The following is a 70746-nucleotide window of genomic DNA, read 5'->3' on the forward strand; positions in this document are numbered from 1 at the left end:
GCGCCACCTGACGAACCAGCAACCGCGTCGCCATCTGGCGCGGCTTCGTCTGCATGCGCGGAGGGACCCACCACAGGCGCGTGAGTGGGGGACAGCCGTGGGCCCGCAGCACGCGTGGTGGGTGGAGAGTGGCACGCTTCAGCTCCGCGTGGGCCGTTGCCGCCTGTGCGTCTCGAGGCCGAGGCGGAATCATGCCGCGTTGGCGGCGGCGTATCTGCATGGGATCGCTCGCCTACGGATCCCAAGGCATGCACAGGCGAATCGTCCTCGTGTCGCGTGCATTCGTCCTCTTCTGGAACATGAAATATGGGCTGATATGCACTGTTTTGAGCACCATTTTCTGCACCAAAAATTCCTGTACTTTCTGCATCATCAACAGGATTAGTTTGAGAATTATTCATGTGATCAGTAGTATTATTTCCCCCTTGATCTAAGCCGGAAAGATGAGCAGGAAGAAGGAGAATTTCCTTTTGTAAGAGAGCGCCGGCGTTGGGATGGAGATCTCTGAAAGGAAAAATTGTCTCATCGAAAACGACATCACGGGAGATATATACCCGACCGGTGGAAACATCAAGGCACTTGACACCTTTGTGTTGGGGGCTATACCCGATGAACACACACTGTTTGGACCAGAAAGAGAGTTTTCTTGAATTATATGGCCGTAAATTGGGCCAACACGCACACCCAAAAACACGGAGAGAAGCATAGCTTGGTGTAGTGTGTAGGAGACGTTCGGTGGGTGTTTCAAAATTGATAACTCGACTGGGCAGAATGTTTATAAGATGAGTGGTAGTGAGAAAAGCTTCATCCCAGAACTTGAGAGGCATAGATGCATTCGCAAGTAGGGACAAACCAATCTCAACGATATGTCTGTGCTTACGTTCTGCCGAGCCATTCTGTTGATGCGCATGAGGGCAAGAAACATGGTGAGAAATCCCTAATCTTTGGAAGAAAGGGTTCAATTTTTCATACTCACCACCCCAGTCTGACTGAATTGAGATAATCTTACTATTGAATTTTCGTTCAACTAGTGCTTGGAAATTTTGGAAGACTTGAAACACATCAGATTTATTCTTGATAAGATAGATCCAAGTATACTTGCTATAATCATCGATAAAGCTTACATAATACTTGTGTCTACCAACAGAAAGAGGTGCTTGCCCCCATACATCAGAAAATATGAGTTCTAATGGTTTGGAAGAAACACTAGTTGACACAGGGTAAGGAAGCTGATGACTTTTTCCTTTCTGACACGAATCAAAAACTGTTTCATTGCTAGGCTCACCAACAAAAGGGAGCTTATTTTTCCTAAGAACACGATGAACAATAGTAAAAGAAGGATGCCCTAGACGATCATGCCACCTTGCCGAAGATAATGTGGTGACACCAAGACCTTGTTTATTGGAACTCCTAACACGGGGAATCAACGGATATAGCCCACCAACGCATCTACCTCTGTAGAGAATTCTCCTCGTTGCTTGGTCCTTAATCAAGAAGAAAAAGGGATGAAACTCAAGAAAAACATGATTGTCCAAAGCAATATGATGAACGGAAAGGAGATTTGTTCTAGCATGAGGTGAATAAAGAATTTTTTTAAGGTGAATAGGTCGGCTAGAGGTATGTAATACTGACTGACCAACATGATCTATTCTCATACCTGTCCCGTTTGCGCCATGGATCTGATCTTGCCCGCGATACTTGTCATGAACAGTCAGCTTCTCCAGCTCTCCTGTGAGGTGGTCGGTCGCCCCACTGTCGACGTACCAGTTTGTATCCACCCCGTATTGGGCAGCAGCAGCAACTTTTCTTCTAGTGCATCATCATCGAACCTGTACCAGCAATCTTTGGCACTATGGCCAAACTTACCACAGATCTGGCACTGGATGGGATCATTCCCCCTTGCATTGTTGTTGCCGGGTGCAGGGCCACCGGGGCCTCCTGGACCACCGGGACCGCCTGGTGCACCGCCTGATCGGGCGCCCTTGTTGTTGTTGTAGAAAGGACGCCCGCCGCCGCCCTACTTCTTCTTGTAGCCACCGTACCCGCCACCGTTTGGCTTCTGCTGCTGCTTGCCGCGAGGAGGTGGCGGACCACCACGACGTGCGGCTGTGTTAGCAGAGGACTTGAATCCTCCGCCGCCGGTGCCACCCGTGAAGAGCTCACTCGCTGATCAAAGTTGCAGATTTGCGAGTAGAGGAGGTCGACAGTGACTGGTTCGGTGCGGGCGTCCAGGGCTGAGACCACATAGTTGTAGTCGAGGTCCAGCCCCGCGACAATGAACGAGACGAGTTCATCTTCCTCCAGTGGCTTCCCGGCCGCAGCAAGTTCATCGGCGAAGCCTCGCATCCGGGAGAAGTACGCCGCAGCAGATTGGGTACCTTTCTGAGCATTGGCAAGGGAGATGCGAAGGTTATTGATGCGTGAACGGGAGTGTGAAGCAAACATGATACCGAGGCTTGTCCAGAGTGCGTGAGCAGTCCGGATGGAGGCGACGGAGACGAGCACATCTCTTGTCAGATTGTTCAAGATGTGCCCGAGGACCTGCTGGTCCTGCCTGACCCATGCATCATATGCTGGGTTTTGGATCGTCTCCTCCTTGCCATCCTTGTCCTTGACGACGGCGAGCTTCTCTGGCGTGGTGATGGAGCCGTCGAGGTAGCCATAGAGCCCTGCGCCGAGGAAGTGGGGGAGGATCTGCGCCCTCCACAGAAGATAGTTCTCCCTGGTCAGCTTCTCCGAGACCTGAGAACCGAGGCCGGAACCAGCTGGGGTTGATGATGAAGACGCCATTGGGTTTTGGTGTAGATGGGATTTTTCTAGGGTTCAGAACGTGGAGGAAGAGGATGCTCTGATTACCATGTAGAAATTATGGTGGAAGCGTTCTACCCTCTCGAGAGAGGGCCGCGGGTATTTATTGATAACGATGGGGCTTATCCCATGAGCGCATACATAACTTGGAGTACAAGAGAGAATAGATAGAGATGAGAAGGTTTAAACTAGATACTAGTATATCTCTAATTAACTAACTGTATACCAGAATCATATGCGCCGGCCCATAGGCCTACATGAGATATTTCAACAAACATCACAACTACTTGCGCGACAATACTTCCTAGTAGTTTCTTAGCACCCTCGGTAACCCAAAGTTTAGCCTCATCAACAACAAGTTTTAGGAGAATTGGCGGCGATGCACTGTTGTGGCGGAAAACACGAGTTTCTCTCATTTCAGGTTGTCCAAGAGACGAGCTTGGTGAGGGAGGTCATAGCTTGCCTATTGGGATTTCGCATGACAGGTCTCTTATCCAACCAATCCTTGACAGACTCCTCTAAGTGGCACATGGAGGTGTCCATGTACACAAGCTCAAGCTTCTTGATGACTGGTCTTCAAAGCCTAATAGTGCAGCAGCACTTGAAGAAAAGGTGAGCATCCGTTTCTTGCTCCCTTTTGCAAAGAGGACAAAGATCGCAATTTGCCCAACCATACCTCTCCAATCGATCGGCGGTTCAAATTCCATCTTGCAAAGCCGACCATGCAAAGAATTTGACCTTCGAAGTCGACCATACTAGGTGTGTGCCGTGGGTGTTGGCCTTCCGGCGTTTAATGTGTATTGTGGTTCTTCGGGCTTAGTCTAGCTAGGTGTTGTTTAGCTTTTCATCCGATTTTCCTCAATAAACCAAGTAACCCGTTTTTCCTTTCTGTTTTGGCACTCACCTTTATGCAATGTATTTCTGCTTTGGGGATGTTCTTGTAATCAAGGCTTTGCTGTTGTTGTTGTTGTTGTTGTTGTTGTTTTAGATGTTCTTCTAATCAATGGAATTGGCTACTCTCCAAGCAACGTATGAAAAAGTTACATCCTGCTTTGTTTGCTTACCAATTGCCAATTGTAACATCCCCAGCATCACACTACAGTAATCCCTTATGATCAGTGCCAAGTCATCTTGTTTTACAAAGCTTAATCATGTTGGGATGATATCTCAACTCAAGTCCCTTCTCTGAGTTCTATTCAAATTCAAAGTGAAATTTGAAGTTGCACAAAACTTGCTAGAAAAATGTTCATCATTTAGCCAAAATTCCATAACATTTAATTGTTAAGGAAAACAACATCACCATTGAGCTAAGATGGACAGTAGCAATTATTTCACTTCAACTTCAGCATTTTTTAATGTCATTTTAATTGTGAAAAATGTAAATGACATTCCCTAGCCTCCAAACTTTTTGTGGCACTGGCTAAAAATGCCTTGGATTTTATGGGCCCAGTTCCATAATTTATTTAAGATATTTGGATGCCCAATTAACTTCCTTTCTGTCTCTGTTTATTAAACAAAAAGAGAAAAGGGAAAGTAGAGGGGAGAGAAAGCCCCTGCCCCACTTGGGCTTCGACCCACCCAGCCAACCGACCCAGCCCAGCCAGCCCAACTCCCCCTCCCCGGTCGTCTCCCCAGTTCCAGCGACCGCATCGCTACAGGGGCGAGACCCCGCCGGATCACCTCGCCGGCATCGCCGCGAGAGGATAAGGCCTCCACCTCCCGCGACGCCTCGGGCACCTCCCCTCCACTCACTCGCCCCCTCGCTCTCCCTCTCACCCGGTTCGTCGTCCCTCCCCCTCTCAAACGACCTCGCCCGATCCCGGAGTATCCGCGCTCGCCGTCGTCAAGCCACTGCCACCGGCCACCCCGGGCTGCGTCACGGCATCCAGGCGCCTCGCCGCCGTCGTTTACTTCGTCTCCACCCTCGAGCTCGTCGCTAGGCCTTCGTCAAGCTCGCCTTCGGCCTCTTCTTCCCCCGCCATGGCGCCGCACCTCGTCGCTCGATCTGCGCATCTCGGCCACCCACGTCGTCCCCGAGCACCCCTTTTGGCCCCGCTGTGAGCCCCTCTTCTTCTCCCCTCACTCCCCTGGCCTCTTGCGCTACCATAGCCACCGCGCCGCCATGGCCGAGCTTGGCTCCGCCGAGCAGCTGGCCGCCGTCGTTGCCATGCTCGCCTGAGCACGGGAACGTGCTCAGTGCAGCCCGCCGAGGCCGCCCGTGCCGCTTTCCCACCTCGTCGACCCCCGTAGCGCGATCCCGACGAGGTCCCGAACGCCACCACCGCCTCCACTCGTCGCCGACGCCGTTTCCGGCAGCTCCAGCTCCGACCGGCCTCACCACGCGACGCGGCGGGATCTCCTCGTTCGAACGCGCCAAGTCCCAGGCCAAAAGACCCCATGTGCACGATTCCCGGCGAAGTCCGGCAAGCCCCGCCGCTGTTTTGGTCGCCGGCGGCGAAACCCCGCCGCCGCCGATGTGGCACACCTGGGGCCCGCCTCTGGGTCACTGCCCGTGGGCCCCCTGGCCCCAGTTGACCACGTTGACCGTGGTCAACTGTGCTGACTGGGCACACAGTGTCACTGACACGCGGGCCCCATCGCATATTTTGTTAAATAAACGTTTTTCTAAATAAAAATGATTAGTTAAGCTAAATAGTCACTGACATGTGGGGCCCAGCTGTTAATTAACCTCTTTTTAGTTAGTTTAAAGTTATGTTAATCCACTGTCTATGACAGGTGGGACCCACTGGTCAGTTTGACCAGTCAGCGGGTCTGTTGACCTGCTGATGTCATGCTGACACTCTGCTGATGTCATAATTCCTTTTCTGTTAATATTAATAATTCCAGAAAATACTTTAATCTTTAAAAATTCATAGAAAATAAACCGTAGCTCGGATGAAAATGTTTTCTATATGAAAGTTGCTCAGAAAAATCCAACGAATCCGAATACGCGGTCCGTTCATCTGTCACATGCCCTTAGCATGCTGAACATGGAACATTCCCCCTCCGGTCATCTGTCTGACACAGGTCCGGAACCGGGAACACCTTCCCGGTTGAATTCCCCCTTCACCTATATCGTGTAGCCATACGTTAGGCCACACCCGGCACATCATATTGCCACGTTATGCTTTGTGATGCTATGTTTGCTTTATATTTACTGTTTCTTCCCCCTCTTCTCTCTGGTAGACCCCAAGACCGATGCTGCCCCTATGATCGACTACGTCGACGACGACCCCTCCTTGCAAGAGCAACCAGGCAAGCCCCCCCCTTTGATCATCCCGATATCGCCCATTCCATTCTCTCATGCTTGAATTAGATTTCGCTACTGTTATTGTTTGCTCCTATTCTGATGCATACCCTCTTTGTAACCTGCTCATTGTACCCTGCCTGCTTATCCTAAAACTGCTTAGTATAGGTTGGTTAGTGATCCATCAGTGACCCCCACCTTGTCCTTGTTGCCCCTGCTTCATCGTTGAAGACCCGATCTACGGGATCGAAGACCAGGCCCCGGCACCGCACATCACTTTCCCCTTAGTTGCTCGACACTACTGGGTTACTATCGAGTGCCGAGGGTGAGACCTCTACAGCACTTCTGATGTTAACCCTGTAGTGTAGCTATTCGGTCATGGTCATCGAGGGTGATTCTGCCTTAACCACTTCCGATACGACTCTGTCGTGCAACCCCTCAAGTGTGAACCTCGGGGGTGATTCCTCTTACGTTCACCTTGATGATTACATCAAGTGGAATCCGTCAAGGGTGATTCCTCAGGTTTTCCTCTTGGTGTTAGACACACGGTTACTATGGTTACTATGACTTTACACTGAACCATGTTACTAAAGACGGGTCGACCCTGAGGGGTACCCGCGCGAGCATAATTGCGAGTGATGTGGAGTCGGGTTGACCTGGAAGGTGCCCGCGAGATAATTACGAGGCGTGGCCGGGCATTCCTAGCCCTTGCCGCAAGTCCTCGAGACGGGGCGACGGGGTCACATCTTTCGTGAGTCTCTGCTTGTTACCGCGCGTTCCTAATCCACTACGATGTGGATATTTGATCCGAGGGGCCTCTGGCCTGATAGCACTAACCATCACGTCCACTACGATGTGGATATTTGATCCGAGGGGCCTCTGGCCTGATAGCACTAACCATCACGTGGGCATAGTATGGGCGTTCTGCGTCGTATGCATCAGCCGAAGCTTAATAGACGTCATGCGACTGAGCGGCGCGCGCCGGGTTGGACTGGTAAGCTCCCGCCTTTTTTAAGTAGGTAGCTAGGTCTGCTCACCGGCCGCCCACGCAACGTGCAGGAGTTCCCGGGGCGATGGCCCATGACCCCTGGGGGCATAGGTTTAGTCCGGCGTGCTTGACCTCTCTATTAAGCCTAGGTCGGGTTGCGGCGTATTGTTTGGCCGAGGCCGGGCATGACCCAGGAAAGTGTGTCCGGCCGGAGTTAATCGAGCGTGGTGGGTAAGTTGGTGCACCCCTGCAGGGAAGAAAACATCTATCGATAGCATGTCCTACGGTAACGGAAACTTGGAGTTGTATCCCGATCGATACAACTAGAACTGGATACTTGAGATGAGACATGGATATGAGAATTGGATTATGATTGGAACTGGATAGTATGGCTCTGGGATTGCTTTCTCGCAGGGAGTCAAGAAAGGATCTCTGGCCGAGGTTGATAACACTTCTACTACTTTACTTTATGCTATTCTACTCCCTCCGGTTGCTGCAAGATGGTGGTTTCCAGAAGATGCTAGTCTTCGATAGGCTAGGCTTTCCCCTTCTCTTCTGGCATTCTGCAGTCCAGTCCACAGATACAACCCTTTTCATTGATATCGTTGCATACGTAGTGTAGATCCTTGCTTGCGAGTACTTTGGATGAGTACTCACGGTTGCTTTGCTTCCCATTTTCCCCCTTTCTTCTTCTTTCCGGTTGATGCAACCAGATGGTGGAGCCCAGGATCCAGACGACACCACCGATGACTACTACTACCCCGAGGGTGCTTACTACTACGTGGAGACCGCCGACGGTCAGGAGTAGTTAGGAGGCTCCCAGGCAGGAGGCCTTGCCTTTTCGATCGTTGTTGTTTTTGTGCCAGCCTTCTTAAGGCAAACTTGTCTAACTTATGTCTGTACTCAGATATTGTTGCTTCCGCTGACTCTTGAGTATTCGAGCTGATGTATTCGAGCCCTCGAGGCCCCTGGCTTGTAATATAAAGCTTGTATTATTCTAATTTGTGTCTAGAGTTGTGTTGTGATATCTTCCCGTAAGTCCTTGATCTTGATTGTACACATTTGCGTGTATGATTAGTGTACGATTGAATCGAGGGCGTCACACCAATGCGGTGCTAAGAAGGCTAAAAGAGTCTAATATTGTGCGTCGTGTGAGGTGTTGGCCACTGTCGTGGCGGGAGTCGAGTCAGCGGTGGCGAGCCTGGAGGGGGCAAAGCACTTTGCCCCTGCAAACTGAAGACTTGGTGAGGCTCTAAACAGAGGCCTGCCACAGATTCTTCTTATGAAGAAAATGGAAGAGAGATATGGACCACTGATGTACGTATGTGTCTCGTTCATATCAAAAAGAACATAGTATAAGCCACATACACACCAACGTGGCAAAACTGAAAGGAAAACGTTCCCGCATCGGTCGCATCACGGGCGTGGGATCAAAAGAGATCATGCCGGCCATGAGGGGTCACAAGCTGGCCCTCTTTTTTTGTGGGGCCCAAGGCTGCTCTCTACCTTATCTCTTCTTTTCCCTACCTTATCCTCTCTCGCGTCGCCCTCCTCCTCTCATCCTTTCCTCTTCACCCCTGTCGCTCTCTTCCTCCATGGCTCCTCTCCATGCGTCAATGCCCCTGCCGCCATTTTTGTCTTCTCGTCCTAGTCCCTCCTTCGTAGCACCATGCCCATGGATTCCCTCCTCTAGTCCTCTGTACATGTATGCCCGTGCCCCCATGGTGTCGATGGCGCTACGAGAAAGCTCCCTGGGTGTCAATGGTGTTGCTTGCATGGGACGCGTGGCGGTGGCGCGAGGCCGTTGGCGTCGCCGTGAGCGGAACACCACTGCTACGACCAACAGTCCACGATGCTGCAACCAGCGCCCTACGTTGCTACGACCAGCGTCGACGTTTGTTACGACCGATGCCATGGATGCTGGAAAGCCTTCCGGCAGCTTCGGTGCTGGGGTAAGCCACGGTGGGTGGCCGTGCTGCAACCGGCTCCCGGGGATGCTACAACCGGCGAGACGAGGTGCTGGAAGCCTGGAATGGGCTCGTGGTCATGCTGCAATTGCTTGCGGACCGAGCCATGCACATGGCGATGCTAGAAGCGGCGAACACTTTTGCTGGAACCGGCGCGTGTACGTGCTACTACGGCGTGCCGGAAAAAAGCTGCAATAGCTCACGACGAGCTAATGATGGTGCACGGGAGCCATGCTAGAACCGTGTATGAAAAAGCTGGAGCCGGCGCGCGGCCGTGCTACTAAGGCGTGCCGGAAATGCTGCAATTGCTCGTGGCGAGCTAACGATGGCGCACAGGAGGGATGTTGGAACAGTGCACGAAAAAGCTGGCACCGGCACACGGCCTTGCTAGTATAGCATGTAGGAAATGCTGCATAGCTCGCGGTGAGCCATGACAGGGAACGCAGATTTTTGCTGCAACCAGCACGCGGCCTTGCTACTACGACGTGCCGAAAATGCTTCAACCATGGCAGAAGAAGCTGGAAATGCACCGACGCCTATGCTGCAACCGTCGGAGCAGGGGAGAGCAAGGGAGCGAAAGGCATGGCACGCTGCACAGGTGCTGCAGGCGAGCCGACAGGGTCTCTCTTCGGAGTTCGGCGCACATCCATTCATCTCCGGCTCGTGCAAGCTGGAACAAGAACATGAGAGGAATCTCTCTCTCTCTCTCTCTCTATATATATATATATATATATATATATAAACACTATTCTAATCACGGGATCAGAATAATATTCTGATCACAACATGAACTTCCCGAGTAACGCGCCTGTCCTTCCCCGAGTACTAGGTTGAACTTCAACTAAAAGGTGTCCAAATGAGGCTTGCGATATACCGTTGGAAAGCTATGGACACTAGTATCATGACCCAAGTTAATTTTTTGGCAAAATGTAAGCGGTTTAAGAGCAGTTTTGAAAACCGTTTTTTCTTCGTACAAAAAACGTGAATCGTATTTTCGATCACATTTCTAAACCGTTTATCGGAATGAGGTAAATAATATGGCGTTCGAAAGCTGCTGCAAAACCGCTCCTTCAACATGTTGAAAGTTTTCTCTAATTCCCTATGGATAAATAGTAATTTGGAAAATCATAAAATTTCACAAACCGAACAACCGAGTTTGTATTTTCAATGTAATTTCTAAATGGCTAATCCAATTGAGACAAATGATATGGCATTGGAAAGCTTGTGAAAATGCGCTAATTTTTCATGTTGAAGTTTTTTCTAATTTTGAACGGTTTAAAAGTAATTTAGAAAACGGTACAAGTTCCATCGAGTTTGTATTTTCAAGTTAATTTTTTAACCGTACGTCCGAATGCAACAAATGATACGGCATTGGAAAGCATGAGGAAATGCGAAACTTTTTTGTATATATTGTTTCTCTCAATTCCTTACTGTTTTAAGTCAATTTTGAAAATGGCTAAAAACGTATTTTTGCCGTAATTTCTACAAACTTTATCGGAATGGGGCAAATAATATACCGCTGCAAAGCTACGGAAAATGCGAAACTTTTTCATGTTGATGGTTTTCTTTGATTCCTAGCCGTTTTAAGTAATTTCAAAAACAGCGAGATCATGCGTTCTGACTTTATCGCGAATCGAATTCTTCGAAAATGCACTGCGTGAAGAACTTGAACTTCTCGGCATGTCTACCTGAACTTCACTCTGTTTTTCATGTGTTTTTTTTGCTCGTAGATCTCCATCCACTGCTAGTATCTCTCCATCCATTCACCGGAATTGAGCAGGTGATATACCGATGGAAAGCTGCTGTAAACACGCAACTTTCCCATGTTGATCATTTTTTCATACTTGCGACGATTTTAAAAGTTTTTCATCTAAAATTCATTCAGCGTAGTAGTTGAACTTCCTGCTGTTTTCACGTTGAACTTCTGTGACGTATTTTTGTTTGTAATTTTCTCATCCATTCGTTAATGTTACACAAATGATATTCCTTTTGTACAAACGTCTCTCACAATAATTTTTTTAACTTTCTCCGACCGAGGACTTGAACTTACACAAATGATATTCCTGTCGTTTTGAGGTAAATTAGAAAATGGCGAGATCATGATTTCTGCGTTCATCACGAACGGGAATGCACTGCGTGAAGTAGTTGAACTTCTAGGGCATGTCTGTTTGAACTTCACTCTGTTTTTGACGTGCTGTTTTTTGCACTGCGTGAAGTAGTTGAACTTCTGGGGCATGTCTGTTTGAACTTCACTCTGTTTCACTTTATTGTATTTTTCTTATACGAAACACACACCATGCAGTACGTGAACTTCTGGATGTTATCACTTTGAACTTCTCTCTCGTTTGAGTGAATTATTTTAAAACACAACAAACAACATCTTTTTATGTATTTTGGACATCTAAATACACGGTGAACCTCTCTCACAAGAATTTTTGAACTTTTCCTCGCCAAGCACTTGAACTTCTAGCAACCATTTTTTTCATTTATGAGTTGTTTGTAAAAGTGCAAAAAAAGGAGTTGTGTTCTTTATTTTTTGAACAGGTAAATCCTAGGTTTTAATAAACTCTGAACTTCTTTGTTATTTTTATATTTTTTAGTAAATAATTGTATTCGATTTTTATACGGAAAAAATCGAACATGGAAATACAACGTGAACCTCTCTCGCAAGAATTTTTGAACTTCTCCGGACACATCACTTGAACTTCTTTCAACAAACCTTTTAAGCTTTTATTTTTTCTATACTTTTATTCTCACCTTGAACTTCTGTCACGTATTTTTTGTTCAACCTCACTCACAAGAATTTTTGAACTTTCTCGGGCCGAGCACTTGAACTCCTAGCAACAAAAATTTTAGACTTTGCCTTTTTATTCTTGTTTGCTCATACGAAATGCACACCATGCAGTACTTGAACTTCTGGCTAATATCAATTTGAACTTCTGTCTATTTCGCTTTAGCAACGGAAAACATTTGAGTTTTTTATAGACATCGAACCGCTCTAACTTTTTTAATTGAACTTCTTTGTGTATTTTTTAGAAATGCGAAAATTGGAGTTTAGTTAGAAAGATCAAACTTCTTCGTTATTTCAAATTGAACTTATTGGTATTATTCTTTACTAATGAGAAGACCTGAGTTTTTTATATACATTGTTAAAATTGAACTTCTTGGTTTAATCTTTAGTGAGAAAATTTGAGTTTTCTATAAGCATCAAACAGCTTCATGTTTTTTAATTAGGACTTGTTGGTGTTATTCATCGGTAACAGAAAAAATACTAGTTATGTTATAAATATCGAACCGCTCAATTATTTAAATTTGAACTTCTAGGTCTTTTTTTAGAAGAGGGAAAATCCATTTTTATAAATGTTTTGAACTATTCGGTTTTTTAATTTGACCTTATTGGCATTGTAATAAACATTGAACTTCTCCGCGATTTAAATTTGAACCTCTAGGTTTATTATAGAAACGGGGAAAAACATTTTCTCTATAAATTTTGAACTGCTCTATTTTTTATATTGGCCTTCTTGGTGATGCTTGTTTTCTTCTTGGTGTATAAACGTCGAACTACTCTAATATTTGAAATTGAACTTCTGGGTTGTTCTTTAGTAACGGAAGAAATCTGAGTTGTGTAATATGTTGGAAATATTCCCTAGAGGCCATAATAAAATGGTTATTATTATATTTCCTTGTTCGTGATAATTGTCTATTGTTCATGCTATAATTGTGTTATCCGGAAATCGTAATACATGTGTGAACACATAGACCATAACATGTCCCTAGTGAGCCTCTAGTTGATTAGCTCGTTGATCAATAGATGGTTACGGTTGCCATGGACATTGGATGTCATTGATAACGGGATCACATCATTAGGAGAATGATGTGATGGACAAGACCCAATCCTAAGCATAGCACTAGACCATGAGATCGTGCAACTCCCGGATACCGTAGGAATGCTTTGGGTGTACCAAACGTCACAACGTAACTGGGTGGCTATAAAGGTGCACTACAGGTATCTCCGAAAGTGTCTGTTGGGTTGGCTCGGACCGAGTCTGGGATTTGTCACTCCGTATGACGGAGAGGTATCTCTGGGCCCACTCGGTATTACATCATCATAATGAGCTCAATGTGACTAAGTAGTTAGTCACGGGATCATGCATTACGGAACGATTAAAGTGACTTGCCGGTAATGAGATTGAACGAGGTATTGGGATATCGACGATCGAATCTCGGGCAAGTAACGTACCGATTGACAAAGGGAATTGTATACGGGATTACTTGAATCCTCGACATCGTGGTTCATCCGATGAGATCATCGAGGAGCATGTGGGAGCCAACATGGGTATCCAGATCCCGCTGTTGGTTATTGACCGGAGAGTCGTCTCGGTCATGTCTGCGTGTCTCCCGAACCCGTAGGGTCTACACACTTAAGGTTCGGTGACGCTAGGGTTGTAGAGATATTAGTATGCGGTAACCCGAAAGTTGTTCGGAGTCCCGGATGAGATCCCGGACATCACGAGGAGTTCCGGAATGGTCCGGAGGTAAAGATTTGTATATAGGAAGTCCAGTTTCGGCCACCGGGAAAGTTTCGGGGGTCACCGGTATTGTACCGGGACCACCGGAAGGGTCCCGGGGGTCCACCGGGTGGGGCCACCTATCCCGGAGGGCCCCATGGGCTGAAGTGGGAAGGGAACCAGCCCCTGGTGGGCTGGTGCGCCCCCCATGGGCCTCCCCCTGCGCCTAGGGTTGGAAACCCTGGGGGTGGGGGCGCCCCACCTGACTTGGGGGGCAAGTTCCCCCTGGGCCCCCCCCCTCCTTGAGATTGGATCTCTAGGGGCTGGCGCCCCCCCCCCCCCAGGGCCCCTATATAAAGAGGGGGAGGGAGGACTGCGCACCCAAGCCCCTGGCGCCTCCCTCTCCCCATGTAACACCTCTCCCTCTCGCTGAGCTTGGCGAAGCCCTGTCGAGATCCCCGCTGCTTCCACCACCACGCCGCCGTGCTGCTGGATCTACATCAACCTCTCCTTTCCCCTTGCTGGATCAAGAAGGAGGAGACATCTCTCCCAACCGTACTTGTGTTGAACGCGGAGGTGCCATCCGTTCGGCGCTAGGATCATCGGTGATTTGGATCATGACGAGTACGACTCCATCAACCCCGTTCTCTTGAACGCTTCCGCTCGCGATCTACAAGGGTATGTAGATGCACTCCTCTCTCTCGTTGCTAGATGACTCCATAGATTGATCTTGGTGATGCGTAGAAAATTTTGAATTTCTGCTACGATCCCCAACAGTGGCATCATGAGCTAGGTCTATGCGTAGTTTCTATGCACGAGTAGAACACAAGTTGTTGTGGGCGTTGATTTTGTCAATTTACTTGCCGTTACTAGTCTTATCTTGATTCGGCGGCATCGTGGGATGAAGCGGCCCGGACCGACCTTACACGTACGCTTACGTGAGACAGGTTCCACCGACTAACATGCACTAGTTGCATAAGGTGGCTAGCGGGTGTCTGTCTCTCCCACTTTAGTCGGATCGGATTCGATGAAAAGGGTCCTTATGAAGGGTAAATAAAAATTGGTATATCACGTTGTGGTTTTGGCGTAGGTAAGAATCGTTCTTGCTAGAAACCTATAGCAGCCACGTAAAAGTTTGCAACAACAATTAGAGGACGTCTAACTTGTTTTTGCAGCAAGTGTCATGTGATGTGATATGGCCAGAAGGATGTGATGAATGATATATGTGATGTATGAGATTGATCATGTTCTTGTAATAGGAATCATGACTTGCATGTTGATGAGTATGACAACCGGCAGGAGCCTAGGAGTTGTCTTAATTTATTTATGACCTGCGTGTCAACTGAAACGTCATGTAATTACTTTACTCTATTGCTAACCGTTAGCCATAGTAGTAGAAGTAATAATTGGCGAGACAACTTCATGAAGACACGATGATGGAGATCATGATGATGGAGAGCATGGTGTCATGCCGGTGACGATGATGAACATGGCGCCCCGAAGATGGAGATCAAAAGGAGCAAAATGATATTGGCCATATCATGTCACTATTTGATTGCATGTGATGTTTATCATGTTTTACATCTTATTTGCTTAGAACGACGGTAGCATAAATAAGATGATCCCTCGCTAAAATTTCAAGAAAGTGCTCCCCCTAACTGTGCACCGTTGCGAAGGTTCGTTGTTCCGAAGCACCACGTGATGATCGGGTGTGATAGGTTCTAACGTTCGCATACAACGGGTGTAAGCCAGATTTACACACGCAATACACTTAGGTTGACTTGACGAGCCTAGCATGTACAGACATGGCCTCGGAACACAAGAGACCGAAAGGTCGAACATGAGTCGTATAGCAGATACAATCAACATGAAGATGTTCACCGATGATGACTAGTCCGTCTCACGTGATGATCGTACACGGCCTAGTTGACTCGGATCATGTATCACTTAGATGACTAGAGGGATGTCTGTCTGAGTGGGAGTTCGTTAATAATTTGATTAGATGAAATTTATTATCATGAACTTAGTCTAAAATCTTTACAATATGTCTTGTAGATCAAATGGCCCACGCTAATGTTGCCCTCAACTTCAACGCGTTCCTAGAGAAAACCAAGCTGAAAGACGATGGTAGCAACTACACGGACTGGGTCCGTAACCTGAGGATTATCCTCATAGCTGCCAAGAAAGCATATGTCCTTGAAGCACCGCTAGGTGATGCACCTGTTTTCCCAGCAACTCAAGACGTTCTGAACGCCTGGCAGTCGCGTAGTGATGATTACTCCCTGGTTCAGTGCCGCATGCTTTATAGCTTAGAACCGGGGCTCCAAAAGCGTTTTGAGCAGCACGGAGCATATGAGATGTTCCAAGAGCTGAAAATGGTATTCCAAGCTCATGCCCGGGTCGAGAGATATGAAGTCTCCGACAAGTTCTACAGTTGTAAGATGGAGGAGAATAGTTCCGTCAGCGAACACATACTCAAAATGTCTGGGTTGCACAACCGCTTGTCTCAGCTGGGAGTTAATCTCCCGGATGACGCGGTCGTTGACAGAATCCTTCAGTCGCTCCCACCTAGCTACAAGAGCTTTGTGATGAACTTCAATATGCAGGGGATGGAAAAGACCATTCCTGAGGTATATTCAATGCTGAAATCAGCGGAGGTGGAGATCAAAAAGGAACATCAAGTGTTGATGGTGAATAAAACCACTAAGTTCAAGAAAGGCAAGGGTAAGAAGAACTTCAAGAAAGACGGCAAGGGAGTTGTCGCGCCCGGTAAGCAAGCTGCCGGGAAGAAGACAAAGAATGGACCTAAGCCTGAGACTGAGTGCTTTTATTGCAAGGGAAACGGTCACTGGAAGCGGAACTGCCCCAAGTACTTAGCGGATAAGAAGGCCGGCAATACCAAAGGTATATGTGATATACATGTTATTGATGTGTAGCTAACCAGCGCTCGTAGTAGCTCCTGGGTATTTGATACCGGTGCGGTTGCTCATATTTGTAACTCAAAGTAGGAGCTGCGGAATAAGCGGAGACTGGCGAAGGACGAGGTGACGATGCGCTTCGGGAATGGTTCCAAGGTCGATGTGATCGCCGTCGGCACGCTACCTCTACATTTACCTACGGGATTAGTTTTAAACCTCAATAATTGTTATTTAGTGCCAGCTTTGAGCATGAACATTGTATCTGGATCTCGTTTAATGCGAGATGGCTACTCATTTAAATCCGAGAATAATGGTTGTTCTATTTATATGAGAGATATGTTTTATGGTCATGCCCCGCTGGTCAATGGTTTATTCTTAATGAATCTCGAACGTGATGTTACACATATTCATAGTGTGAATGCCAAGAAATGTAAGGTTGATAATGATAGTCCCACATACTTGTGGCACTGCCGCCTTGGTCACATTGGTGTCAAACGCATGAAGAAACTCCATGCAGATGGACTTTTGGAGTCTCTTGATTATGAATCATTTGACACGTGCGAACCATGCCTCATGGGCAAAATGACCAAGACTCCGTTCTCCGGAAAAATGGAGCGAGCAACCAACTTATTGGAAATCATACATACTGATGTGTGCGGTCCAATGAGCGTTGAGGCTCGCGGTGGCTATCGTTATGTTCTCACCCTTACTGATGACTTGAGTAGATATGGGTATGTCTACTTAATGAAACACAAGTCTGAGACCTTTGAAAAGTTCAAGGAATTTCAGAGTGAAGTTGAGAATCAACGTGACAGGAAAATAAAGTTCTTACGATCAGATCGTGGAGGGGAATATTTGAGTCACGAATTTGGCACACACTTAAGGAAATGTGGAATTGTTTCACAGCTCACGCCGCCTGGAACACCTCAGCGTAATGGTGTGTCCGAACGTCGTAATCGCACTCTATTGGATATGGTGCGATCTATGATGTCTCTTACCGATCTACCGCTATCATTCTGGGGTTATGCTTTAGAGACTGCCGCATTCACTTTAAATAGGGCTCCATCGAAATCCGTTGAGACGACTCCGTATGAATTATGGTTTGGAAAGAAACCTAAGCTGTCGTTTCTTAAAGTTTGGGGATGCGATGCTTATGTCAAGAAACTTCAACCTGAAAAGCTCGAACCCAAGTCGGAAAAATGTGTGTTCATAGGATACCCTAAGGAAACCATTGGGTATACCTTCTACCTCAGATCCGAAGGCAAGATCTTCGTTGCCAAGAACTGGTCCTTTCTGGAGAAAGGGTTTCTCTCGAAAGAAGTAAGTGGGAGGAAAGTGGAACTTGATGAGATGACCCCTCTCAAACCAGAAAGTAGCACACCACAAGAAAATGTTTCTGTGGTGCCTACACCGACTAGAGAGGAAGTTAATGATGACGATCATGATCAAGTTACCACTGAACTTCGTAGGTCCACAAGGACACGTTCCGCACCAGAGTGGTACGGCAACCCTGTTCTGGAAATCATGTTGTTCGACAACGGTGAACCTTTGAACTATGAAGAAGCAATGGCGGGTCAGATTCCAACAAATGGCTTGAAGCCATGCAGTCCGAGATAGGATCCATGTTTGAAAACAAAGTATGGACTTTGACAGACTTGCCCGATGATCGGCGAGCGATAGAAAATAAATGGATCTTTAAGAAGAAGACGGACGCGGATGGAAATTTTACCATCTATAAAGCTCGACTTGTCGCCAAGGGTTATCGACAAGTTCAAGGTGTTGACTACGATGAGACCTTCTCACCCGTAGCGAAGCTGAAGTCCGTCCGAATCATGTTAGCAATTGCCGCATTCTACGATTATGACATATGGCAAATGGACGTCAAAACGGCATTCCTTAACGTCTTTCTTAAGGAAGAATTGTATATGATGCAGCCGGAAGGTTTTGTCGATCCTAAGAATGCTAACAAAGTATGCAAGCTCCAGCGCTCAATCTATGGGCTGGTGCAGTTATCTCGGAGTTGGAACATTCGCTTTGATGAGATGATCAAAGCGTTTGGGTTTACACAGACTTATGGAGAAGCCTGTGTTTACAAGAAAGTGAGTGGGAGCTCTGTAGCATTTCTCATATTATATGTGGATGACATACTATTGATGGGAAATGATATAGAATTCTTGGAAAGTATAAAGGCCTACTTGAATAAGTGTTTTTCAATGAAGGACCTTGGAGAAGCTTCTTACATATTAGGCATCAAGATCTATAGAGATAGATCGAGACGCCTCATAGGTCTTTCACAGAGCACATACCTTGACAAGATATTGAAGAAGTTCAATATGGATCAGTCCAAGAAGGGGTTCTTGCCTGTATTGCAAGGTGTGAGATTGAGCACGGCTCAATGCCCGACCACGGCAGAAGATAGAGAAAAGATGAATGTCGTCCCCTATGCCTCGGCCATAGGGTCTATTATGTATGCCATGCTGTGTACCAGACCTGATGTAAACCTTGCCGTAAGTTTGGTAGGAAGGTACCAAAGTAATCCCGGCATGGAACACTGGACAGCGGTCAAGAACATCTTGAAGTACCTGAAAAGGACTAAGGATATGTTTCTCGTTTATGGAGGTGACGAAGAGCTCGTCGTAAAGGGTTACGTCGATGCTAGCTTCGACACAGATCTGGATGACTCTAAGTCACAAACCGGATACGTGTACATTTCGAATGGTGGGGCAGTCAGCTGGTGCAGTTGCAAGCAAAGCGTCGTGGCGGGATCTACATGTGAAGCGGAGTACATGGCAGCCTCGGAGGCAGCACATGAAGCAATCTGGATGAAGGAGTTCATTGCCGACCTAGGAGTTATTCCCAATGCATCGGGGCCGATGACTCTCTTCTGTGACAACACTGGAGCTATTGCCCTTGCCAAGGAGCCCAGGTTTCACAAGAAGACCAGGCACATCAAGCGTCGCTTCAACTCCATTCTTGAAAATGTTCAAAATGGAGACATAGATATTTGTAAAGTACATACGGATTTGAATGTCGCAGATCCGTTGACTAAACCTCTTCCACGGGCAAAACATGATCAACACCAGAACTCTATGGGTGTACGATTCATCCCAATGTAACTAGATTATTGACTCTAGTGCAAGTGGGAGACTGTTGGAAATATGCCCTAGAGGCAATAATAAAATGGTTATTATTATATTTCCTTGTTCGTGATAATTGTCTATTGTTCATGCTATAATTGTGTTATCCGGAAATCATAATACATGTGTGAACACATAGACCATAACATGTCCCTAGTGAGCCTCTAGTTGATTAGCTCGTTGATCAATAGATGGTTACGGTTTCCTGACCATGGACATTGGATGTCATTGATAACGGGATCACATCATTAGGAGAATGATGTGATGGACAAGACCCAATCCTAAGCATAGCACTAGATCGTGTAGTTCGTTTGCTGAAGCTTTTCTAATGTCAAGTATCATTTCCTTAGACCATGAGATCGTGCAACTCCCGGATACCGTAGGAATGCTTTGGGTGTACCAAACGTCACAACGTAACTTGGTGGCTATAAAGGTGCACTACAGGTATCTCCGAAAGTATCTGTTGGGTTGGCTTGGATCGAGACTGGGATTTGTCACTCCGTATGACGGAGAGGTATCTCTGGGCCCACTCAGTATTGCATCATCATAATGAGCTCAATGTGACTAAGTAGTTAGTCACGGGATCATGCATTACGGAACGAGTAAAGTGACTTGCCGGTAACGAGATTGAACGAGGTATTGGGATACCGACGATCGAATCTCGGGCAAGTAACGTACCGATTGACAAAGGGAATTGTATACGGGATTACTTGAATCCTCGACATCGTGGTTCATCCGATGAGATCATCGAGGAGCATGTGGGAGCCAACATGGGTATCCAGATCCCGCTGTTGGTTATTGACCGGAGAGTCGTCTCGGTAATGTCTGCGTGTCTCCCGAACCCGTAGGGTCTACACACTTAAGGTTCGGTGACGCTAGGGTTGTAGAGATATTAGTATGCGGTAACCCGAAAGTTGTTCGGAGTCCCGGATGAGATCCCGGACATCACGAGGAGTTCCGGAATGGTCCGGATGTAAAGATTTGTATATAGGAAGTCCAGTTTCGGCCACCGGGAAAGTTTCGGGGGTCACCGGTATTGTACCGGGACCACCGGAAGGGTCCCGGGGGTCCACCGGGTGGGGCCACCTATACCGGAGGGCCCCATGGGCTGAAGTGGGAAGGGAACCAGCCCCTGGTGGGCTGGTGCGCCCCCCATGGGCCTCCCCCTGCACCTAGGGTTGGAAACCCGGGGGTGGGGGCGCCCCACCTGACTTGGGGGGCAAGTTCCCCCTTGGCCGCCCCCCCCCCCCTTGAGATTGGATCTCTAGGGGCCGGCGCCCCCCTCCCAGGGCCCCTATATAAAGAGTGGGGGAGGGAGGGCTGCGCACCCAAGCCCCTGGCGCCTCCCTCTCCCCCCGTAACACCTCTCCCTCTCGCTGAGCTTGGCGAAGCCCTGCCGAGATCCCCGCTGCTTCCACCACCACGCCGTCGTGCTGCTGGATCTCCATCAACCTCTCCTTTCCCCTTGCTGGATCAAGAAGGAGGAGACGTCTGTCCCAACCGTACGTGTGTTGAACGCGGAGGTGCCGTCCGTTCGGCGCTAGGATCATCGGTGATTTGGATCACGACGAGTACGACTCCATCAACCCCGTTCTCTTGAACGCTTCCGCTCGCGATCTACAAGGGTATGTAGATGCACTCCTCTCTCTCGTTGCTAGATGACTCCATAGATTGATCTTGGTGATGCGTAGAAAATTTTAAATTTCTGCTACAATCCCCAACATAATAAACATCAAAGCACTCTACATTTTAAATTGAACTTCTTAGTTTAATTATTAAAAATGAGGAAAATCTGAGTTTTCTATATAAATTGAACTACACCGTTATTTTAATCTGAACTTCTTGGTTTTATCCCTTTTTAACTTTTTTTAGTTACTATTTTTACTTTAATTTGAACTTCTTCATTTTTATTCTTTGATAACAAGAAAAAAATCCGAGTTGTTTATAAACTTCGAACTTCTCTGTTATTTTAATTTGAATTTCACATTTTTTTATTGTTCGAGTAAAGAATTGTTTTCAATTTTAATAAAGTTCGGACTTCTTTGTTATTTTAATTTCGACTTCTTAACATAATACGGTTTTCAAATAAAGATCAAACAATTTTTTTAAAATTGAACTTCATACTTCCTTTTTTTATAGGAACGGAAAAAAATTGAGTTTTCCATTTTTTTCCTGCAAATGTTTTTGTTTTTATTTGCATTTCCTTTAAAATTGAACTTCATACTTCTTATTTTTCCCTAAAATCATTTTCATTTTTAAAATTTGCATTTTTTTTCTAAAATTGAACTTCATGCTTTTTTCCTGAAACTGTTTTTTTTTCACTTTCTTTTTATGAACTTCCGAATTTTTAATAATCAAACATTCATGTGCTAGGCACGCATGCCTCCCACACAGAACCCACGAACGCTAATCCTCTATCAAAGTATCAGTAAGGCACCCCTCAAAAAAAGTATTAGTAAGGGAAGTAATGTACAGAAACAGATAAAATCCATTCGAATCCTCCACAACCTTCTTCGCATGAAGTCAGACCAGGATCAATTATGACGAAAACACATGCACACATGCTGTCAACAACTCTCATACTATTGCGTGGCGAGAAGAGCTATCCTGAAATCAAACAATGCCACTCATAACAGTCAAAATCCCCGTTGAGAATGCCGACACCTGCAAACAGAATTTGCAATGGCGCATGGCCAATTGACCGGACAGGCAAACCGATCCATGGAATCTGAGTCTTATAAATTTAGAACACATTTGCATTCATAGCAACCTAAAACAAAAATGTGTTGTGACGGCAGTGCCTAGATGGAGCCTACAGGGGCAAAAAGGGTTGTTACAGTGATGTGTTGAACACACCCAGAAAGAGAATGGGGAAGGGGTTACAACTAACAATTGTTCTCTCGTAATATCAATCTCTTCCACTGGATAGACATCCAAACAGAACAAAAATGTACCAATCATTCTCAAATGCTACAAAAATCATCAGATTACGAGAAATAGGAGAAGAGAGCAGTCCAAGGTAGCAAGAAATTCTCCAAAGAAAAGAATTTCATGAGCAGGGAAGGAAGGGGAGACGCGCGGTGTCGACGACTTGTGCGGATGACGTCGGGGCACGTGGGGCAAGACCCTGCTTCCAATTTTTGATACAGTGAGTCGCCGGGGATCCAAGCTCCTGGAGGCGTGAGGCACCGAAATCTGCTGCGTGGAGGCGGGACCCGGCGATAGCTGGAGGCAGGAGCTCGCGGGATAGCGCCGACGGGACGAGGTCCCGCGGGGCCGCGGCCTGCAGCATCGGTGGGAGGATCCCGATTTGGAAGGCGGAGCGCGCGGGCGGGACGGCGGCACCGGGGGCGGAGATCATCGGAGAAAGAGAAGGAGAAGAGGAAGGGGTTGACCGAATTTGCATCGGCAGCGAGTAAATTGCACAGAAGTACCACAATTGGGGCATTGGAAGAAGATTGGTACCAAGATTGGTAATTTTTACGTGTCAGTACCAAGATTGGGGCTAGCCGTTGCAAAAAAGACTAAAAGCTCGTTTTGTACGTATTGACACTAAAGCTGACCGATTGGGCCCGCCCGTCAGGCGCCACACTGGCCAGTGCGCGCGTCGCCTGCGCTGGCTGCGCACTGACTCGGACGAGGCCGGCTCGCACCGTTTATGTGCGACCGAGCCAGACCCCGACCCCGACCCCGCTCGCCTTCTTCTTTCTTTCTTCCTGCTCTCTGCCTCGCCGTCGCCTGCGCCCGCCACCGCCGGCCGCCACAGCACGCCGCCGCAGCCATGGTTCTGGAGGACGAGAGCAGCGACGACAACTCAAGCCTCCCGTACATGCACTCCGAAACCTCCACCGATGGGTTGAACCAGGTAAGTTACTCCATTGGAGCTAGGGTTAGGGTTAGGTTTAGGAAATTTGGGGATTTTTGTGTGTAGGTGGTCTTTGTTGTTAGGATTTCGTTTGATTTGATTTGTCCTCGTCCTCTGCACATGATGGTAACTTGGATTTTGCTTGGGCAGGTGCCTTTCTCTCTTGAGGACCCGGATTACAAGGGTCTTGAGCTAGATATGATAGTGTTGTGCGAGAAGCATGGGAAGCCATCAGAGAGGCTTGTTGTGTTTGAAGGAACAATGACTGGGAGAAGGTTCTTAGCATGTGCAGAGCCGGTAATTTTCTTTCCTTGGTGATTAAGCACTGGATGTGTTCATTGAAAGTGGCAGAGTCTTGTTTGCCACCTGTGATTCAGTTATGTGCATGCTAAATTTGTTAGGAATGATCATTATTAAGTTCAGTGGAATGCATTTCTGCTAAAATATATGCTCCTGTTGTGTGCACATGCTATTTATTTACACTTTTTTCCAAATGCAGTGTTGCTCAATATTAAGTTCAGTGGAGCCAGTTAGTAACTATTGCTTACTGCTGACAGTAGGTAGTCTCATTAGCTAGTTTGTTGCTGCAGGCTAGTGTAGTGTATTTAGGTGGGAAAGTAGTTCACATTGTGTTGCTTATTACTGTTAGGATTCCATTATATTAATGGTCAATTCTTAGCAACTGTTGTTGCTTAGCACATGGCTGCTTAGCAACTTCTAAGTTGAATGGAGTGTTACTCTGGTGCCTGGTAAATATATGAGTTGATCATCCATTGTAGGATTACATTAATTTATTTTACAATGTGGTCCTGTTGCTTAGCAAATGGCTGTGCAAATCCAGTTAATGTCAGTGCCAACATTAGGTACTGCCATGAACTAACTGTTGCTTAGTACTCTTAGTAGTTGTATTGTACTAAATTTTGCCCTTCTAATTTTTCCAGGAAGGTCAGAATTGTGGGTTTGTTCAGTGGGTTGATGAGCAGTAGCCCCCAACAATGGAGAATGCATTGCTGAAGCTTTGGTCAATGGTTGAAGAGAGTAAGTCTGCTAGGGTGAATGATAATCTTCAAAGTGCTCTAACTATTCATCAGTTGACAGAAGAAAAGAACAAGCTGGATGCAGACTATGACAAGTTAGTGAAAGATGTGCATCAACTTGTGGACTTTCAGCAGGATAGGGTTGTGGATTTCAGTTATCTGCAGTCTGCTGTCACATATCAGCACCGATGCAGAGCTGAATTGGTGGTTGGTATGAATGCAGAAATGGCAAAGAAAGATGCAGCTGCACAGAAGCTTCAACATAAGTATGAACTCCTGTGCAACCTGACAAGTGCTCAAGCAACTGTCATCCAAAACTTGAAGTTGAAGAATATGAAAGAGAAGGAATTGTTGAGTGAGGCTAGGATGAATTTGGAGTTGAAGAATGCAGAGTTCACAAAGTTTGAGGAGAAGCTCACCCAAGAGAAGGTAGAGTTGAAGCTCCAGGTTGTTGATCTGCTGAAGCTCAAGGAAAACCATAATGAAGAGAAGCAGATGCAAGAGTTTAAGATTAAGCTCATCAAGGCAGAGGAGAAGCTGAAGGAGAAGATCAAGGGGATCCGGGCCATCTTGCAGAACTGAACAAGATGACTTGAGATTAGTGGGCATTGCAGACCTTTTGGGAATGATGGTTGTGCAATGACCTAGTAACTTAGAATTATGGTTGTGTAATGTATGGTTCTAGTACTAATTGTGAACTCTGGTTGTTTATGTACCTAGTAGTTATGCTATTCATCCTTTTGTGAGAAAAGGATGGATTGTGCATTTGAACTCCACTATGTAATGTGAACAATGGATGTGTATTCTATAATGTGTTGAACTCCAGTGTTACTTATGTTATAGTGATGCTTAAATGCTTAAATGCATTTGCAAAAGTAATGCTTATGTTAGAGTGATGCTTATGTTAGAGTGATGCTTATGTCAGAGTGATGCTTATGTTATATTGATGGTTAAATGCTTAAATGCATTTGCAAAAGGAATAGTTACATATGTTATGTTACAGTGATGCTTTAGGTGGTTCCGTCGACCCCGAGCCACCCTAGACCCTAGTTGAATGCTTTAGGTGGTTCCGTCGACCCCGAGCCACCCTAGACCCTAAATGATGCTTTAGGTGGTTCCGTCGACCCCAAGCCACCAAAACAATAAATGATGCATTTAGGTATTTCCGTCGTCCCCGAGCCACCCTAGACCCTAGTTGATGTCTTTAGGTGTTTCCGTCGACCCCGAGCCACCCTAGACCCTAGTTGATGCCTTTAGGTGTTTCCGTAGACCCCGAGCCACCCTAGACCCTAGTTGATGCCTTTATGTGGTTCCGTCGTCCCCGAGCCACCCTAGACCCTAAATGATGCTTTAGGTGGTTCCGTCGACCCCGAGCCACCCTAGACCCTAAATGATGCTTTAGGTGGTTCCGTCGACCCCGAGCCACCAAAACCCTAAATGATGCCTTTAGGTGTTTCCGTCGACCCCGAGCCACCCTAGACCCTAGTTGATGCCTTTATGTGGTTCCGTCGTCCCCGAGCCACCCTAGACCCTAAATGATGCTTTAGGTGGTTCCGTCAACCCCGAGCCACCAAAACCCTAAATGATGCATTTAGGTGTTTCCGTCGACCCCGAGCCACCCTAGACCCTAAATGATGCTTTAGGTGGTTCCGTCGACCCCGAGCCACCAAAACCCTAAATGATGCATTTAGGTGTTTCCGTCGACCCCGAGCCACCCTAGACCCTAAATGATGCTTTAGGTGGTTCCGTCGACCCCGAGCCACCAAAACCCTAAATGATGCCTTTAGGTGTTTCCGTCGACCCCGAGCCACCCTAGACCCTAAATGATGCTTTAGGTGGTTCCGTCGACCCCGAGCCACCAAAACCCTAAATGATGCCTTTAGGTGTTTCCGTCGACCCCGAGCCACCCTAGACCCTAAATGATCCTTTAGGTAGTTCCGTCGACCCCAAGCCACCCTAGACCCTAGTTGATGTCTTTAGGTGTTTCCGTCGACCCCGAGCCACCCTAGACCCTAGTTGATGCCTTTAGGTGTTTCCGTCGACCCCGAGCCACCCTAGACCCTAGTTGATGCCTTTATGTGGTTTCGTCGTCCCCGAGCCACCCTAGACCCTAAATGATGCTTTAGGTGGTTCCGTCGACCCCGAGCCACCCTAGACCCTAAATGATGCTTTAGGTGTTCCGTCGACCCCGAGCCACCAAAACCCTAAATGATGCCTTTAGGTGTTTCCGTCGACCCCGAGCCACCCTAGACCCTAGTTGATGCCTTTATGTGGTTCCGTCGTCCCCGAGCCACCCTAGACCCTAAATGATGCTTTAGGTGGTTCCGTCGACCCCGAGCCACCAAAACCCTAAATGATGCATTTAGGTGTTTCCGTCGACCCCGAGCCACCCTAGACCCTAAATGATGCTTTAGGTGGTTTCCGTCGACCCCGAGCCACCCTAGACCCTAAATGATGCTTTAGGTGGTTCCGTCGACCCCGAGCCACCAAAACCCTAAATGATGCCTTTAGGTGGTTCCGTCGACCCCGAGCCACCAACATATCAATCTTAAAAAGAACCATTTTGAGCATAGCCAACATATCAATAAGATGCAAGAACATCCAGGCATTCACTCATCAGATGCATCCACATGAACAAAAGCCATATATGGCATTGATTCTTAAAGTACACAACCAAAGCATAGAAGTACATCCACATTGTATCATAGGATGCAAGAACACACACATGAAGTATCTAGTTACCACTTGCATAGAAGTAGCTCCTCCATCCACTATGTGTACCACCAGCACCTCTCCCAGCAGTAGATGTGGAGGGAGCAGTAGATGTGGAGGGACCAGATTGCCTTGGGGCAGAGAATGTACCTCTCCCTCTCCCAGCACCTCTCCCAGCACCTGGTGCAGCACCTCTACCAGCACCTCTACCAGCACCTCTAGCAGCACCACTCCCAGCAGCTGCAGCTGCAGCCCCTCTCCCAGCTCCTCTCCCAGCTCCTGTTCCAGCTGTTGGTGTTGTTGTAGGAGCTGGATGAGAAGTTCTTGATGCTGGTGTAGTAGCAGCAGCACCAGCATTGGAATTCCTTGCAAGAGGCTTGCATAAACAAAGAAGGAAAATGAGTTAGTACTTAAAAAAAAAGAATGTACAAGAAGGAAAACCTGTTACTACTTATTAGAGGATTACCACATGTTTGTTCTTCCTCAAAGCCAGCTCAGGCTTCAACTGCTTGTTGCAGCTTGTGTACCTATGTCCTTGCAGTCCACAATTGCCACATGTTATAGTCCCCATTCTTGACGTCGCCTTAGGCTTTGGAACTTCAAATTTCCCCTTGATCCTCTTCTCTTTCTTTCTTCCTCTCTTCACTTTAAATGCAGGTGGGTCAATGTCTGGACCAGGGGTCCTTGTCTAGTCATGCTCACCAAGAACTGGATAGATCATTGGTTCATAAGCTGCCAGATAAATTTCTTTCTTGAAGAACTTGCTGACACAATCCTCTGGTTTTCTTTTGGCCTTGTTTATTGCTGAGATGGCATGGTTACATGGGATGCCACTTAGGTCCCATTTTCTGCACCCACATGTGTGCATTTGCAAGTTAACAGCATGGGTTTGCTGCCCACTTGTAACTTGCCACAAGTCCCCACCCGCTTGAATTGGTTTGCAATATTTGGCCCTCTCCTTCTCAACCTCTAGCTTCTCACTATAATGGGGTGTTATGTCCCATCTAGCTTTCTTTCCACTCTCCCTATTCCTATGCCACCTCACCATCTACTTATCCTTTATTCCATCACACATTGTCCTAATTGGTTTCTTCCTAACATCTAGGACATACTTGTTGAACACCTCAGATAAATTGTTAACTACAAGGTCAGTCTTGCAGTTTGTGTCAAATGCATGCCTTGCCCATGTTTTCTTGGGTATTTGACAAAGCCACTCCCAAGCTTGCTCACACTCAGCTCTAAGGTCATTCATTGCAATGTTAAATTTGTGTTCACTATATGCATAGGCAGCATTATCCATACACTTTTTCAGATCTTCCCCCCTAAACCCAGCATTTTGGAAGTTTGCATAGATATGCCTAAGGCAGAACCTTTGGTTGCACTTAGGAAAGACAGCATTCACTGCATTCAGTAGGCCCTGGGACACACGATTAAACTAGCTAAGCTACTATCTAGCACAAAACAACCATATAGGAACAATGACATAAGATGCAAGCACATACCTTTTGTCTATCTGACATTATTGTATATGGACCAAACCTTCCCACTTCTCCTCCTAGGCAGATTTTAAGTTGGTGTAGAAACCAACACCAGTTAGGTGTGTCCTCTTGCCCAACAATACCAAATGCTAGTGGGTATATATTGTTGTTGCCATCTCTACCAGTGGCAGCAAGTAGTTGAGCACCAGTAGTTAACTTAATGAAGCACCCATCAACACCTGAATGAGCAAGCAAATTCAGTATTAAAAACATTCAAATGCATTTCAAGATGAAACAATATGTAACTAATGCACAAGGTGAACAAACTAACCAATGAATGGTCTGCACCCCTTGAGAAACCCCTCCCTTGCTCCATTGATGCAATAGAACATAGCATGGAATCTTGGACCTGGATGGGGGATTTTTTCAGTGGGTGTTGGAATTACAGTAGTGACTACTACTCTACTCCCAGGGTTTGTATCCATCACTGTCTGAGCATAGTCTTTCAACCTAGGGTATTGCTTCTTGTGGTCTCCTAGCACAGCATCAATAGCTAGGTTCTTTGCCCTATATGCCATTGACTTGGGCACATCCACACCATACTTCTCCATGCAGGCATCAATCAAAGTCTGAATGCCAGTTGTTAGATCAGATCTGAACAGTGACTCATACTTCTGTGCAAGCCACTTGGCACTTACCCTTGTTGTCTCTGTACTAATAGGGCAAGTGTGCTTAATTCTCATCTTCTTAATTACAAAAGTAGTTTCACCTTTTATAACTGCTGCCACCATAAAGAAGTTGCAATGTTTTTGGTTGCATTCTACAATTATTCTTTGATCTGAGTTCCTATGATATTTGAAGTTTCTGCCTTGAGTGATGTGTAAGTTCAACAAAGCCTCTCTGAATTGATGTTGATCCTTGAAACACATCTTTAGACATAATTGCTCATGTGGTGCCTCCATTTTCTCATTGTACCATTTTCTAGGAGGCCTCTGCTTTGCCCTGCTCTTCCTTTTCTTTGGCAGCACAAATGACAATGGCTCATAACCATCATCAGCAGCCTCCTTCAACAATCATTTCTCTTCTTCATCAGATGAAGGTTTGAAATCAGGTTCCTCCTCTTGAACTACACTTGAATGTGTCCTTGTTGTAGGCCCTTTCCTAACTGGAAGCTTCTGTTTCTTCTTCTTCTTCTCTTCATGTACAATTACAGTTTCTTCATCCTGTGAAACAACCTTGTCATCTTCATCCATTTCAAAAGGTTCCTCAACCTCTGTGTCACCCGAGTAATGCACCATTTCTTCCTCCTCAGATTCTTCATCATCTGTTTGTTCCTCTTCTACTTCATCATACTCTCTCTGTTTCTTTCCCTCATCCATCTCTATGTCATCAGCATCACCCATATAAAAAGGGTTTACATCACTGTCATCTTCACCTTCACAATCAGAACCACCACTGCCATCATATCCCTCTTCTTCTTCTATTTCCAAAACAGCTTTCAGTTTTCCTTTTACATTCTTGCTCTCTTGTGTGCAAACACCAGTACCATGAGCTAAACTGCAGCTGCTACTCTGACTTTCAAAGGCAACTCCTTCTTCATCAACAGCATAGATGGGTGGCTCACTGAGATCATATAACACAGGCTCTTCATACACAACAGTGGATAATTCTTGCCTCTCAAACTTGCTGCAAGGAGGTGGACATGCCCTCACTAGAAAATTTAAAACCTTACACTCCTCAACATGCCTCTTTACTAGTTGCAACTCAGCATTACTCTCTACCATCTCCAATCCTTTCTCCCCTAAATCTGGATTCTCAATGTGAAACAGCAGATCATATTCACTAAATCCTTGGGTTTCCATCACTGCAATCATATTCAGGTATGTTACATCTGAACTGCAGAGCTTCAGCTCTAACATTTCTGAAGCATCAAAATAGAACCTAACATCCAAAATGTCATCATACAAACTGCAAAATGAAATAACAGACAAAATTGGTTAATAAACAATTTTACTTAACATATTGTCTAACATATAAACAAAGATTTGTTTCAGTTAACATATAAACAGAGCTTTGTTTAAGTTAACATATACACAAGTTAACATATAAACAGAGCTTTGTTTAAGTTAACATATAAGCAAAGCTTTTATTTACCCTAGCTAGGTAACACCTAATGCTGCTCTGACAATTTGGACTAAGAAATAACAATGTAATCCACTGATGCTGCTCTGCTCTACTCCAGTTAGGTAACACATAATGCTACTCTGCTCTAGTTAGGACTCATGTAATCCACTATACTACTCTGCTCTAGTTAGGCCTAGCAATTAGAGTGCTAAACATGCAGGTAGTAAACTCTAACCCTAATCCCCAATTTCAGTGAGCAAGAATGGAGCAAGAATGGAACAGTGGAGCACTTACAGAACACCACCGAAGCCATGAGACCAGTGATGGGCGGTGCTAGGGTTGTCCACCCAAATTCGCGCCAGCCGCAGCCTCTGCTCCATCGACAACGCCGGCTCCGCAAAATCTTCCTCCGCGCTACTGTACTCCGAGCTGGAGTAGCCGCCACTGCCATCGAAGCGGGGGAGGTCGCCGCCGCTCGCATCGCCCAGGCCATCGCCGCCTGCCGGAGTCGCCGAGGCCATCGTCGCCTAGGGCACAGCAACCGCGGGGGAGAGGAGGGCGCGAGGGAGGTGACAGCGCCTAAGCAGTTCGATCCATGGCTACGGCGGCGTGGTGCGGCGGCGGTGGGGCGGGCGGGGAGGCAGCCGCCGGCGAGGGTGCGAGGAAAAGGAACAGGGCAGAGCGGGGTCGGGTTCTGGCTCGGTCGCACCAACGGGCCGGCCTCGTCCGAGTCAGCGCGCAGCCAGCGCAGGCGACGCGCGCACTGGCCAGCATGGCGCCTGACGGGCGGGCCCAATCGGTCAGCTTTAGTGTCAATACGTACAAAACGAGCTTTTAGTCTTTTTTGCAACGGCTAGCCCCAATCTTGGTACTGACATGTAAAAATTACCAATCTTGGTACCAATCTGCTTCCAATGCCCCAATTGTGGTACTTCTGTGCAATTTACTCATCGGCAGCAAGAAGGGGACTGCGTGGGGTGGCGGCCATGGACTGCGTGCCAGGTTGATGGTGTTCAAGGATCCCCGGCGGTGGCGGTGGTTGGGGCGCGAAGGAGCGTGCGGCCATGGCGGAAGTGCGGCAGCAGGTTCCCGGTGGCGCGCGAAGGTTGGTGGGCGGCGCACAGCGACCCCGGGCTGGTAGGTCGGGGGGCGCCTTGGGTAGGTCGGTCGGCGGGAGGAGGCGCACCGGCCGCGGAGGGAGGTGGCTCGCCGGCCGTGGCAGAGGAGGCGCGCGGGGCGGCGAGATCCAGGAAGGGTGCGGGGTTCGGGGAAGGGGATCGAGCGAGGCCAGGGTGGGGATCGGGGAGCCGGTGGGGTGGGGTGGGCTTTTTTCTGTAATGTAATCGGTCGAGTGGGTTTTTTTGATCTCAGGAACGTATCATCGGGCCCAGGGCCGACCGTGATCCGAATAACTATTCTGATCCTGGGATCAGAATAGTGCTACTATATATATGTGTGTGTGAGCGTGCGCGTGCGCACGCTCAAACTCATGGGATCCTGACGGATATGCGCGGACAGATCTCAGGCGGAGGGCGGCAGCGTGTTGGGAGCACGGACGAGAGGACGGTGCCCGGCGAGGACAAGCGGTGAGGGGCGGTCGCCAGCAGGAGGGGGCCGCTCGTGGGGAGACTGCCCTTTTTTCGTCGAGGCCAACTCATACAGGCTGTTTAACTGTGTGTGTGGGGGGGGGAGGACTGATCTGACGGGTGTTATTGGGCCAATGCGTGGCGATCGACCGAAATTTCGGCCGGCTGACCAGCACCTATCAATGCTCAAACTAAAAAGACAACAAAACGCTAATCTTTGCACAAAGGAACAGCAACCAAGAAAGAAAATTACAATCAAGCTTAAAGAAACCCTTGCGCTTCACACCAATGCCCGTCACCTGCATCCGGCACCACCACAACAGACACCAAAGAAAAAAATGATGGGTCACCTTCTCACCCAAGCTCGACGCAGCTCCATCGCTAATACACAGCTTTGCGGACCTTCAAGGTGGCTCGCCACATGCGAAGCCATTGCCGTTGAACAAATCAAACCGGGACAACACACCGGACACGTCATCGAACTCCAGATATGGCACCCTTGCACGACTAAGACTTTGGAAGAGGAAACCATACCTGTCTGCCACGAATCACAAACTCAGCACACGATCCACCATCTCCGAGATGCCGCCAATGCTGCATCCGCTCCTAGACTACCTCCCAAGCTCCGCACCGGCGCTGGAGCAAACGCCATCGCAACGGCGGAGCCCGAGGACACAAGTCCACCACGAGAATGCCGCCGCCACGCCATACTTGCTTGAACAGTCTGGTTTCCAAACAAAGATCGGATCGGCTCGTAGGGAAAGCATCTGAAGATTCTTTATTCAACGGTCGCATCGCCATCTCCGAAGCCAAGATTATGAACAGCCAAAAAACCTACAAGTTACTAATGAGTAAAACGATCCACATGCGTGGATCCAACGACCCCTCATCACCGACGATCGAGGTCGTCGGCAGAGGGGAGCCGCCGGCAGAGCGAAGCTCTCTAGGGGCGGCCGTGAGATTGCTTTTCGTCTTCCGATGGGAGAAAGAAAACCCTTGACCGGCACCACTCCCACCCGGTGCTATACATACTTCACAGGTGATACGCTTGCTTAGTTTGTGTACAGCATAGGAGTGGTATGGGGACTGTATATGTCTTGAGAATTGAGATTGTTGTGTATAGGAGCAGAAAATACAACCGAGACGCTAGCTAGCTTCCATGGGCAGGATCACATGGCTGCAGTTTTTCTTCAGCCGTGTCCCCCTTATCGCTTTGTCACGTTGCGACCTAGACACGAAAATACAAAACGATCAATCTATCCTCTGGGTCAGCAGCGACATGATCCAGATCTTTCTTTCCAGGTCTCACAACGCAACAAACTGAGATCAAAATGATCAACCAATCCACCTTAGCCAACAAGATAAGCATGCATGCGCCTGTTCTGTTCCGTCCATAACCTTACAATCTCGTCCACATGGGGTTTCTCTCTACACTACAACATTGCTGGATGAACAAACCAAACCAGACCAGGCGGCATCTACGTACGCTTGTGACAAAGACGAACAAAAGGAACAAGAAGAGCAGACATATATATGATGGAGAATGGATGGACTAAAAGAATCCTTATTTGGCATCATTCCTTGCGTCTTATTGCGGAGAGCTCTGCTGCTCGCCAAGCAACCCCGGTCTCAGCAGCTCTGTGTCAATCACAAGGTTTTGGATAGTGTCATGCGCTCTGTGTTTAGCTGATCAAACACAGTTGTGCACCTGATATATTTGATAATAACTGGATAAACAGACATGCTACTTACATTGGAAACCTTTATCCACGACTCGAGCGTGTTGATGGCCACTCCGGAGCGCTGCGTCTCCTGTGCTAGCGCGACACCCTCTTGCAGAGTTTTGACTTTGCCGCTAACAAGGAGGGACGCCGCGGCGTTCAGAACCTATGGAGCAAAGCAGAAAACGATTCAAGGTTGGCACACGATAGAAGAACTGTTTTCCAAAAGACATGTGCGCTTCAAGAAAAGAGTCCTTCAGAGAAATAAAGGGCTCATCACGGCAAACCATATCACTGCTGGGTAACATGATTTTTACAGGATGCTGAGTAAACTCTTTAATGTACAAGATGGGCCAACTGATGCAGATTCAGTAGGCCGCCGAGCAAGATGCAGTCATTTTCTTCAGGACGTATGCAAGGTACAGCGTAACTAAAATGAGAGAGAGGAGCAAGGATGAACTTACAAGAGCATCTGCAATTGAGCCTCTTTGTCCAGCGAGAACATCCTGGAGAACTTTTGCGTTGAACGCAGGATCGCCTCCTTTAAGATCTAATAATGTGCAGCGCGGAATGCCAAAATCCACTGAATTGTAATAAAATGAAAAGGATGTGAGACTGAAGTTTTTATAATAATACCATCACTGTATATTTCAGAAGTTAACATAAAGCATGTTCAAGGGATTATCTCCATTTCTTTTATAAGTTCCAAGAACAAATCTTACATGGATCGAAGAGCATTTTTTCAATCTTTCCTGGAGTGACATCAAGAATATATCCAGGCCCTACAAAAAATTGACAAAGAATCTTCAGTTAGATGCAAAATATATCAGTTGATCAGAAAGCTCCAAATTAATTTCTCAAGTGGCAATTACAGTAGAGCAACATAAGTACACTAGTACTCCCTCCGTCCCAAAATAAGTGACTCAAGTTTGTACTAAAGCTAGTACAAAGTTGAGTCACTTATTTTGGGACGGAGGGAGTATTAAGTATGTGTTCATACCAAGTGGGCTTATTTCGTCCAGACCCTTTGAATGAACAACCAATGCTCTCTGCATACCAAATTTCTGAGCTGCTTTGGCCATCTTGCTAACCTATCAACAACAAAAAATGTGCATTAGAATAAAACATGTAATGACAACAATTGCATATTGAGCTTATAACAGGACTATCTCTATGCCTTCTGAAGCCTTTCCTACCGACTGTTTGCTTGTTCAGTATCACTATATCAGTAATCTTTGTTAACAAAGGAATTAACTAGAAACCGATATACGTAGTCAAGTACTAAGTTCATAACAACACCTGATGATGACCATGGAATTATGTGGATCATTAAATTATCGCTTTAAAATGGTGTACATGAAACTTGTGATGGTTGCTTTTACCCTTTGGTAAAAAATAGTTACTAGAAGAAAATAAAAGATGAATACAAGATACTTACTATGTTCTCGTGGTAAACACCAATAACAGCATAAGGTACCCTTGCTGGATTCAACAGAGGACCAAGGATATTGAAAACTGTCTTTATCTTCAGCTTCTTCCTCACAGGTCTGACAATTTTCATTGCCGGATGGTAATTTGCAGACATCATGAAACCAACACCCACCTCATTGACGCACCGTTTAATACCCTGGTAACAGGAAAGGGAATAACTGATATTAACCACCAGGCTTTCTTAAGATGCACACACAGCACTGAAATATAATATGTGAGGGGTTAGAAGTTCAAGGACAGCTACCATTCCATGAATGACTGAAAGAATAAATATTATAAGCAAATAACCGACGTGGTATGCAACTATATAATGCACAAAGCTACCAGATCTGGAATAAATATTGCAAAAAATGTTGTGACCAACAATCAACTCCATAGTATGTAGTTTATGTGACACAGAAGTGGGTGTCATTGCGTATTTTGATTGGTTAAGAAAAGTATGTAGCACCACGCAACCTCAGTTTTTGCCCAGTTGGACCAATTGTGTGAGTAACTTTGAATGCTGATTTACATGATTTAATTGGTGGAAACTAACATTCAACTGGGAGCGTGTTCCTTCTTTACCAATAAGAATACCAAAATAAAAATGGGAGTCAAAGGCCCAGATCTATGCAGCCATCTCAAAGCCATCGCACAGCCCATTGATTTAGATGAAAGGGGGGGTGTATGTTTGCCTAAATCACGGCTGTTGGTAAAATGCCCGTGCTACTTTGCAGTACTAACACAGAGAAAAGTTCCCTAAAAACCATATAGAAAAGTCAAAGCAGCCAAAAGGTGCCTCTGATAGTCTGATTACTTCTCAAGGAATACATCAAGTGGTGTTTGATACCAACGGCTGTTTCATCCGACAAGTCACAATCTATCCCCAGTAGCAGGAGGCACCCTTGCGGTATGATTTGCATTCGATGTGCTAGCTAGTACAGTATTAGAAATCGATGCACACATACTGTAGAGGCTATTAAGATGTCAGGCACAAGCAAGTACAGAACAGAGGAAAAAGAGCAATCATAAGGCCAATCAGGCAGTACCTCGGGTCCCAACTCGATGTTGACACCCAGCGCCTCAAGCACATCGGCGCTGCCGCAGGCCGACGAGCTCGCCCTGCTCCCTTGCTGCAGAAACGCACGGCAGAACACATCAGTACAGTACAGTACATGAGCGTGTGCAATCCGACACAAAAGGTGGGGGCGAGAAATCAGAATACCTTGGCGACCTTGGCGCCGGCCGCGGCGGCGAGGATGGTGGAGCCGGTGGAGATGTTGACGGTGTCCGCGCCGTCGCCGCCGGTGCCGACAATGTCGACGGCGTCGTGGAGCCCCTCGACAAGGACGCAGTTTCTCATCATCGCCTTGGCCAGCCCGACGATCTGAAGAACGGCTTGGGAAAAACCCAGATCAGTGGCCGCAGAAATTCCGCTTCATTTCTGACAGTTCAGAAAAATCACGCACCTCGTCGTAGGTCTCGCCCTTGGCCCGGAGCAGCACGAGGAAGGCGGCGATCCGCGCCTCGTTCTTCTCGTTGAGCAGCAGCTGCAGCGTCGCCTCCGCCTCGTCCTCCGTGAAGTCGGCCCCGCCGATCAGCTGCTCCAGCACCTGGCGCCGTCGCGGCCACAGGACAGGAGATTGAAAGGAAACCCGGTCAGCCAATCACCGGACGGAACAGATAGAGGGGGAGCGGGAGGCATTGCGGCGCGCGCGAACCTGCTCGAAGGTGGCGGTGCCGGGGGAGGCGGCGGGGGCCGGCGCGGCGGCGGGCTGCACGGCGACGCGGGCCGGCGGGAGGCGCCGGGCGACGGGCCGCGCGGTGCTCGGGCGGCGGAGGAGGGGGGACGGGGCCCCGGGGGCAAGGGGTTTGGGGGAGCAGAGCTTGAGCGAGGCGGTCGCCATTGGATGGATGGATTCAGGGGGGGTTGGTGGGGGAGGGAGATCCCGGTGGCAGAGGAGGGAGGCGGCCGGCGGCAGGCGGTTTTATATGCGGCCGCCGCTGACTGGGCTTGGATTTTTGTCACTCCGGGGGAGGCCCGCCGTCTGCCTTGTGATCCTGTCCGTCTGCAGCAGCCACGGGAGCCACCCACACCGAGCTGCCTTTTCTTTGACGTGCAAAATATTCAGTTGCCTTTTTCTTAAAAAAAAAACCCTCGTGTGCGATTCTCCCTTCTCTTACTACAAGCGGTGCTTGGTGGGCTTGGCGGCCCCAGTGTGATGTGCGGTTGAGGTGGTGTTGGAAGCTTGGGTGACACCCTGTCTCGATTGTGGTCGTGACCAATGATGGCGGCGGTTCTGGTTGTCGCTGACCTTCCCGGAGGCATTGCTGCATTGCTACATTGCTACCACGCCCCCGTCCGCGCGGATCTGGCTATCGCTGCTGCTCCGAGGGAAACCCTTGATCTCATGTGATCGGACGATGGTGGCGTCTTGGTGTTGTATTCCCTCTCGGGGGTTTCGTCTTTGGAGCTGGGCACTAGCAAACATGGCCAGTGGAAGGTGGCGGTGTTGGCATCGACGCGTCTGTGGCAACGAGGATAGGAAGTGAGGTCGGATATGCGGCGATTGTTGAGGTAGTCATCTCTTCTTCGGCGTGTTCACGGGATTGCCTTGGCTGGTTTGTTGTTGTGAAGTCGAAGCTGCGGTAGCGAGGTCTCGGTAGCGTACGACGACGGTTTGCAGATGGTTCATTCCGTGATCTTCCTTGGCACCAATCGTGCGTAGTTCTTCGTCAGAGTCGGAGTTGCGTTGTCTGGTCGCAGGTGACTGAGTTCTAGCACGGATATTCATACAACTCCACACGGCCTCTACGGTCTGGGTTGAGTCAACGATCGCCTACGGAGAGGTCAGAGTCGTTTGTTCGGGGTTTAGGGATGGCGATGACGCCTAGTGGAGGAGTGATGACGATGATGATTGTGTGTTGTCTCGACCTGGCCCTCCTTGGAGTGGTGTGTGGGGTATCCTATATGTGCCGCTCATTGGTTGTAATGGATTTCGTTTGATTTTTCAAATTTGGAATTTGTTTCGTTCGGTTTTCCCCAAATAACCGACGAATTTTTCTTCTTCTTGACTGATACAAATCCAAATCCTTCCACTTTGAAAAGAAAAACACTGCTACGAGCACGACAAATCTCAAATCCCTCAACTGTTGTAGCACGTGCATGTATGCTGCCTTTTTGGCCAGTTCAAAGTCAAGGGTGAGGAGGAAAAACAGAAAAAAAAAAACTCGTGTTCGTGGCGACCCGTTCCGCGAGCTCGTTCGATCAAAAGCACAGGTAAGTTTTTACCTCGCGTGTTGTACAGTACGTACGATTAGGTCGTCCTGGCTGTACGTACTTTAAAAGCAAAACTTTTTTACCCGATCAATAAAAAACCGTCCAGCTTTGCTCGTTTCTCTCGTGACGGTGACGAGCAGAAAAGGCCGACGGCTCATAATTCTTTGCTCATTTGTCCTGCGCGATCGGTTCACTGTGTGCGCCGCACCCCACGTTGTCTCGATCACTACAGGTATCGCTCTAGATCACACGACAACTTATCTCTGAGGCCACCCCACGGCAGCCTACCTACCCACCCATGACCATCATGGGAGAAACTCAAGAAGATAATCTTTGCTATATATCTTTTGCTGGGAGGGTGAGATAATAACCAATCCTCTAGAGAAATTTCATGTATGTTTCAAATGTAATCGTCGCATGCCCTACGCGTTACTCCTGCATCACCGGCGCATCATTGGCTCGCCGGTGCTGACGAAACCACCTTGCATATGCTCTTCGGGTGCGCCCCACCATCTGGGATGTGGTGCTCGCCGACGGCATGCCTCATGTCTCCTCGATGAAAGATCTCTATCGTGGCGCGCCCCTTCCTGGCATCACTAGTGGAAAAAGGGTCATCTGTCCCGGTTGGTAAGGGCCTTTTGTTCCGGTTGTTGAACCGGGACTAAAGGGTCGTTACTAATGCCCTAGCCCTTTAGTCCCGGTTCTTACACGAACCGGGACAGATGGGCCTCCACGTGGCCGGTGCGGCGAGCCCAGACAGAAGGGCCTTTGGTCCCGGTTGGTGGCACTAACCGGGACTCTATACCCACGGCGGATGTACTTAGTCATCGTAATATGTCCACATCGTCACGTTGTGCCATCTGTGGAGAGGAGGACTCGTGGAGGCATTCACTGATAACGTGTACGATGGCGCGTTGTGTATGGGCGCTAGGTGACCCGGAGCTGGTTGAGCATGTTATAGCAACAGCAAAACCGAATGCAAAGGCTTGGCTCTTCAGTATGCAAGAATCGACGCCACATGCCGAGTTCACAAAGCTAACCGTGACACTATGGGCCATATGGGGGGCGCGGCGAAAGCTAATCCATGAAGGGGAGCACCAGAGCCTGATGGGGACTCACTCATTTATCAAACGCTTTTTGGCAGATTTGAGTATCGCGTCCAAGTCACATGAAATAAAGAAGCCCAGAACAACCCCAGTGCGGGCGCCAGTTTGGATACCACCACCGGCGGGTCATCACAAGGTAAATGTCGATGCTGCTGTTTGTAAACACCCTCCGGTGGGGGCTTTTACCGCGGTTTGTCGGGATCAATCAGGAGCTTATGCTGGTTCAGCAGTGGTGGTATTCCATGGTATGACCGATCCGCAGATTTTGGAAGCTCTGGCATATGCCGCGAGGCTATTGCATTAGCCAGGGATCTTGCACTGACTCATTTGAGGGTGGCTTCAGATTGCCTTGCGGTGGTCAAGGACATACAAACTGGTACTATGGGTACAATTGCTCCAATCGTGCAGGAGATCATCGACTCGAGCAGAGAGTTTCACTCCTGCTCTTTCACCCATGAGAGACGTCTTTCTAACAAGGAGGCTCATGGCTTAGCTAGACATGCTTTACATTTAGGGGAGGGTCGCCATGTATGGCTGTTACACCCTCATGATACTTCTATTATTCCTATAATTCGTTCTATTAATCAATAAAGTAAAGCATGTTTCTCTCTAAAAAAACAGGACCAATAGGCATCCACGCGTCAGCATTTCAAGGGCTGGGGTTTTTGTTTTTTGGGGGGGGGGGGGGTTGGGGGTTTTGGGGGTTAATTTAGGTGTTTCATATATTGTGTTAGCTAGCTAATTAATAGAGAGAAGTGTCCTCTCTTATCTCCGTGCTTGGTCGACGCTACATACTATATACGTATAGAGAGGACTAGACACGCTAGCTATTAAGAAAATGAAGGAAACAGAAGATCGTCATGAACATATGCATACAGAGAGAAGTGATATCGACCACCTCTCCTTCTCCGAGAGATTGGTCGAACAACAAGTTCTCGTATATCTATCCGACACTACCGGCTACATATATACAATAATTATCTCTTACAATATAATCTCCTAATTATATATGAACACAGGGTCCACATAGTATTCTCCGTTTTCAGCGATCATGTGGTCAAGGAAGAATGCCGCCAATTCCTCTTGAATTGCTCGCATACGATCTGGTGGTAGGAGTTCATCCCGCATCCGAAAGATCTAATTTGAAGAAGGGGGTCAATACATATATATATATATATATATATATGAATAAATGAAACTCAACACAAATGATGGTAATAAAATAAAATTGTGAATATTATTGCTTACGCACTTCATATTGTTCGTCAGAGTAGCCCCGCTCACAGGTCGTGTGGCGGATGGACTCGCAAACGTAGTATCCACAGAAATCATTCCCTTGTTCCTGCCACAACCACTTTACAAGAAATAGAGGTCAATCAAACTGATAAGCAAGCATGCTAAATGGTATTGATGAAACTAGCGCTTGAATCACTAGGAGATGCGCGGAACATGCTACTATAGTACTTACTTTTGGGTGTCTAAATTGCAGCTTCTTCGGCAGTCCTAGAGCTTTTTTGTTGAATTTTCTCCAAACCCTGCCAGACAAAGAAAACAATTACTTGATATCAGGAAATGAACAAAGTTGCTGATATGGTGGATAATGATCGATTTAACTTACTTCTCGAGCATTTGAGTCATGTCCGCATAGTCCTGGGGATCTTTTCGTCTCGAGTCTAAGACGGTTACTACTCCCTGCTCAAGCTTAATCTCTAGGAGAATATAGTGGAAGCTGCGCACGCATGCATAAGTCATCAATTACATTACTATAACCTGAACTAATAAGGGAAACCGAATATGCACAAGACAGTAACACTCACTTGAAGTTGTAAGGAAAGAGTATTATATCTTTGTTTTCATTTATTACCAACGATTGTAGCAAGTTGGCCTCGGTATTTTCGGCATGATATTTAACCTCAGTTGCATCTATGAGACTTGTGTTAATGAACCCAATATCACCGATTTGTCTTTTCTTCAATTCGGCGATCTTCAGTCTGCATAATGTAGTGAGGATAATTATAAATACATGCAATGAAAGACCTGACCTATATAGAGAGACTTAATGATAGAAGTAGTACTACTTACAGACAGTAGCAAGTGACCGTTGATTTATCGAGGGCCTTTTGGTAAAACTAGAAGAACTCCTCAAATGGAACATTCAACAGTTCAATTCCAACGAGGTCATGCTCCTCTTTAACTCTCAGCGTCAAAGTATTCCTCCCCCCAGACTCTCTGCAGGTTTTCATGTACCAATCATGCAATCTTCGCATCATCGTTGTTAGAGATCTTTCATCTTTGACGAGAGGCTTCCCGTACTCGTATTTGTGTTCCTCCACCTCCAAGAAATCATAATGTACATCGTTGGGCAGGTAATCTCCAAGATAGCTATAACCGGGCACCATCCTCGGATCATTAGCGACGATGTCGCTAGACACCTTGAGCGGGGGGCACGATTGGTTCGCTTGTTCGCCGAGCTGGGCAATTTTTTTCCCAGCTCGTCGTTCTTTTAACCTTTGATCACTGACAGTACTTCCCGACCGCTCCGCTTCGACAAATGTCTTTGCAATAATGCGCTCATAGTTGCCTTTCGGCGGAGACTTTGGTGGTTTTGTCAGGGCAGCCAGAGTGCGCTTCGCTTTCACCGGATCTACCTTCTCCTCCGGAGGTGGATGTTTCTTTGCTTTCACCCCTTCAAAGAGGTTCGTCACTTCGGCTCGCACGATCTTCGCGTTCTCCTCCGGGGTCCTCTCGTATGGTAACTTTGTTGGAAATATGCCCTAGAGGCAATAATAAATGGTTATTATTATATTTCTTTGTTCATGGTAATTATCTATTATTCATGCTATAATTGTATTGTCCAGAAATCGTAATACATGTGTGAATACATAGACCACAACGTGTCCCTAGTAAGCCTCTAGTTGACTAGCTCGTTGATCAACAGATAGTCATGGTTTCCTGACTATGGACGTTGGATGTCATTGATAACGGGATCACATCATTAGGAGAATGATGTGATGGACAAGACCCAATCCTAAGCATAGCATAAAAGATCGTGTAGTTTCGTTTGCTAGAGCTTTTCCAATGTCAAGTATCTTTTCCTTAGACCATGAGATCGTGCAACTCCCGGATACCGTAGGAGTGCTTTGGGTGTGCCAAACGTCACAACGTAACTGGGTGACTATAAAGGTGCACTACGGGTATCTCCGAAAGTGTCTGTTGGGTTGGCACGGATCGAGACTGGGATTTGTCACTCCGTGTGACGGAGAGGTATCTCTGGGCCCACTCGGTAATGCATCATCATAATGAGCTCTATGTGACTAAGGCGTTAGTCACGGGATCATGCATTGCGGTACGAGTAAAGAGACTTGCCGGTAACGAGATTGAACAAGGTATTGGGATACCGACGATCGAATCTCGGGCAAGTAACATACCGATTGACAAAGGGAATTGCATACGGGATTGATCGAATCCTCGACACCGTGGTTCATCCGATGAGATCATCGTGGAACATGTGGGAGCCAACATGGGTATCCAGATCCCGCTGTTGGTTATTGACCGGAGAGGCGTCTCGGTCATGTCTGCATGTCTCCCGAACCCGTAGGGTCTACACACTTAAGGTTCGGTGACGCTAGGGTTGTAGAGATATGTGTATGCGGAAAACCGAAAGTTGTTCGGAGTACCGGATGAGATCCCAGACGTCACGAGAGGTTCCGGAATGGTCCGGAGGTAAAGAATTATATATAGGAAGTCAAGTTTCGGCCACCGGGAAAGTTTCGGGGGTTACCGGTATTGTACCGGGACCACCGGAAGGGTCCCGGGGGTCCACCGGGTGGGGCCACCTATCCCGGAGGGCCCCGTGGGCTGAAGTGGGAAGGGAACCAGCCCCTAGTGGGCTGGGCGCCCCCCATGGGCCTCCCCCCATGCGCCTAGGGTTGGGAACCCTAGGGTGGGGGGCTTCCCACTTGCCTTGGGGGGCAAGTCACCCCCCTTGGCCGCCGCCCCCACCCTAGATGGGATCTTGGCCGGCACCCCCCCTCCCAGGGGGCCTATATAAAGGGGGGGAGGGAGGGCAGTAGGAGAACAGCCTTGGGCGCCTCCCTCCTCCCCTGCAACACCTCTCTCTCTCTCGTATAAGCTCGGCGAAGCCCTGCCGGCATCCCGCTACATCCACCACCACGCCGTCGTGCTGCTGGATCTCCATCAACCTCTCCTTCCCCTTGCTGGATCAAGAAGGAGGAGACGTCGCTGCACCGTACGTGTGTTGAACGCGGAGGTGCCGTCCGTTCGCCACTCGGTCATCGGTGATTTGGATCACAGCGAGTACGACTCCGTCATCCACGTTCATTGGAACGCTTCCGCTCGCGATCTACAAGGGTATGTAGATGCACTCCTTTCCCCTCATTGCTAGTATACTCCATAGATGCATCTTGGTGAGCGTAGGAAAATTTTAAATTATGCTACGATTCCCAACAGTGGCATCATGAGCCAGGCCTATGCGTAGTTACTATGCACGAGTAGAACACAAAGCAGTTGTGGGCGTTGAGTTTGCCAATTCTTCTTGCCGCTACTAGTCTTTTCTTGTTTCGGCGGCATTGTAGGATGAAGCGGCCCGGACCGACCTTACACGTACGCTTACGTGAGACAGGTTCCACCGATTGACATGCACTAGTTGCATAAGGTGGCTAGCGGGTGTCTGTCTCTCCTACTTTAGTCGGAACGGATTCGATGAAAAGGGTCCTTATAAAGGGTAAATAGAAATTGGCAAAACATGTTGTGGTCATACGTAGGTAAGAAACGTTCTTGATAGAAACCTACAAACCACGTAAAAACTTGCAACAACAATTAGAGGACGTCTAACTTGTTTTTGCAGCAAGTGCTATGTGATGTGATATGGCCAGAAGATGTGATGAATGATATATGTGATGTATGAGATTGATCATATTCTTGTAATAGGAATCACGACTTGCATGTCGAAGAGTATGACAACCGGCAGGAGCCATAGGAGTTGTCTTTATTATTTTGTATGACCTGCGTGTCATTGAATAACGCCATGTAATTTACTTTACTTTGTTGCTAAACGCGTTAGCCATAGAAGTAGAAGTAATCGTTGGCGTGACGACTTCATGAAGACACAATGATGGAGATCATGATGATGGAGATCATGGTGTCATGCCGGTGACGAAGATGATCATGGTGCCCCGAAGATGAAGATCAAAGGAGCATAATGATATTGGCCATATCATGTCACTATTTGATTGCATGTGATGTTTATCATGTTTTTGCATCTTATTTGCTTAGAACGACGGTAGTAAGTAAGATGATCCCTTATAATAATTTCAAGAAAGTGTTCACCCTAACTGTGCACCGTTGCGAAGGTTCGTCGTTTCGAAGCACCACGTGATGATCGGGTGTGATAGATTCTAACGTTCGAATACAACGGGTGTTGACGAGCCTAGCATGTACAGACATGGCCTCGGAACACACGCAATACACTTAGGTTGACTTGACGAGCCTAGCATGTACAGACATGGCCTCGGAACACGGAGGACCGAAAGGTCGAGCATGAGTCGTATAGAAGATCCGATCAACATGGAGATGTTCACCGATCTTGACTAGTCGGTCTCACGTGATGATCGGACACGGCCTAGTTAAAGTCGGATCATGTTTCACTTAGATGACTAGAGGGATGTCTATCTGAGTGGGAGTTCCTTAAATAATTTGATTAGATGAACTTAATTGTCATGAACTTAGTCTAAAATCTTTACACTATGTCTTGTAGATCAAATGGCCAACGTTGTCCTCAATTTCAACGCGTTCCTAGAGAAAACCAAGCTGAAAGATGATGGCAGCAACTATACGGACTGGGTCCGGAACCTGAGGATCATCCTCATAGTAGCCAAGAAAGATTATGTCCTAGAAGCACCGCTAGGTGAAGCACCAATCCCACAAAACCAAGACGTTATGAACGCTTGGCAGCAGCGTGCTGATGATTACTCCCTCGTTCAGTGCGGCATGCTTTACAGCTTAGAACCGGGGCTCCAAAAGCGTTTTGAGCAACACAGAGCATATGAGATGTTCGAAGAGCTGAAAATGGTTTTCCAAGCTCATGCCCGGGTCAAGAGATATGATGTCTCCGACAAGTTCTTCAGCTGTAAAATGGAGGAGAACAGTTCTGTTAGCGAGCACATACTCAGAATGTCTGGGTTGCATAACCGCTTGTCTCAGCTAGGAGTTAATCTCCCGGATGACGCGGTCATTGACAGAATCCTTCAGTCGCTTCCACCAAGCTACAAGAGCTTTGTGATGAACTTCAATATGCAGGGGATGGAAAAGACCATTCCTGAGGTATATTCAATGCTGAAATCAGCTGAGGTAGAGATCGGAAAAGAACATCAAGTGTTGATGGTGAATAAAACCACTAAGTTCAAGAAGGGCAAGGGTAAGAAGAACTTCAAGAAGGACGGCAAGGGAGTTGCCGCACCCGGTAAACCAGTTACTGGGAAGAAGTCAAAGAATGGACCCAAGCCCGAGACTGAGTGCTTTTATTGCAAGGGAAGTGGTCACTGGAAGCGGAACTGCCCCAAATACTTAGCGGACAAGAAGAAGGCCGGCAACACCAAAGGTATATGTGATATACATGTAATTGATGTGTACCTTACCAGTACTCGTAGTAGCTCCTAGGTATTTGATACCGGTGCGGTTGCTCATATTTGTAACTCAAAACAGGAACTACGGAATAAACGGAGACTGGCGAAGGACGAGGTGACGATGCGCGTCGGGAATGGTTCCAAGGTCGATGTGATCGCCGTCGGCACGCTACCTCTGCATCTACCCACGGGATTAGTTTTAAACCTCAATAATTGTTATTTAGTGCCAGCTTTGAGCATGAACATTGTATCTGGATCTCGTTTAATTCGAGATGGCTACTCATTTAAATCCGAGAATAATGGTTGTTCTATTTATTTGAGAGATATGTTTTATGGTCATGCCCCGCTGGTCAATGGTTTATTCTTGATGAATCTCGAACGTGATGTTACACATGTTCATAGTGTGAATACCAAAAGATGTAAAGTTGATAACGATAGTCCCACATACTTGTGGCACTGCCGCCTTGGTCACATTGGTGTCAAGCGCATAAAGAAGCTCCATGCATATGGACTTTTGGAGTCTCTTGATTACGAATCATTTGACACGTGCGAACCATGCCTCATGGGTAAGATGACCAAGACTCCGTTCTCCGGAACAATGGAGCGAGCAACCAACTTATTGGAAATCATACATACCGATGTGTGCGGTCCAATGAGTGTTGAGGCTCGCGGAGGATATCATTATGTTCTCACTCTCACTGATGACTTAAGTAGATATGGGTATGTCTACCTAATGAAACACAAGTCTGAAACCTTTGAAAAGTTCAAGGAATTTCAGAGTGAGGTTGAGAATCGACGTGACAGAAAAATAAAATTCTTACGATCAGATCGTGGTGGAGAATATTTAAGTCACGAATTTGGTACGCACTTAAGGAAATGTGGAATTGGTTCACAACTCACGCCGCCTGGAACACCTCAGAGAAACGGTGTGTCCGAACGTCGTAATCGCACTCTATTGGATATGGTGCGATCTATGATGTCTCTTACCGATTTACCGCTCTCATTTTGGGGCTATGCTTTAGAGACTGCCGCATTCACTTTAAATAGGGCTCCGTCAAAATCCGTTGAGACGACACCGTATGAATTATGGTTTGGAAGAAGCCTAAGCTGTCGTTTCTAAAAGTTTGGGGGTGTGATGCTTATGTCAAGAAACTTCAACCTGAAAAGCTCGAACCCAAGTCGGAGAAATGCGTCTTCATAGGATACCCTAAGGAAACTATCGGGTATACCTTCTACCTCAGATCCGAAGGCAAGATCTTCGTTGCCAAGAACGGGTCCTTTCTGGAGAAGGAGTTTCTCTCGAAAGAATTGAGTGGGAGGAAAGTGGAACTTGATGAGGTGATAGTCACCCCTTCCGAACCAGAAAGTAGCGCAGCGCGGGAAGATGTTCCTGTGGTGCCTACACCGACTGGGGAGGAAGTTAATGATGATGATCATGAAGCTTCGGATCAAGTTACTACTGAACTTCGTAGGTCCACAAGGACACGTTCCGCACCAGAGTGGTACGGCAACCCTGTCCTAGAAATCATGTTGTTAGACAACGGTGAACCTTCGAACTATGAAGAAGCGATGGCGGGCCCGGATTCCGACAAATGGCTAGAAGCCATGAAATCCGAGATAGGATCCATGTATGAAAACGAAGTATGGACTTTGACTGACTTGCCCGATGATCGGCGAGCCATAGAAAATAAATGGATCTTTAAGAAGAAGACGGACGCGGATGGTAATGTGACCATCTACAAAGCTCGACTTGTCGCTAAGGGTTATCGACAAGTTCAAGGGGTTGACTATGATGAGACTTTCTCACCCGTAGCGAAGCTGAAGTCCGTCCGAATCATGTTAGCAATTGCCGCATACTATGATTATGAGATATGGCAGATGGACGTCAAAACGGCATTCCTTAACGGCTTCCTTAAGGAAGAGTTGTATATGATGCAGCCGGAAGGTTTTGTCGATCCTAAGAATGCTAACAAAGTATGCAAGCTCCAGCGCTCAATCTATGGGCTGGTGCAAGCATCTCGGAGTTGGAACATTCGATTTGATGAGATGATCAAAGCGTTTGGGTTTACACAGACTTATGGAGAAGCCTGTGTTTACAAGAAAGTGAGTGGGAGCTCTGTAGCATTTCTCTTATTATATGTGGATGACATACTATTGATGGGAAATGATATAGAATTCTTGGAAAGTATAAAGGCCTATTTGAATAAGTGTTTTTCAATGAAGGACCTTGGAGAAGCTGCTTATATATTAGGCATCAAGATCTATAGAGATAGATCAAGACGCCTCATTGGTCTTTCACGGAGTACATACCTTGACAAGATATTGAAGAAGTTCAATATGGATCAGTCCAAGAAGGGGTTCTTGCCTGTATTGCAAGGTGTGCAGTTGAGCACGGCTCAATGCCCGACCACGGCAGAAGATAGAGAAAAGATGAGTGTCATCCCCTATGCCTCGGCCATAGGGTCTATTATGTATGCCATGCTGTGTACCAGACCTGATGTAAACCTTGCCGTAAGTTTGGTAGGAAGGTACCAAAGTAATCCCGGCATGGAACACTGGACAGCGGTCAAGAATATCCTGAAGTACCTGAAGAGGACTAAGGATATGTTTCTCGTTTATGGAGGTGACGAAGAGCTCGTCGTAAAGGGTTACGTCGACGCTAGCTTCGACACAGATCTAGATGACTCGAAGTCACAAACCGGATACGTGTATATTTTGAATGGAGGAGCAGTAAGCTGGTGCCGTTGCAAGCAAAGCGTCGTGGCGGGATCTACATGTGAAGCGGAGTACATGGCAGCCTCGGAGGCAGCACAGGAAGCAGTCTGGATGAAGGAGTTCATTACCGACCTAGGGGTGATTCCCAATGCGTCAGGCCCGATGACTCTCTTCTGTGACAACACTAGAGCTATTGCCCTTGCGAAGGAGCACAGGTTTCACAGGAAGACCAGGCATATCAAGCGTCGCTTCAACTCCATTCGTGAAAGTGTTCAAAATGGAGACATAGATATTTGTAAAGTACATACGGACCTGAATGTAGCAGATCCGTTGACTAAACCTCTCCCTAGGGCAAAACATGATCAACACCAGGACGCAATGGGTGTTCGGTTCATCACAATGTAACTAGATTATTGACTCTAGTGCAAGTGGGAGACTGTTGGAAATATGCCCTAGAGGCAATAATAAATGGTTATTATTATATTTCTTTGTTCATGGTAATTGTCTATTGTTCATGCTATAATTGTGTTATCCGGAAATCGTAATACATGTGTGAATACATAGACCACAACGTGTCCCTAGTAAGCCTCTAGTTGACTAGCTCGTTGATCAACAGATAGTCATGGTTTCCTGACTATGGACGTTGGATGTCATTGATAACGGGATCACATCATTAGGAGAATGATGTGATGGACAAGACCCAATCCTAAGCATAGCATAAAAGATCGTGTAGTTTCGTTTGCTAGAGCTTTTCCAATGTCAGGTATCTATTCCTTAGACCATGAGATCGTGCAACTCCCGGATACCGTAGGAGTGCTTTGGGTGTGCCAAACGTCACAACGTAACTGGGTGACTATAAAGGTGCACTACGGGTATCTCCGAAAGTGTCTGTTGGGTTGGCACGGATCGAGACCGGGATTTGTCACTCCGTGTGACGGAGAGGTATCTCTGGGCCCACTCGGTAATGCATCATCATAATGAGCTCAATGTGACTAAGGCGTTAGTCACGGGATCATGCATTCCGGTACGAGTAAAGAGACTTGCCAGTAACGAGATTGAACAAGGTATTGGGATACCGACGATCGAATCTCGGGCAAGTAACATACCGATTGACAAAGGGAATTGCATACGGGATTGATCGAATCCTCGACATCGTGGTTCATCCGATGAGATGGTCGTGGAACATGTGGGATCCAACATGGGTATCCAAATCCCGCTGTTGGTTATTGACCGGAGAGGCGTCTCGGTCATGTCTGCATGTCTCCCGAACCCGTAGGGTCTACACACTTAAGGTTCGGTGACGCTAGGGTTGTAGAGATATGTGTATGCAGAAACCCGAAAGTTGTTCGGAGTCCCGGATGAGATCCCGGACGTCACGAGAGGTTCCGGAATGGCCCGGAGGTGAAGAATTATATATAGGAAGTCAAGTTTCGGCCACCGGGAAAGTTTCGGGGGTTACCGGTAGTGTACCGGGACCACCGAAAGGGTCCCGGGGGTCCACCGGGTGGGGCCACCTATCCCGGAAGGCCCCGTGGGCTGAAGTGGGAAGGGAACCAGCCCATAGTGGGCTGGGGCGCCCCCCATGGGCCTCCCCCTGCGCCTAGGGTTGGAAACCCTAGGGTGGGGGGGCGCCCCACTTGCCTTGGGGGGCAAGTATCCCCCCTGGCCGCCGCCCCCCCCATCCAGATGGGATCCTGGCCGGCCCCCCCTCCCAGGCGGCCTATATATAGGGGGAGGGAGGGCAACAACATTACAGCCTTGGGCGCCTCCCTCCTCCCCTGCTACACCTCTCTCTCTCGCAGAAGCTCGGCGAAGCCCTGCCGACATCCCGCTACATCCACCACCACGCCGTCGTGCTGCTAGATCTCCATCAACCTCTCCTTCCCCCTTGCTGGATCAAGGAGGAGGAGACGTCGCTGCACCGTACGTGTGTTGAACGCGGAGGTGTCGTCCGTTCGGCACTCGGTCATCGGTGATTTGGATCACGGCGAGTACGACTCCGTCATCCACGTTCATTGGAACGCTTCCGCTCGCGATCTACAAGGGTATGTAGATGCACTCCTTTCCCCTCGTTGCTAGTATACTCCATAGATGCATCTTGGTGAGCGTAGGAAAATTTTATAATTATGCTACGATTCCCAACACGAACGTCCCTTGCTGCGCTGCATCGATATAGTGTTGAAGCCTCTTGACTGGTATTCTCATTTGCTCGTCCGTCCAAACGCACTTCCTTGATACAGGGTCCAAGGTTCCGCCAGCCCCGAAGAACCAAGTCCGGCAACGGTCTGGCCAGTTCATTGTCTCTGGTTCGATCCCTTTATCAAGCAGATCATTCTCAGCCTTGGCCCACTTAGGCCGGGCTTTGAGGTAGCCACCTGACCCCGTGCGATGGTGAAGCTTCTTCTTCGCAGAATTTTTCTTGTTTGTCGCTGACATCTTCTTACTCTTTTCCGATGTCTTGTGGGCCACAAATGCGGGCCAGTGATCTCTGATCTTCTCATATTTGCCGATGAATCCTGGTGTCTCTTCTTTGTCGACAAACGTTTTCTGCCCATTCTTCCACCTCCTGAATAGGTCTGCCATCTTCTTAAGAGCATGAGACTTGATTAATTGCTCTTTAACTGGCTTCTCCGGATCCTCCTCTGGCGGTAGGGTGAAATTTGCCTTCAGCTCAGTCCAAAGATCATCTTTCTGCATATCATTGACATAAGACACCTCAGGGTCTTCCTTCTTAGGCTTATACCATTGGTGGATGCTGATCGGGATCTTGTCCCTAACAAGAACCCCGCACTGAGCAGCAAATGCTTCCTTTGTCCGGATGGGTTCAATCGGTTGGCCGTCGCGCGCGATTGCTGTGATCTCAAACCTTTCATCCGAGCGCAACTTTTTCTTCGGGCCTCGTCTCTTTACCGAAGTTGTGCTCGATCCGGAGGGCTAGAAAAAAGAAGAAAGACGAGAGTTAATTAATATGTGTACATACCAAAACAATGAATGCATCAATTAGCTAGTCAGCACAGGCTTAACTAATATATTTACCTGGCCGGACTCTGTTCGGTCACCGGAGCCGTCACCACGGGCTCCTTCTTGCACCAGCATTGGGTCACCGGAGCCATCATAATCATGTCTTTCCTCCTCCACTCTTCGATCACCGTAGCCTGCTTCTTCACCCTGTTCTTCCATACCATCATTATCGTTAAGATACGACAAGACATCACCTCCGGCTAAGATTATGTCCCCCAACACCTCTTCTGCGTCCTCGTCTCGTCCGTGCTCCATTGTTTCTGCAAATATTACAACATGGAAATTATTACACAAACATGACAGCAGGTGGATATATTAGTGCAAACGTAGACCTAGCTTATTCCGGGTTTGGGATGGCCTCGGCAACGCTTCAAGGGTAGGGGCGCGGCGGGAGGGGGTAGGAGACTGACATCATTTTTTCTAGGGTTTGGGTGTCCTCGAGAGTTTTGGTCGAGCGAGAGGGCCGGGGGGTGCTCCCGTGGTATAAGTTATGACGGTCGAAGTTATCCGGGAGGGGTTTATATTGACAACGATGACATACATACATGGGAAAATAATGTTATCGGGGAGGGGGTAGGTCGACCCCCCCCCTCGTGTTGAAGTTATCGGGACACGGGGTATATCGAGAACGACATATCCGATAAAAAATAAGAAGACGAAGAAGAAATAAAAAGAGGAGAAGAAGATATTAATAGAGGAGAAGATTGAAGAAAAAAAAGAGGAGAAGAAGAGAAAATGGAATATTTTCTCTTCTTCTCCTCTATTCCTTTCTTCTTCTCCTCTTCTTTTTCTTCTTCTTATTTTCCTTTTTCCTCTCCTTCGTTTTCTTCTTCTTCAATATCTTCCTAGCTAGATATATAATACTTTTCTAATAATGTAACTTTTGCATATATAAAACTTTTTCTTCTTCTTCTTCTTCCTTCTCTTCCTTCTTTTCCTAAATATATAAAACTTTTCTAAAAATGAAACTAACCTAAAATGTACTAAATCAGAGAACATATATAGATAAAACTAACCTAAAATGTACCCAAATGTACTAAAAATCTAACTTTTATATGCACAAAGAACATACATACATATATACATTTTTATAAAAATGCAAAAAACAAATCATCATATATATGAACAAAAAATCTAAAAAAGGACATATAATCAGATATACACACATACATTACTCACACATATACATATAATCTGGAAAAAAACATCATAAATATGTGAAAAAACAGAGGAGAGGACAGGGGGGCGGCGCCGGCCTGACCAAGGAGAGGTGCGGCGTGGTCGGGGCAGGGGCAGAGGCACGGCGCCGACGTCGGTGTAGAGGGCGGCGACGGCGGCGTGGTCGGGGCAGGGGCGACGGCGGCGTGGTCGGGGCACGGGCGATGGCGTCGACGGGGCAGAGGGCGGCGACGGCGTCGACGGGGCGGGTCGGGGGCGCGGCAGAGGCACGGCGAGGGCGCGCGGCGTGGTCGGGGGGCAGGGGCGACGGCGGCGTGGTCGGGGCAGGGGCGATGGCGTCGACGGGGCAGAGGGCGGCGACGGCGTCGACGGGGCGGGTCGGGGGCGCGGCAGAGGCACGACGAGGGCGCGCGGTGTTGTCGGGGGGCAGGGCGACGGCGGCGTGGTCGGGGCGGGGCAACGGCGGCGTGGTCGGGGGCGCGGCAGAGGCACGGCGAGCTCGGGCAGCCTGGCGGCGTCGTCGGAGGGATCGAAGAACTGATGAAATTTTCACAAGTGCTGGCTTATATAGCAAACCCATTGGTACCGGTTGGTGGCACAAACCGGTACCAATGCCACCCTTTAGTCCCGGTTGGTGTCACCAACCGGGACCAAAGGCCTCTTTTCAGCAGCCCAAAGGGCGGGAAGCGGCGGCCTTTGGTCCCGGTTGGTGGCACCAACTGGGACTAAAGGGGGGGCATTGGTCCCGGTTGGTGGCACGAACCGGGACCAAAGGGTGGCATTGGTCCCGGTTCGTACCACCAACCGGGACCAATGGCATTGCACAGCGGCGTGGTGGTGGGAGTTTAGTCCCACCTCGCTAGTTGAGAGCGTCGACTACCTGTTTATAAGCACTGCTGCCTCCTCTCTCTCGAACTCCTCTGAACTGCAGGCCTATGGGCCTAATTTGACACTGCTTTGCCTGTGGGCCTGCTGGGCCTTCTGCGGGCCTGAATCCTGGCCCAACTAGCTGGGTTTCTAGTCGAATTCAGGCCGTGGTGGCCCAGGAGGTGGCATTTTTTATTTTTTTCCAGTTTTTTTGTTTTCTTTGTTGCTTTATTTTTTTATTTTGTTTCTACTTACAACAAAATACTTACTGTTGCTATTTTATTTATTTTATTAAGGTTTATTTATTTTGTTTTATTATAGTTTATTTTATTTTATTTTATTTTGTTTCTACTTATTTATTTTATAAAAGTTTATTTTATTTATTTTATTTTGTTTCTACTTATTTATAAAAGTTTATTTTGTTTATACTTATTTATTTTATTTTGTTTTTTGCTTTTTGTATTTATTTATGAAAATTCTTTTTGCTTTTAATGTTTTGAACAGAAAATACTTTGATAATTTTAGTTGCATAAATTCTATATAATTTTAGTTTCAATAATACTAGAGGTTTATAAAAGCTTTTTAGTTGATTCCTTTAGTACCGGTTCTTTCTGCCCTCTCTGACTTCATTTGTTATTTTTCATGTATTTATTGATTATTTTGAGCTATAAGACCCTGAAATTGAAAAGCATTTCAAATGAACTCTGAAAAGGTTGAAAGTTGGCATGGTATCATCATTTCATCCATGTAGCATGTGGGAAGTTGAGAGGGTTACGGCAAAAACTAGATGCACTTCGTGTACAAAACGAATAATGGTATCATACTCGTCTGTTACAAAGTTTGCATGGTATCATCATAATAGTTGCGGGAGAAAGTCTTCACTTTTTCTTCGCTTGTGTCATTTGCTTATTGCGCCGTAATCATGGATAATCTTCATCGTTTATCCGGATGCTTGGGTCAGCCTTGACTTTGAAGGGAGGAATTTCATGAAACTTTTCATAATCTTCAGACATGTCTGTCTTGCCCTCCACTCCCACGATGTCCCTTTTTCCTGAAAGAACTATGTGGCGCTTTGGCTCATCGTATGATGTATTAACTTCCTTATCTTTTCTTTTTCTCGGTTTGGTAGACATGTCCTTCACATAGATAACCTGTGCCACATCATTGGCTAGGACGAACGGTTCGTCAGTGTACCCAAGATTTTTTCAGATCCACTGTTGTCATTCCGTACTGTGGGTCTACCTGTACCCCGCCTCCTGACAGATTGACCCATTTGCACTTAAACAAAGGGACCTTAAAATCATGTCCGTAGTCAAGTTCCCATATGTCCACTATGTAACCATAATATGTGTCATTTCCCCTCTCGGTTGCTGCATCAAAGCGGACACCGCTGTTTTGGTTGGTGCTCTTTTGATCTTGGGCGATCGTGTAAAATGTATTCCCATTTATCTCGTATCCTTTGTAAGTCAATACAGTCAAAGATGGTCCCCTGGACAACGAGTACAGCTCATCACAAACAGTGTTGTCACCTCTAAGACGTGTTTCCAACCAACTGCTGAAAGTCCCGATGTGTTCACATGTAATCCAGTCGTCGCACTGCTCCGGGTGTTTGGAGCGCAGACTGTTCTTGTGTTCATCGACATACAGGGTCACCAAGGTAGAGTTCTGTAGAACTGTGTAGTGTGCTTGAGACCAAGAATGCCCGCCCCTGCATATTATTGAGTCCGCTCCTAGCGTGCCTTTTCCAGTCAGTCTCCCATCATACCGCAATTTAGGGAGACCTATCTTCTTAAGGCCAGGAATGAAGTCAACACAAAACCCAATGACATCCTCTGTTTGATGGCCCATGGAGATGCTTCCTTCTGGCCTAGCGCGGTTACGGACATATTTCTTTAGGACTCCCATGAACCTCTCAAAGGGGAACATATTTTGTAGAAATACGGGCCCCAGAATGACAATCTCGTCGACTAGATGAACTAGGATGTGCGTCATGATATTGAATAAGGAAGGTGGGAACACCAGCTCGAAACTGACAAGACATTGCGCCACATCACTCCTTAGCCTTGGTATGATTTCTGGATCGATAACCTTCTGAGAGATTGCATTGAGGAATGCACATAGCTTCACAATGGCTAATCGGACGTTTTCCGGTAGAAGCCCCCTCAATGCAACCGGAAGCAGTTGCGTCATAATCACGTGGCAGTCATGAGACTTTAGGTTCTGGAACTTTTTCTCTGGCATATTTATTATTCCCTTTATATTCGACGAGAAGCCAGTCGGGACCTTCATACTGAGCAGGCATTCAAAGAAGATTTCTTTCTCTTCTTTCGTAAGAGCATAGCTGGCAGGACCTTCATACTGCTTCGGAGGCATGCCGTCTTTTTCGTGCAAACGTTGCAGGTCCTCCCGTGCCTCAGGTGTATCTTTTGTCTTCCCATACACGCCCAAGAAGCCTAGCAGGTTCACGCAAAGGTTCTTCGTCACGTGCATCACGTCGATTGAAGAGCGGACCTCTAGGTCTTTCCAGTAGGGTAGGTCCCAAAATATAGATTTCTTCTTCCACATGGGTGCGTGTCCCTCAGCGTCATTTGGAACAGCTAGTCCACTGGGACCCTTTTCAAAGATTACGTGTAAATCATTGACCATAGCAAGTACGTGATCACCGGTACGCATGGCGGACTTCTTCCAGTGATCTGCCTCGCCTTTGAAATGCTTGCCTTTCTTTCGACATTGATGGTTGGTCAGAAGAAATCGACGATGGCCCAGGTACACATTCTTCCTGCATTTGTCCAGGTATATACTTTCAGTGTCATCTAAACAGTGCGTGCATGCGTGGTATCCCTTGTTTGTCTGTCTTGAAAGGTTACTGAGAGCGGGCCAATCGTTGATGGTTACAAACAGCAACGCGTGCAGGTTAAATTCCTCTTGTTTGTGCTCATCCCACGTACGTACACCGTTTCCATTCCACAGTTGTAAAAGTTCTTCAACTAATGGCCTTAGGTACACATCAATGTCGTTGCCGGGTTGCTTAGGGCCTTGGATGAGAACTGGCATCATAATGAACTTCCGCTTCATGCACATCCAAGGAGGAAGGTTATACATACATAGAGTCACGGGCCAGGTGTTGTGATTGCTGCTCTGCTCCCCGAAAGGAGTAATGCCATCCGCGCTTAAACCAAACCATACGTTCCTTGGGTCACCTGCAAACTCAGCCCAGTACTTTCTCTCGATTTTTTTCCACTGCGACCCATCAGCGGGTGCTCTCAACTTCCCGTCTTTCTTATGGTCTTCACTGTGCCATCGCATCAACTTGGCATGCTCTTCGTTTCTGAACAGACGTTTCAACCGTGGTATTATAGGAGCATACCACATCACCTTCGCAGGAACCCTCTTCCTGGGGGGCTCGTCGTCAACATCACCAGGGTCATCTCGTCTGATCTTATACCGCAATGCACCGCATACCGGGCATGCGTTCAGATCCTTGTACGCACCGCGGTAGAGGATGCAGTCATTAGGGCATGCATGTATCTTCTGCACCTCCAATCCTAGAGGGCATATGACCTTCTTTGCTGCGTATGTACTGTCGGGCAATTTGTTATCCTTTGGAAGCTTCTTCTTCAATATTTTCAGTAGCTTCTCAAATCCTTTGTCAGGCACAGCATTCTCTGCCTTCCACTGCAGCAATTCCAGTACGGTACCGAGCTTTGTGTTGCCATCTTCGCAATTGAGGTACAACCCTTTTTTGTGATCCTCTAACATGCGATCGAACTTCAGCTTCTCCTTTTGACTTTCGCATTGCGTCCTTGCATCGACAATGACCCGGCGGAGATCATCATCATCGGGAACATCGTCTGGTTCCTCTTGATCTTCAGCAGCTTCCCCCGTTGCAGCATCACCGTATTCAGGGGGCACATAGTTGTCATCGTCCTCTTCTTCTTCGCCGTCTTCCATCATAACCCCTATTTCTCCGTGCCTCGTCCAAACATTATAGTGTGGCATGAAACCCTTGTGAAGCAGGTGGGTGTGAAGGATTTTTCCGGTCAGAGTAAGACTTCGTATTCCCACATTTAGGGCATGGACAACACATAAAACCATTCTGCTTGTTTGCCTCAGCCACTTCGAGAAAATCATGCACGGCCTTAATGTACTCGGAGGTGTGTCTGTCACCGTACATCCATTGCCGGTTCATCAGAGCTTCGAGAGGAAAAAGCTTAACTAGTGTGGCTCAGGCATTTCATCGAACACCTCATGTGCATAGGAGGTGAGCTAGAGCACCACAAAGCCCTCCCCTCGCCGGCTAGAGAAAAACAGAGCACTGGAGTGCTCTGCTCGCGGGCGAGGGGTATATATAGGCACCTCATTGGTCCCGGTTCGTGGCATGAACCGGGACTAAAGGGCAGCCTGTGGTCCCGGTTCAAGCCACCAACCGGGACCAATGGTGGTGGGCCAGGAGCGAGGCCCATTGGTCCCGGTTCGTCCCACCAACCGGGACCAAAGGGGTCAGACGAACCGGGACCAATGCCCCCACGAGGCCCGGCAGGCCCCTGGCCTCATGAACCGGGACCAGTGCCCCCATGGGTCCCGGTTCTGGACTGAACCGGGACTAATGGGCTGACCCGGCCTGAACCAAAGCCTTCTTTTCTACTAGTGCATTGCCATCCTCGCCTCCCCTACGATACACGATGGCGACTATCACCCTATGTGAGATTTGAAAGAGCAGGAACTCTGTGGTCTTTCACCATGATCACGCCTCCCCCCCCCCCCCCCCCTACTGGTTGCTTGCAACATAGTCGATGATCGATCGAGGTGAGTCTACGTTATATATGTCCCTCGTAATAAAAAGAGTATGTGTTATATGTGCTCGGTGGCAACCATTGTGTGCTACACTTTCTTTATCGTGTCAACCACTACTCAATGAAAATGTTCAGATGGACTGGTTTTCAATAAAAGAAGTGTGATTACTTTTATTTGGTTTCTTCGTATGTATGGATGGATATGTGCAAGTCACAAGCGCAATTATTTTTGTTCGTTTTCGCTAGTCCTAGTACAAAGAGAGTTCACGAGAAATGTTACTATTCCGTTCCGGAGACACGCGCACGTTGACACGTGTCCATTACACACTCTCCCTTATAAATACATGTCTTGATTGACGGGAATTGGCGAGCGAGCGGGAGCGGCCGGGTCTAAGGTCCAACCCAAGCGCTACATAAAAGTCCAACGCCGGCTGCGGCGAGGACCGGACTCGGCTAAACAAACCGGCCACGCAGCAGTCCGTACCTTTCTTCCCTGCCCCTGCTCGCGACACCGGGCGAGCACCGCTAGCTGCACCTGCGTGCACGGACGGCGTCGCAGATCGGCCATCGATCGACATCGACCACGACGCCGCTCTCCGGACGCTGCTGTCGGTCCTGCCCACCGAGCCGTGCTCATGCCTCGCTTTAATTTTCTTGTGCCGCTCCTCCGTCTCCGTTTCCATCTGGGCCCCTGACGCACACGCACGAGAGAGCAGCGAGGTTGGTGGCGTGCGTACGAATGTACGGTACAACCAGAAGTATACCGGTACGAACGAATATTCGTGCGGTGCGGTTGGTGAGCCGGTGTTGTGTTGCCGGTGATGGCCCGGCGGCTCTCAGTCTCGGGGAGGGAGGCGGTCGCGTGTCAAGGTGTCCTGCCAACGGGACAAGCCGCCGCACCGCACGCGATGGCGACAGTCGGTAGACGTGGAGAAACCAACTCGGAGTTTGCGTCGATCCGATCCTTTCACATGTGACGTGCGCGTGATTGGCGTGCAAATGCCGAGGAGAATACTCGACTGTACATCACGTGACGCACAGGATAGTACTACAGTCAGTCAGTCGCGGCGATCACACAATGCCAGTTTTAACTTGCGCGCGGTTTCCACGTGGAATGAGAAGCTGTGAAGAAAACACAAACTCAGCCCCTGTTTAGAGTTAGTTTTAGGGCATGTTCGGCAGCCCTCTGCTCCTCATTTCTCAACTCCCAGCTCCGTGTAGAAGCGGAGCGCGCGGAGCGTCACTTCGGCCGCTCCAAGAAAATGGCCTGCTGGCCGCTCCGCTTCGAGAAAAGCGTGAACCTAACGCGTTCGGTGCCACACTGGCTGCTCCAGGAGCTGAGCCGCGGAGCCGAAGGCTGCCGAACAGGGGCTTAGTTAGTTGGGACTCAAATAACCCAAAAGTATCCAAACATGATGGGTTAGTTTGGGTTAGTTGGATCTAACCCACCCCAAAAAACTAGCCCACACTAGAGGAGCTTATTTGGGTTAGTTCTGCTGAAAAATTAGTAAACAAAAGTTACCCCTCCCATCCAAACAGGGTCAAAAGTAGTCAAATGATTGAGAAAGAATATTTATTTTCAATCTAACCCTACCATCCAAACATCTCTTTGGTTAGAGTTAGTTTAGGATTAGTACAGGGTTAGAATCTAACTCTAACCTCTAACTGAGTTAGAGTATCCAAACAGGGCCTCAGTGCTTCTCCAACCAAACTTGTATCCACTGCCCCCCTCCGTTTGAACTAAAACCACACCACTTATTTATGAAAGGAGGTAATAACTTTTTAAATACTTCCTCATATCACATAACTCATCAAATATGTGGAGTTGAAAAAAGGGTCGGAGCTAACCGAACCCTCAAACTTCACCACTTCTCAGCGAAGGCGGCATGTGCGTGCGAGGAAGGCATCGAGACAGTTGGTGAAATTCATCCGGTTTTCTCCTCTTCGTTATCCTATGGCTTGATGGCGTGGCCAGAGGCGCAACGATCCGTCGAAATCGGCAACCAACCGCCATGGCTCAGAGCCTCGGAGTGATGGGGGTAGGGTAGCTCAGGGAGTGGCTGGGAAAACGAAGGAGAACTTCGTCATAATCTCGTAGCTGCTATGCACTGCACACTGAGCGGCGGGTTCGGCATCTACTACTCCCTCCGTCTCAAAATAAGTGTCTTGAGCTTAGTACAAATTTGTACTAGAGATAGTACAAAATGGAGACACTTATTTTGGGATGAAGGAAGTACAAAAGAAATAACCCACTTCAGATAACCACGTCTCTGCTAGGAAGCATGTGGAATGGTTGAGAGCGGACCAAATGGATATATAATCAAGCCGGGAGTTGTGGAATGGTTGAGAGCGGACCAAATGGATATATAATCAAGCCGGGAGTTGAGGCGTGAACAACGATCCAAAATTCCTAGCAGATCCTTTAAACTCCTCAAATACAATGGGATTTCACAAGGGGTGGGAAGTGGGAACGACAAGAAAACCAAGAAAAACTTCAAAGGAATCTCACCCGGAGGTCAATGTGGTGCACAGGCATAACCGAGGGGCAAGCAGGCCATCCCGATGGCTAAGGCAGCGGCGGCCGGCTGGGGGACGCCAATGAATCTTTCAAGGAGAAGTGTAGCCGGCTGCTCAAATTTGAGCAAGAGAGGAAACAATTGAGGCTTCCTCCTCGGAAACGAAATCTTTTGAGGAGTTGAGCGTTTTTAGGGTTCGATTAGAGATGCACTTACAGTGGAAAGGATCAGATCTAGACTAGATATAGTTACATAACAGATACACACAAAATGCCTACTGGATCCCTTCTATACTAGACACACTAAAACTGAATCGAAATTGGCAGCAAACCACACAAGACCAAACCAAACAGCAATGAGTCAGTTCATTTCTTTCTTTCATCCCAGCACAGCCCAGCACAGCAGGGCTAATCTAGCCACCGAGTGACTCCGTCTTCTTCGCTCGCAGCTGCGAGTACCTCAATGGACACGTCCAATACAGCCTACAGAAATCCCAACCAACAGAAACAGGGCTGTTACAGACAACTAGACAAGTATTTTGAAATATAGCAGCATTGTTCTCAAAGCGACATCGAGAATCAGTCCATGGCAAGTGCACGTACCGAGGAATTTCGGCAGTTGATAAGCTTGCAACCCTCCAGCAAGGAGCCTTCCACTTCCAGCACCCAGCCCTCCCAGACATCGAAACTATGGCTTGCAAACACAAACTCCATCTTCCTATTGATCTGTTAACATGTTGAAAGACAGCTGCATGTCAAGCGTTGTCAACCGAGGGTATCACTATCAGGAAAGATCGGAAGAGAATTTCTATTTCCCAGCCATTTTGACTAGCTCCAACGGAATCAAGATTGGGAGAAGTATACTTTACGGAAAAAAAATGGAAATGCACTGGTAGGAATGTGTTGCACGTTAACTAAGGGCAATCAAGAATCTTTAGTATAAAATTTCAACAGGGTAATTGTGCAAGTAGAGTATTCCTACCCACAAAACTTGAGGTGAAACAAGTAATAGCGACAAAGTATCAAATCCAAAATTATGAGCATACAACACGTGAATGCTGCCTTTTGTTGTTAAGTTCAGATGAAGGCGCTTTTTAAAGTCAAACAGAACAGAACAGATTGTGTACATCACCTGCAACAATTTGCCACCAGCAACAAAGGATCGCAATCCCATCAGATCCTGAAATGTCAATATGTTTAACCGTTTTAGTACGGAATATGCATCACCCTTGAATAAACTATGAAATTAATAACACTGAACAACCAACAACCAAAAGGATAGGGGAACAACTAAAGTCATACCTTGTTTTTGAAAGTGACAAGGAACTGAGCAGCAGGGTCCCTGTTCGTAGCATTTGACACAACATCAAGGATCCAACCACCACCACCAGCAAGTCTTTGTCTTGCAACATGGAACCCTGAATTATCTTTTGCTCTCAAAGCTACAACATAACCATCTTTTAGTGTATCAGGGCATTTTCTACCAAGCATGACAGGTAACTTCTTCTCCGAAGTTATTTCCATTGGGGATTCAGCAGGAGATTTCTGCTTGTACTTTGAGTCCTCAGGGGAAGCAAACCGTGAACTTGAACTTACCACCTGGTCCCTACCACTCGTTGCATTATCATCATCTCTGCGGAAGGAATAATTACTGTCACTCTCTACAGCAGACAGGTCATCTGTTTTCTGAGATCTGCGGTGAGCGGGTCTTTTTTTCCCTTTCTTTCCAGAGCGACTGCGCCTTCCTTCTGTTCGTGAGACACTATTTTGTGATGATTGCCCTGGAGCTTGATAATCTTTATGCTGGGATGTGACTCTTTTCTTTTCATAGTTGAGAGTTAAATGGCTCTCATCTGTCTGATCTTCGCCGTCAAAAACTTGTGAATGGTTATCTTTTGTTCCTCTGTCTTGATCATCTTCATTTCCAGCTTCACTAATTTCCTCATCTTCATCAGAAATTGAACTGCTTGGAACAACACCATCAAAGAAAAAGGACTGTAGTATCGTGATTGCTTTCTCTCTTATTTCCATCCACACTTCTTCACTATAGTCTGCACTTCGAGGAAGAATTAGAACATTTGGCATCTCCCGCACCTGTAACAAATACAGACTAACCATCAATTTTCTGAGAAACAAGTAATACAGCGATAGCTGTGAAAAGAGGCACCAATTGCTTGTCCTTACTTCACACTCATGGTCTGTCTGTTTGGACAAGAAAGGTCTTTTACCTAGGTGGTAGTTTCACTGGTACACATCTTAATACTATACAAAATGGTCAACTTCTAAATGAAGGAATAAAGGACAGACCCACTGCATAGAAGCTCCCACACAAGGTGGGGTCAACTTCTAAATGAAGGAATTAAAATAAAATAAATATTTTCTCTTTCATTTTGTTTCAGAGATTCCTGTTCATTGGAGCCATATCAGGAATAATATGGCTTTCGAATGATGATGCAGTTCGATCTTAGATATACTTATTCCAACCCTAGTGGCCATTTATGGACAACATCCATATCATAAGTTTAAATTCCATACCCATGCTTCCATCCATTGTGGACCTTCAACACCATCCAACGCACAACCAGCTATGGTACCATCAAGCAAGAGCTGTTTGAGCGCACAGTCATCTATAAGCTGACAACTACCAGTGTTGACGATGAATGCACCTGCGGAATTTAAAAGAAAAGAGACTCACTACTTTAGCTTTCAGAGTACCGAAAGTGTTATAATGCAACAAGCAGAAAAAAAATAAGAAAGGAAGCAAGAAAAAACCGTACCAGGCTTAATGTGCTGCAGGCAGTCCCCATTAAGTATGTGCATTGTGTCATTTGTTAATGTACAATGCAGCGAAACAAGATCACTTGCTGCCAATAGATCATTGAGAGTATCCATTCTCCTAGCAGCAGCAGGAAATACAATGGAAGGCCGCCGCATTTTCCCTTCAGCCTTCAAAAGGCATGATACCCGAGTTAGAAAAAACAAAATACCTATGCATGTCTTCTTCAAAAAGGCAAATTCGACTCCACTTGCAGGAGTGTGATTTGAAAAAACACTACAGTTTGTACCGATTTTGCATACGTTACCACTGCTTTTCATTTGTACTTCCCAAGAAGGAAGAAATTGATAGGAACCTTGATAACTCAGCAACTTAGCCCAAAAAAAGTAGTACTAGTCAAAATCACAAACGAATGAGAGCATTAATCTCACAGCATTCCAGCCTCATATCATAACCTGAATAGTTAGTGAAAGCCTGACTGCGAATCATCAGAAAGAAATTCCAGAAGCGCAGGAAGCAGCAGATCGGGCGCTTACCAGATAGCGCGGGTCGAAGTAGAGGACGCTCATCCGGAATGCGAGGCTGCGGGTGGCGAGGCAGCGCGCGGCGGCGGAGCGACCGACGATGCCGAGCACGAGGCCGCGGCAGCGGCGCATCCCGCGGCAGAGCGGCTGGACGGCGCCGAGGCAGCCGGCGGCGACGGCGGCGGGTGAGGAGGAGACGTGGCGCGAGAGCAGGTGGGTGCGGCGGAGCAGGCCGAGGAAGAGCGCCATGACGGTGTCGGCGACCTCCTCGGCGCGGTTGGCGTCGACGTGGACGAGGCGGAGGCCGAGGTCGGCGGCGGCGGCGGCGTCGGCGGCGCGGTCGGGGGAGCCGAGGCAGAGCAGGAGCTGCCAGGGCCGGAGGCGGCGCTGCGCGGCGCGCGGCAGGTATGCGAGGGACGGGAGCAGGACGGCGGCGGCGGACTCGACGCGGCCCGAGCCGACGGCGGAGAGGGAGACGTGCTCCACCCCCGCCACGCCCGCCAGTAGCTCCCGCTCCGGCGACGGGTCGTCGAGGCAGTTGAGCGACACCACCAGCGGCAGCCCGGCGGCGGCGCCGGCCGGCGAGTGGGCCATCGTGGGCCCGCGGGCGCCGGAGCGCCGGTCAGATCGGGGGTCGGGGAGGCGCTCCGGCGGGGGCTTTTGCTTTGGTTTGGGGGAACGGATTGCTGCGCGACGCGCGACCTGTCAGAGAGGGAGGGGGGGAGAGAGGTGGGCCCACCGGTTCACGAGGCGAGAGTGGCAACCGCCGGATTCAATTCAATTGTGTGCAGATCTCACTGCCGTTCCGTTGCATCCGTCGCTGTCTGTTTTGGTGTACCAAATCTGCGCCAGCACCTTTGCTGCCAGGTTATCACGAAAACCATACCAAAAACCTATAGGGAGCGCTACACGTGGGTCCACGGCCTCGCGAATCAATTTGTGGTTAGATGGTTAGAACAGGACAGCAGTATCCCCGGTCCATCAAAGTTCAAGGCATACACTTACATTGGTGCTGGCATTTTCCTGAATTTATTTCAGGCCTTCCGGCGATGTGCATTCAGTGGGAGAATGCGCTCCCGTTGACTAGGAAGGCGTATGTGGCAACTTCGCCGATCTCAAGATGATGTGCCGACTCCGTCTATCGAAGGTGCTTGTAGGGATAGGGTGTGCGTGATTGCTTCATAAGGATGAGTGTGAAGGAAATATGCCCTAGAGGCAATAATAAAGTTATTATTTATTTCCTTATTTCATGATAAATGTTTATTATTCATGCTAGAATTGTATTAATCAGAAACTTAGTACATGTGTGAATACATAGACAAAACATAAGTGTCCCTAGTATGCCTCTACTTGACTAGCTCGTTTATCAAAGATGGTTATGTTTCCTAACCATAGACATGTGTTGTCATTTGATGATCGGGGTCACATCATTAGGAGAATGATGTGATGGACAAGACCCATCCCTTAGCTTAGCAGTATGATCGTTAAGTTTTATTGCTATTGCTTTCTTCGTGACTTATACATGTTCCTCTGACTATGAGATTATGCAACTCCCGAATACCGGAGGAACACCTTGTGTGCTATCAACAACGTAACTGGGTGATTATAAAGATGCTCTACAGGTGTCTCCAAAGGTGTTTCTTGGGTTGGCATAGATCGAGATTAGGATTTGTCACTCCGTGTATCGGAGAGGTATCTCTGGGCCCTCTCGGTAATGCACATCACTATAAGCCTTGCAAGCAATGTGACTAATGAGTTAGTTGCGGGATGATGCATTACGGAACGAGTAAAAAGACTTGCCGGTAACGAGATTGAACTAGGTATTGAGATACCGACGATCGAATCTCGGGCAAGTAACATATACCGATGACAAAGGGAATAACGTATGTTGTTATGCGGTTTGACCGATAAAGATCTTTGTAGAATATGTGGGAGACAATACGAGCATCCAGGTTCCGCTATTGGTTATTGACCGGAGATGAGTCTCGGTCATGTCTACATAGTTCTCGAACCCGTAGTGTCCGCACGCTTAACGTTCGATGACGATCGGTATTATGAGTTTATGTGTTTTGATGTATCGAAGGTTGTTCGAAGTCCCGGATGAGATCACAGACATGACGAGGAGTGTCGGAATGGCCGAGACATAAAGATTCATATATAGGACGATAGTATTTGGACACCGGAAGTGTTCTGGGGGTACCGGGTACGTATCGGGTCAGCGGAAAGGGGTTCTGGGCACCCCCGGCCAAGATATGGGCCTAGGGCGGGACAGACCAGCCCCTAGTGGGCTGGGGCGCCCCATATATGGCCGAATAGGGTGGGGGAAAGGAAAGGGCGAGGAGAAAAAGGAAGGGGGGCAATTTGGCCTCCCCTTTCCTTCTCTCCCCCCTCCTCTTTCCTTCTCCCTCCGGAAAACATGGAAAGGGGGAGGCCGAATAGGATTAGGCCCCAAGTAGGATTCCTCCTACTTGGGGCGCGCCTCCTGCTGCTCCCTCCCCCTCCCACCTATATATATGTGGGGAGGGCACCGCTAGAACACACAAGTTGATGATTGATCTCTTAGCCGTGTGTGGTGCCCCCTCCACCATAATCCACCTCGGTCATATTGTTGTAGTGCTTAGGCGAAGCCCTGCGCCGGTAGATTCATCATCACCATCATCACGTCGTCGTGCTGACGAAGCTCTCCCTCGACACTCAGCTGGATCGAGAGTTCGTGGGACGTCACCGAGCCGAACGTGTGCAGATCGCGGAGGTGCCGTACTTTCAGTACTAGGATCGGCCGGATCGTGAAGACGTACGACTATATCAACCGCGTTGTCATAACGCTTCTGCTTACGGTCTATGAGGGTACGTGGACTACACTCTCCCCTCTCGTTGCTATGCATCACCATGATCTTGCGTGTGCGTAGGAATTATTTTGAAATTACTGCGTTCCCCAACAGTGGCATCAGAGCCAGGTCTATGCGTAGATGTTATATGCATGAGTAGAACACAAAGAGTTGTGGGCGATAATAGTCATACTGCTTACCAGCATGTCATACTTTGATTCGGCGGTATTGTTGGATGAAGCAGCCCAGATCGACATTACATGACCGCGTTCATGAGACTGGTTCTACTGACATGCTTCGCACACAGGTGGCTAGTGGGTGTCTGTTTCTCCAGCTTTAGTTGAATCGAGTGTGACTACGCCCGGTCCTTGTTGAAGGTTAAAACATCACACTTGACGAAAAATCGTTGTGGTTTTGATGCGTAGGTAAGAACGGTTCTTGCTAAGCCCGTAGCAGCCACGTAAAACTTGCAACAACAAAGTAGAGGACGTCTAACTTGTTTTTGCAGGGCATGTTGTGATGTGATATGGTCAAGACGTGATGATATAAATTGTTGTATGAGATGATCATGTTTTGTAACAGAGTTATCGGCAATTGGCAGGAGCATATGGTTGTCGCTTTATTGTATGCAATGCAATCGCCATGTAATTGTTTTTACTTTATCACTAAGCGGTAGCGATAGTCGTAGAAACAATAGTTGGCGAGATGACAACGATGCTTCGATGGAGATCAAGGTGTCAAGCCGGTGACGATGGTGATCATGACGGTGCTTTGGAGATGGAGATCAAAGGCACAAAATGATGATGGCCATATCATATCACTTATATTGATTGCATGTGATGTTTATCCTTTATGCATCTTATTTTGCTTAGTACGGCGGTAGCATTATAAGATGATCTCTCACTAAATTTCAAGGTATAAGTGTTCTCCCTGAGTATGCACCATTGCGATAGTTCGTCATGCCGAGACACCACATGATGATCGGGTGTGATAAGCTCTACGTTCACATACAACGGGTGCAAGCCAGTTTTGCACACGCAGAATACTCGGGTTAAACTTGACGAGCCTAGCATATGCAGATATGGCCACGGAACACTGAGACCGAAAGGTCGAGCGTGAATCATATAGTAGATATGATCAACATAGTGATGTTCATCATTGAAAACTACTCCATCTCACGTGATGATCGGACATGGTTTAGTTGATATGGATCACGTGATCACTTAGATGATTAGAGGGATGTCTATCTAAGTGGGGTTCTTAAGTAATATGATTAATTGAACTTTAATTTATCATGAACTTAGTCCTGATAGTATTTGCATATCTATGTTGTAGATCAATAGCTCGCGATGTAGCTCCCCGTTTATTTTTGATATGTTCCTAGAGAAAAATAAGTTGAAAGATGTTAGTAGCAATGATGCGGACTAACTCCGTGATCTGAGGATTATCCTCAATGCTGCACAGAAGTATTATGTCCTTGATGCACCACTAGGTGACAGAGCTGTTGTAGGAGCAGATGCAGACGTTATGAACGTTTGAAAAGCTCGGTATGATGACTACTTGATAGTTTAGTGCGTCATGCTTTACGGCTTAGAACCAGGACTTCAAAAATGTTTTGAACGACATGGAGCATATGAGATGTTCCAAGAGTTGAAATTGGTATTTCTATTCCATGCTCATGCCTGTGTCGAGAGGTATGAGACCTCTGACAGTACTTTGCCTACAAGATGGAGGAGAATGGCTCAACCAGTGAGCATGTGCTCAGATTGTCTGGGTACTACAATTGCTCGAATCAAGTGGGAGTTAATCTTCCAGATAATATAGTGATTGATAGTGTTCTCTAGTCACTATCACCAAGCTAATAAAACTTTAGAAATCAAGAAAAAGCATCAAGTGTTGATGGTTGACAAGACCACTAGTTTCAAGTAAAAGGGCAAAGGGATAGAAAGGGAACTTCAAGAAGAATGGCAAGCAAGTTGCCACTCCCATGAAGAAGCTCAAAGCTGGACCTAAGCCTGAAACTAAGTGCTTCTACTGCAAAGGGAATGGTCACTAGAAGCAGAACTACCCCAAATATTTGGCGGATAAGAAGGATGGCAAAGTGAACAAAGGTATATTTGATATACAGATTATTGATGTGTACTTTACTAGTGTTCATAGCAACCCCTGGGTATTTGATACCGGTTCAGTTGCTAAGATTAGTAACTCAAAACGGGAGTTGCAGAATGAACTGAGACTAGTTAAGGGTGAAGTGACGATGTGTGTTGGAAGTGGTTCCAAGATTGATATGATCATCATCGCACACTCCCTATACTTTCGGGATTAGTGTTGAAACCTAAATAAATGTTATTTGGTGTTTGCGTTGAGCATGAATATGATTTTATCATGTTTATTGCAATACAGTTATTCATTTAAAGTTAGATAATAATTGTTGTTCTGTTTACATGAATAAAACCTTCGATGGTCATACACCCAATGAAAATAGTTTGTTGGATCACGATCGTAGTGATACACATATTCATAATATTGAAGCCAAAAGATGCTAAGTTAATAATGATAGTGCAACTTATTTGTGGCACTGCCATTTAGGTCATATCAGTATAAAGCGCATGAAGAAACTCCATGCTGATGGGCTTTTGGAATCACTTGATTATGAATCACTTGGTGCTTGCGAACCGTGCCTCATGGGCAAGATGACTAAAACTCCGTTCTCCGGAACAATGGAACGAGCTACTAACTTATTGGAAATAATACATACCGATGTATGTGGTCCAATGAGTATTGAGGATCGTGGCGGATATCATTATTTTCTTACCTTCACAGATGATTTGAGCAGTTATGGTTATATCTACTTAATGAAGCATAAGTCTGAAACATTTGAAAAGTTCAAGGAATTTCAAAGTGAAGTGGAAAATCATCGTAACAAGAAAAT

The 70746-nt window shown here is 47.3% G+C and overlaps 2 protein-coding genes across 2 annotated transcripts; both read right to left on the bottom strand.

Annotated features, from left to right (window-relative positions):
- Nucleotides 1-33696: 33696 nt before the first annotated feature.
- Nucleotides 33697-37643, bottom strand: LOC109772169 (anthranilate phosphoribosyltransferase, chloroplastic). Its single transcript, XM_020330859.4, has 10 exons — nucleotides 37288-37643; nucleotides 37036-37179; nucleotides 36792-36953; nucleotides 36616-36699; nucleotides 35535-35723; nucleotides 35097-35187; nucleotides 34819-34878; nucleotides 34561-34679; nucleotides 34128-34262; nucleotides 33697-34013 (listed from the first exon to the last, which is right to left on the bottom strand). The coding sequence occupies exons 1-10, from the start codon at nucleotides 37471-37473 to the stop codon at nucleotides 34005-34007; spliced, it is 1179 nt and encodes a 392-aa protein (XP_020186448.3). The 5' UTR covers nucleotides 37474-37643; the 3' UTR covers nucleotides 33697-34004.
- A 24185-nt stretch (nucleotides 37644-61828) lies between these two features.
- On the bottom strand, nucleotides 61829-65733 carry LOC109772168 (C-terminal binding protein AN). Its single transcript, XM_020330858.4, has 7 exons — nucleotides 64999-65733; nucleotides 64464-64632; nucleotides 64222-64352; nucleotides 62989-63780; nucleotides 62819-62866; nucleotides 62290-62412; nucleotides 61829-62169 (listed from the first exon to the last, which is right to left on the bottom strand). Exons 1-7 carry the CDS (start codon nucleotides 65578-65580, stop codon nucleotides 62095-62097), a joined length of 1920 nt encoding a protein of 639 aa, XP_020186447.1. The 5' UTR covers nucleotides 65581-65733; the 3' UTR covers nucleotides 61829-62094.
- Between the last annotated feature and the right edge of the window lie 5013 nt (nucleotides 65734-70746).

This window comes from Aegilops tauschii, chromosome 4 (assembly GCF_002575655.3).
Source record: "Aegilops tauschii subsp. strangulata cultivar AL8/78 chromosome 4, Aet v6.0, whole genome shotgun sequence".
Lineage (NCBI taxonomy): Eukaryota > Viridiplantae > Streptophyta > Magnoliopsida > Poales > Poaceae > Aegilops > Aegilops tauschii.

Bases quoted from the DNA above. Each gene is read 5' to 3' on its own strand.
- LOC109772169 (XM_020330859.4), bottom strand. From the start codon at position 37,473: ATGGCGACCGCCTCGCTCAAGCTCTGCTCCCCCAAACCCCTTGCCCCC. The intron at 37,180-37,287 runs GTTCGCGCGCGC...CGACGGCGCCAG, and splicing joins GCACCGCCACCTTCGAGCAG to GTGCTGGAGCAGCTGATCGG. The intron at 34,879-35,096 runs GTATGAACACAT...AATTTTTTGTAG, and splicing joins GGACGAAATAAGCCCACTTG to GGCCTGGATATATTCTTGAT.
- LOC109772168 (XM_020330858.4), bottom strand. From the start codon at position 65,580: ATGGCCCACTCGCCGGCCGGCGCCGCCGCCGGGCTGCCGCTGGTGGTG. The intron at 64,633-64,998 runs GTAAGCGCCCGA...TGCCTTTTGAAG, and splicing joins ACTTCGACCCGCGCTATCTG to GCTGAAGGGAAAATGCGGCG. The intron at 63,781-64,221 runs GTATGGAATTTA...TATTTGTTACAG, and splicing joins CACAATGGATGGAAGCATGG to GTGCGGGAGATGCCAAATGT.